The sequence below is a fragment of the Loxodonta africana genome, chromosome 9 (genome assembly GCF_030014295.1).
Source record: "Loxodonta africana isolate mLoxAfr1 chromosome 9, mLoxAfr1.hap2, whole genome shotgun sequence".
In the NCBI taxonomy this organism is placed as follows: Eukaryota; Metazoa; Chordata; class Mammalia; order Proboscidea; family Elephantidae; genus Loxodonta; species Loxodonta africana.
This window is the reverse complement of record NC_087350.1, coordinates 119,703,006-119,773,530: the sequence shown is the minus strand read 5'-3', so window position 1 is coordinate 119,773,530 and position 70,525 is coordinate 119,703,006. Positions and strand designations below refer to the sequence as shown.

The following is a 70,525-nucleotide window of genomic DNA, read 5'->3' as shown; positions in this document are numbered from 1 at the left end:
TTCCAAGACAGATTTGTTAGCAGTCAAGCATAAACCGTTTGTGCCACCCAAGGACCTTGCCCCGATGCAAGGCAATGATGAACGAAGTATAAAAGGAAGTGACCAGAAGCATACAGCTGGGCTGAGACAAGACACGCATCTCACAAATCAGAAACAGAACATGGCCAGTTGTGAGGTACTATGGCCTGCTGGGCCCCAGGTCAAGGAGCAGGCAGCGGGGGCTGGACTCTTGGCACCTACAGGAGGATGGTGACTCTAGTCCAAGCCAGGCCAGGGTTACAGGCTTGTGAAAGGAGCCTGAGAAAAGGAGGCCCTGTCACTGAGGTTGCAGTGTAGAGAAGTCCCAGACTATGGAGGTGGTGGGGGTGGCAGGGAAGGCTGTTACAACCTCAGAATGAGAAGCCAAACAAAGTTGCCTTCTGGCTCCAGTCCTGGATCTGTGTCATCCCCAATGTCACAACACAGCAGAAATACCACCTTAAAACCTAGAGGCCAGACTAACAAAACAGCTGGTCAGGGAGAGCAGGAAAGACATATAAAACAGATGATGCAAAATTTCAAATCCTCCCACTCAAATGAGCCTGCAAACTAATATTTTAAAATACACAAAGAAAAAAAACAGTCGAAAAAAGCATCAAATTTGTAAATCAGTCTGACAAACACTTTAAAGCAGCAATGTTTAGGATCTACAATGACATAAACGAAAGTCTAGCATGTATTCGTAAGCAATGTGCAAGATACCAATAGATTTGAAAATTTAGATAAAACAGGCAAATTCCTAAAAAATAGATTAATTAATTAAAAATTTAGCAAAACAAAGTGGGAGTACAGAGTAAGATGTATATAAACTTATATGTGACAGACTGACTTGATTTGTAAACGTTCACTTGAAGCTCAATAAAAGTTAATAAAAAAAAAAAAGAATGAAGTACTGATACATGTTATTTGTAAACCATAATTTTCAAGGTTTAACATTTGAGATTGATAAACCTTGAAAACATCCTGCTAATGAAAGAAGCCAGACACAGAAGGCCACATATTGTATGATTCCATTAATATGAAATGTCCAGTATAGGCAAATCTATAGAAACAGAAAGTAGGTTAGTGGTTGCTTAGGGCTGGGGGATACAGGTGACTGGTGCTGTGGGGTGACAGCTAAAGGGTACGGAGTTTCTTTTTGAGGTGATGAAAATGTTCTGAAATTGATTGTGGTGATGGTTGTCCAACTTTGTGAATATATGAGAAACCATTGTATTGTACACTTTAAATGATGAATTATCCCAATACGTAAAGTATATCTCAATAAAGCTATTACAAGAAAAAACAAAAACAAACAAAAAAAAATTGAGCAAAACAAACTCAGGAAGAAATAGAAAAACTAAGTAGTCTTATAACTATTACATAAATATAATCAGTTAAAAAAAAATTCCTAAATTGAGAAATCAGGCTCCTAAATAGAAAAACGACTTCTCTAGTAAGTTCTACCAAACGTTTAAGTAAGAAATACAGTAACTCCAATTTTTACAAGCTCTATCATAAGATAAAGAGGGAACACTCCCCAATTCACCTTGTGAGGGTAGGATAAATTTAAAATAAAAAACCCAAAAGAACACTATAAGAAAGGTAGAGCCAAGGTTACAGTGAAGCGAGTAAGGTGCCTAGGATGCACAATTTAAGGATGCACTCGCTCTCAGCATCCTGCAAGCACAAGGTGAGTGTGGCTGTCTCCTTACATTTTGTGCCCTGGACATTTCAATTGCCTCACCAATTACCAGCCTTGGATAAAGGGGAATCTCACTCATATAAATAGACACAAAAATCTAAAACAAAATCATCAGCAACCTGAATTGAGGGTGAAAAAAAAAGAAATGCATCGTTAAAGAGATGTAATTATATCAACTATGACATGTCTGTCAGTGTGTCATCCTGTGGTGGTTTGAGTGTTGCTGTGATACTGGAAGCTTTGCCACCAGTATTTCAACTACCAACAGGGTTACCCTTAGTGGACAAGTTTTAGTGGAGCTTCCAGACTAAGACAGACTAGGAAGAAGGACCTGAAAGTCCACATCTGAAAAAATTTGCCAGTGAAAACCTTATGAATAGCGGAGAACATTGTCTGATATAGTGCCAGAAAATGAGCCCCCCAGGTTGGAAGGCACTCAAAAGACAACCGGGGAAGAGCTGCATCCTCTAAGTAGTGTTGACCTTAATGATGTGGATGGAGTCAAGCTTTCGGGGCCTTCATTTGCTGAGGTGGCTCAACTCAAAATGAGAAAAAATAGCTGCAAACATCCATGTGACTGTTAATACTGTGTGTCAACTTGGCTGGGCCATGCTTTTCAGTGTTTATACGTGATCACTCCCATGATGGAATCTGCTGTGAGTAGCCAGTCAGTTGAAAGGGTGTTTCCTTGGGGGTGTGGCCTGCACCTGAACATAAGCAGACATTCTGGCTTTTTGCTCACTCTGGATCCTGTAGTACCTCCTGTTGGTCTGACCTCTGGCTCCTGGGACTTGAGCTATCAGCTTATCTGCAGATCTTGGGATTCATCGGTCTTTACGGCCTGAGAATGGGATCCCTGCTCTCTGACCTGCTGCTCTTAGGTTCACCAGCCCAGGCTGCTTCGTGAGTCAAGAGAAGCCTTTGTCTTGATCCACGGACTTGGAACATTCCAGCATCTGCAAGTGGGTGAGCCATTTCCTTGATATAAATCTCTCTATATATATATTTATATGCTTTACTGGTTTTGCTTCTCAAGAGAACTCAACCTAAGACAATCCATTAATAATCAAAACATGGAATGTACAAAGTGTGAATCTAGGAAAATTGGAAGTCGTCAAAAATGAAATGGAACACATAAAGGCTGGGGAGGGCTGACTAGGGAACAGACCATCAATTTCTCATATGCAAGTTCAAGTTGAAGCTGAAAGAAATTAAAACAAGTCCATGAGAGCCAAAATATGACCTTCAATATACCCCACCTGAATTTGAAGACCATCTCAAGAACAGATTCGACTCATTGAACACCAATAACTGAAGACCAGATGAGGTGTGGGATGACATCAAGGACATTATACATGAAGAAAGCAAAGAGTCATTAAAAAGACAGAAAAGAAAGAAAAGGCCAAAATGGATGTCAGAAGAGATTCTGAAACCTGCTCTAGAATTTAGAGTAGCTTTTAAGGCAAATGGAAAAATTGCTGAAGTAAAAGAGCTGAACACAGATTTCATAGGGCAGCTCAGGAAGACAAAATAAAATAGTGCAATGACATATGCAAAGACTTTGTGATGGTTAAGATTGTGTGTCAACTTGGCTGGGCCATGATTCTCAGTGTTTTGGCATGATCACTCCCCCGTTTAGATTTGATATGTGATCACCCCCACAATGGAATCTGTGGTGAGTGGTATCGGTGGGGGCAGGTCTGTGGTGACTTACCACTCCCTCAGCCTTCATCTCTCCACCTTTTGCTGCCTAGTCCTTCCTGCTCTCCTCGCTGGGACTTTTGCCTGTTCTGGATCCCACAGCTGGCTCCTGCTCATCTGACCTCCAGCTCTTGGTACTTGAGCTAGCAGTTCACCTGCGTCTTGCCTGGTGATCTTGAGATTCATCAATCTTCAGAGCCTGTAAGCAAAAGACCTGCTCTCAGGCCTGCAAATCTTGGGTTCACCAGCCTCTGCGGCTACCTGAGTCAGGAGAAGCTTCTTTCCTGCCCCACGGACTTGGGATGTTATGGCCTCTAAAAATCATGTGAGCCGTTTTCTTGATATAAATCTCTCTCTATATATATGTATGTGTGTATAAATATATATATATATATATATATATATATATATATATATACTTTACTGATTTTTCTTCTCTAGAGAACCAAGCCTAAGACAGACCTGGAGTTAGAAAACCAAATGGAAGAACACGCTTAGCATTTCTCGAGCTGAAAGAACTGAAGAAAAAATTCAAGCCTTATGGTGCAATTTTGAAGGATTCTACTGGAAAATATTGAATGTCCCAGGAAGCATCAAAAGAAGATGGAAGGAATACAAAGAGTCACTATACCAAAAAGAGTTGGTTGACATTCAACCATTTCAAGAGGTAACATGTGATCAAGAGCTGATGGTATCGAAGGAAGAATTCCAAGCTGCACTGAAGACATTGGTGAAAAACAAAGCTCCAGGAATTGATGTAATATCAGTTGAGATGTTTCAACAAACAGATGCAGCACTGAAGGTGCTCACTCATCTATGCCAAGAAATTTGGAAGGCAGCTACCTGGCCAAATGACTGGAAGAGATACATATTTGTGCCCATTCCAAAGAAAGGTGATCCAACTGAATGCAGAAATTATTGAACAATATCATTAATATCACACACAAGTAAAATTTTGCTGAAGATCATTCAAAAGTGGTTGCAGCAGTACCTTGACAGAAAACTGCCAGAAATTCAAGCTGGATTCAGAAGAGGATATGGAATGAAGGGTATCATTGCTGATGTCAGATGAATCTTGACTGAAAGCAGAGAATACCAGAAACATGTTTACCTGTGTTTTATTGACTATGTAAAGGCATTGGACTGTTTGGATCACAACAAATTATGAATAACATTGCAAAGAGTGGGAATTCTGGAACACTTAATTGTGCTCATGTGCAACCTGTATATAGACCAAGAGCAGGTGTTTGAACAGAACAAGGGGACACCAAGTGGTTTAAAATCAGAAAAGGTGTGTCAGGGTTGTATCTTTTAACCATACTTATTCAATCTGTATGCTGATCAAATAATCTGAGAAGCTGAACTATATGAAGCAGAACACGGCATCAGTGTCGGAGGAAGGCTCATTAACAAGCTGCGTTATGCAGATGACACAACCTTGCTTGCTGAAAGTGAAGAAGACTAGAAGCACTTACTGATGAAGATCAAAGACCACAGCCTTCAATATGGATTATATCTGAACACAAAGAATATAAAAATCCCCACAATTGGACCAATAAGGGACATCACGATAAATGGAAAAAATGTTGAAGTTGCAAAGGATTTCATTTTACCTGGATTTACAATCAATGCCCATGGAAGTAGCAGCCAAGAAATCAGATGATGTATTGCATTGGGCAAATCTGCTGCAAAAGACCTCTCTAAAAGTGATAAAAAAAAAAAAAAAATGCCACTTTGAGGACTAAGGTGTGCCTGGTCCAAGCCATGGTGTTTTCAATCACCTCATATGCATGCAAAAGCTGGACAGTGAATAAGGAAGACCAAAGAAGAATTGATGCCTTTGAATTGTGTTGGCGAAGAATACTGAGTGTGTACCATGGACTGCCAAAAGAACAAACAAATCTGTCTTGGAACAAGTACAGCTAGAGTGCTCCTGGAACCGAGGACGGTGAGACTTCGTCTCATGTACTTTGGACATGTTATCAGGAGGAATCAGTCCCTGAAGAAGGACATTATGCTTGGTAAAGTACAGGGCCAGCAAAACAGAGAAGACCCTCAATGAGATGGATTGACACAATGGCTGCAACAGTGGGGTCAAGCATAAATACGATTGTGAGGATGATGCAGGACCGAGCAGTATTTCATTCTGTTGTGCACAGGGTTGCTATGGGTTGGAACCTATCAGTGGCACCTAACAACAGCACAGTTGTATCAAAAATGCAAATTTGGCTAAAGCCTGTTAACCCATTGTGGTCGAGTTGAATCCAACTCATAGCTACCCTATAGGACAAAGTAGAACCATAAAGTTTCCAAAGCTGTCATCTTTGTGGAAGCAGCCTGCCACATCTTTCTCCCATGGAGTGGCTGGTGGGTTTGAGCTGCCAACATTTCAGTTAGAAGCCGAGCACTTTCCTTTAGGAAATCAATAAATCAAATGAAAAACTTACTACATATAGGAGAGACATTTAAGAAAATTCAACATTTGTTTATGATTAAAAATAAAACAACTCTTAGTGAAAAAAAAAAATTTTTTTTCTTAGTGAGCAAATATAAAATAAATCATTACAATATCTTATAGATGGCTCAGAGACAGCAGTCGATATCAAACCACATAAAGAAGCAGACCATGATTGCTTCTACAAATCCCCAAATTAAAGGATCAAAATCTTTCCCAAATGAAGATACAATCCTGGAATTGCCAGATGCAGAATATAAAAGACAAATTTACAGAATGCTTCACAACGTCAGGGGTGACCTCAGATGTGAAATAAAGCAATCTACAGAAAAAGCCAAGGAACACACTGATAAAGCAATTGACGAAATCAAAAAGATTATTCAAGAACATAGTGGAAAAATTAATAAGCTGCAAGAATCCATAGAGAGACAGCATTCAGAAATCCAAAAGATTAACAGTAAAATTACAGAATTAGACAACTCAATAGGAAGCCAGAGGGGCATAATCGAGGAACTGGAATGCAGAGTGGGGGAGTTGGAGGATAAGGCAATTGACACCAATGTAGTTGAAGAAAAAACAGATAGAAGAATTTTAAAAAATGAAGAAACCCTAAGAATCATGTGGGACTCTATCAAGAAGCATAACTTGCGTGTGATTGGAGTTCCAGAACAGGGAGGGATAACAGAGAATAGTTGAAGATCTGTTGGCAGAAAACTTTCCTGGCATCATGAAAGACGAAAGGATATCTATCCAAGATGCTCATCGAATCCCATATAAGATTGATCCAAAAAGAAAATCACCAAGACATATTATCATCAAACTTGCCAAAACCAGAGATAAAGAGAAAATTTTAAAAGCAGCCAGGGATTAAAGAAAAGTCACCTACAAAGGAGAAGCAATAAGAGTAAGTTCAGACTACTCAGCAGAAACCATGCAAGCAAGAAGGCAACGGGATGACATATATAGAGCACTGAAGGAGAAAAACTGCCAGCCAAGGATCATACATCCAGCAAAACTCTCTCTCAAATATGAAGGTGAAATTAAAACATGTACAGATAAACACAAGCTTAGAGAATTTGCAAAATAAAACAACCCTTGGCAAATTAGTAATAACAGGAACTCCCTCAGTCTGTTTAAAGGTATCATAAAAAGTCTACAGTAATCATCCTACTTAATGTAAAATTTGAAAGCCTTGAAATTAGAAACATAGCAGAATTTCTTCTCTCACCACTCTATTCAACATTGTACTAGCAGTCCCAGACAATGCAATAAGGTAAGAATAAAAAATAAAGGGCAAAAAAATTTGGAAAGGAAGAAATAAAACTGTCATCATTGATAGATAACATGATTGTGTACATAGAAGTTCCAAAATAACTTATAGGTCAATAATTAGAATTACTAAATGTTTAGCAAGGTTGCTGGATATTAAACCAGCACATAAAATCAAATTTATTTCCATATAATAGGAGTAAAGGAATAGAAAATACATTGTTTAAATGACACGATTTGTAACAGCATTCTTGAGTGAACTTTGGTAGTTTATGTCTTCCAAAAAGCTTCTCAATTTCATCCAAGCTATAGAATTTATAGACATAAATTGTTTGTAATATTCCTTATTATCTTTTTAATATTTATAGTGTCTGTACTGGTGTCTCATCTTTTATTCCTGATATTGGCAATTTGCATCTTCTCTCTTTTTTATTTTGTTAAGCCTGGTTAAGCTTTGTGAATTATATTAATCTTTTCACAGGAGGACCTTTGGTTTTATTGATATTTTTTCCTCTTGCTTTTCTTTTTTCTATTTCATTGGTTTTTGCTCTTAACTTTATTATTTCCTTTCTCCTCCTTGATTTGAGTTTAATTTACTTTTTCTGGCTTCTTATGTTAGATCACTGATAATCGTAATATGAGCATATAATGCTATAAATTTCCCCTCTAAACATTGTTTTAGCAGCATCCCACAAATTTGATATGTTTTCATTTTCATTCAATTTGAAATATTTTCTAATTTCCTTTGTGATTTTATCTTTGACCCAAAGCTTATCTAGAAACATGTGTAAATACTAAATATTTATGGATTTTTCAGATATCTTTCTGTTATTGATTTCTAGTTTAATTCTGTTACAGTCAGAAAATATACTTTGTAGAATTCGAATTCTTTTAAATTTGTTGAGGTTTGGTTCATAAGATCATCTGCCTTAGTGAATGTCTGATGTTCACTCAAAAAGAATGTGCCTTCTGCTGTTGTTGGGTGGAGTGTTCTATAAATGTCAATTAAGTCAGGTTATTTGATAGTCTTGTAGTTCAAGTCTTTTATATCTTTACTGATTTTTTTGTCAACTTGTTCTACCAATTACTGAGAGTGAAGTGTGGAAGTCTTTAAGTGTGGATGTTTCTATTTCTCCCTTCCATTTAATCAGTTTCTGTTTCATGTATTTTGGAGCTTTGTTTTTAGGTGCTTACACAGGATTGTTAAGTCTTTTTGGTGAATTGATCTCTTTATCATTGTTTAAAGGTAAAAATCTAGGTTGTGAGCACCAAAACCAAACTAAATCCATTGCTGTCAAATTGCCTCCAACTCATAGTGACCTTATAGGATGGAGTAGAACTGCCCCTTAAGGTTTCCAAGGAGCAGCTGGTGGATTTGAACTGCTGACCTTTTGGTTAGTAGCCAACCTCTTAACCACTGTGCCACGGGGGCAGTGGGTATATGTGCATATTTAATGTAAAACTCCTTCAGTTTCAATATATGTTTGAAACTTTTCATAATAATTTTTATGGTAAAATATGGAAAAAACTAAGTCTATTAGGGTCTTTCAATCCATGCCTAATGTCCCATTTTATCTTTTAGTCAATTGAGTTTTTATTTTCGTGGTTTTTCTGTTTGTGTATTATGTCACACATTTTTGTGTCATTATGAAACAAAAAAGGACAGAAATGAAACAAGAACAGCAATATATTAAAAAGTACCAAGTATAAATCTTAGTAATTAAAAATATATCCATTAATATAAAAACTCTGTCTTGGAAGAAGTACAGCTAGAATCCTCCTTAGAAGTAAAGGATGGTGAGACTTCGTCTCACATACTTTGGATGTTATCAGAAGGGACCAGTACCTGGAGAAGGACATCATGCTTGGTAAAGCAGAGGGTCACCAAAAAAGAGGAAGATCCTCAATGAGATGGATTGACACAGTGGCTGCAACAATGGACTCAAGCATGACAATGATTGTGAGGATGGCACAGGACTGGGCAGTGTTTTGTTCTGTTGTACATAGGGTCACTATGAGTTGGAAGCAACTTGATGGCACCTAATAACAACAACAACAAAAAAACGCAATAGATAATCTAATTTACTAGGTAAACGTTCACCTCATTCACAATAAAAAAAAAAATAGAGAGAAAAAATGCAATAGACAGAATGGTGTTTAATAAAGAGAGTACATTCCCCTATGTTGCATACAGAAACAAAAGAATACGCACATTCTCTACATTAAGGCAGTTGCAGAAAACTTCAATTCCTCACACTGTGACCCTCTAGGCAGCTTGAGTGTCCTCATGACATGGCAGCTGGCTTCCTTAAAGATGAGTGATCTAAGAGAGAGAAGGAATGAGTAACAAGAAGTAGAGGGCATACCCAAGATGGAAGCCACAGTCTTTTTATAAGCTAAGCACAGAAATATTATCATTTTTGCCACATTTTATTTGTTAGAAGTGAGTCACTAAGTCCGTCTCACACTCAAGGGCAGGTAAATTAAGCTCCTCCTTTTTAATGGAAGCATATAAAAAATTTGTGGACATACCTATAAAACCACTTTAGATATGTATGCTAAAAAATTTAAGGTAACTATTAAAATAGTAGAAATCAAATTTGCATCTTCCAAACAATCAGGGTCGGGGGTGGGTATGGAGAATATAGAAGACTTTATAAACTCAATGTAAAGCAGAACATGAAAGGAAAAGAAAGCAAATTTAAAGAAATGATAAAAAGAAAATTCAGAAGATTATAGAAATAAGTCCATATATACTATCAATCCCAATAAATGTAAATGGAATAAACTTACCTATTATGAAACAAAACCACTCAGGGAGGCATAGAAATAAAAAAAAAAAAATGGCAGAAAGAAATGTATCATCCAAATACTAACCAAAATTTTTTGATATCCTAATATTAATATTAGATAAAGTAGAATTGAAATCAAAAGCACTAATACTAAAAAGAGACATCAATAATAAAAGGACATATTATACCCAGAAGACATAAAAATCATTAACTTGTGAGCAATCAACAACATATCCTCAAGATGTATAAAGCAAAAAAAAGACCAAATTGAAAGAATAATTGATAAGTTCTTAATTATAATCGGAAATTTTAATGTACCTTTATCAGAAACTAATCATTCAAGTTGATAAAAATTCATAATACCTGTTGCCATTGAGTCGATTCTGACTCCTAAGAACCCTATGGGACAGAATAGAACTGCTGACCTTTTGGTTAGCAGCCAAGCTCTTAACCACTGTGCCACCAGAGCTCCAAATTCACAATATTATAGAAAATTTGAACAACAAAACGAAACACCAAATAGGTGACTATATAGAGCTATTCACCCAATTAAAAAGGGCCATACATTCTTTGGAAACCCTGGTGGTGTGGTGGTTAAGTGCTATGGCTGCTAACCAAAAGGTCGGCAGTTCGAATCTGCCAGGCACCCATTGGAAGCCCTGCAAGGCAGTTCTACTCTGTCCTATAGGGTCGCTATGAGTCAGAATTGACTCGATGGCAGTGGGTTTGGTTTTAGTTTGGTATACATTCTTTAAGGAAACCTGGTGGCACAGTGGCTAAAGCCCTCGGCTGCTAACCAAAAGGTCAGTGGTTCCAACCCACAAGCCTTTCCTCAGGAGAAAGATGTGGCAGTCTGATTCCGTAAAGATTTAGCCTTGGAAATGCTATGGAACAGTTCTACCCTGTACTATAGGGTTGCTATGAGTCAGAATCAACTCGATGGCAGTGTTTTTTCCACATATTCTTTATAGTTATGCATTTTTAATCAACCTTTCTTAAATCATAAGGGAAGTCTCAATACTTTCCAAAGTATTACTATCATTCAAACCACACATTGTGAGACCGCAACATAATTACACCAGAAATCAACTCTAAAAGATTTTATACAATATGCATTCCTGGATAACTCATATGTTAAAGAAGAAATCACAAGGAAAATTTTAAGATATATAACCACAACTACCATGGCCTCCACCTGAGTCCAGTACAACTAAATGGCGCCTAGCTACCACCACTGACTGCTCTGACAGGGATCACAAGAGAAGGTCCCAGACAGAGCTGGAGAAAAATGTAGAACAAAATTCTAACTCATAAAAAAAGACCAGACTTATTGGCTTGACACAGACTGGAGAATCCCCAAAAATATAGCCCCAGGACACCCTTTTAGCTCAGTAATGAAGCCACTCCTGAGGCTCAACCTTCAGCCAAAGATTAGACAGGCCCATAAAACAAAACAAGACTAAAGGGGCACACGGGCCCAGGGGCAAGGACTAGAAGGACAGGAAAGCTGGTAACAGGGAACCCAAGGTTGAGAAGGAAGAGTGCTGACACGTCGTGGGGTTGGCTACCAATGTCATAAAACAATATGTACTGTTTAATGAGAAGCTAGTTTGTTCTGTAAACCTTCATCTAAAGTACAGTGAAAATAAATAAATAATTTTAAGATATATATAGAGAGAGAGCTGAATGACAATGCAAGAAATACATGCCAAAATGGACGGTGTTGTTTTTAGTGGTCTTTGAGTTGGTTCCCACCCATGACGACTTTATGTGTAACAGAAGCGAACATTGCTAGGTCCTACACCATCTTCACGGTGGTTGGTACATTGTAATTCATGGTTGCAGCTATGGTGTCAATCCATCTCATCGAGGATTTTCCTCACTTTTCTGGGCCCTCTGCTTTACCAAATGTGATGTTCTTTCCTAGCGATTAGTCTTTCCTGATGAAGTGTCCAAAGTAAGCTAGTCAAAGTATCTCCTTCTAAAGAATATTCTGGTTGCATTCTTCTAAGACTAATTTCTTCAGTTTTTGGGCAGTTGATGGTATATTCAATATTCTTTGCCAACACCACAGTTCAAATACATTAATTCTTTTTCTGTCTTCCTTTATCATTATCCATCTTCGCATGCATATGAGGTGATTGAAAATACCATGGCTTGGGTCAGATGCACCTTAGTCATCAAAGTGACGTCTTTGCTTTTTAAAACTGTGAAGAGGTCTTTTGCACCGGATTTGCCCAATGCAATACACCATTTGATTTCTTGACTTTTGTCCATGGATGTTAATTGTTGATCCAATAGAATGAAGTCATCAACAACTTCAATTTCTTCTCCATTTATCATGGTGTTGTTTATTGGTCCAGCTGTGAAGACTTAATGAGACATAGCTAAACTAGTACCTAGGAGAATATTTATCGTATTACATGCATTTACTATAAAACAACAATGACTAAACATGGATTGGTTAAGTGTTCAACCAAGAAGCCAGAAAAAGAGCAGCAAAGTAAGCCACAAAAAGGAGAGAAATAATAGACATGAGTAAAAACCGGTGAAATACGATATAAACAATAAAGAAAAAGCAACAAATCTAAAAGATAGTTCAAGGAAAAAAAGAAGAAATACAAATAAAGAATATTAACACCAAAAAAAGAGGTTATAGTGAAAGTTTTTTAGAGATTTTTAAATCATAAGCAAATATGATAGAGAACTTATGCCAATGAATGTGAATATTTTGAAGAAATGAATATTTTTAGAAGAATGTGACCTACTAAAATTGACACAAGAAGAAATAGCAAACATAACTAAACCAATAACCATTAAATAGATTGAATCAGTACTCAATAGTTCCCCCTCCCAACCATCCCCGACTCCCGAAAGACACCAGGCCCAAACAGTTTTACAAGTATGTTGGTGGGTGAGTGTCCCTCAGTTCTACAGCCCACAGGGATCTGCCAACCACTTGGGAGTGAGCTTAGAAGCAGACCGTCTCGCAGTTGAGCCTTGAGATGACTGTGGCCCTGGCAAACACTCTGGCAAGCACTCTGATTGCAACCTATGAAAGCACCTGAGCTAGTGGCATCAGGCTAAGCCACACCTGGATTCCTTACCCACAGAATCTGAGATAATAAATATTTGTGTTTTAAGCCACTATGTGTTGGGATATTTTCGATACACGGCAATATGTAACTAATACAGAAAAGGATGATTAGACAATACAGGCAGCCCCTGGGTTACAAACGAGATCCGTTCCTAACTGCGCCTTTAACTCTTTAAGTCGAGTTTCTAGGTAAGTCAGAACAGGTACATATGATTCTTAGTTAGCCTTACTTTAGAGCAAGAAAAGGCTCAGAGCCTTTTCCATGATTTAAAAGATGCACCTGCAGCAAGTGAAGGTGATTGTGATGAAAAATTGGTTGCGAGCAGGGGTTGGTGGCGCAGTGGTTAAGAGCTCAGCTGCTAACCAAAACGTCGGCAGTTTGGATCCACCAGCCACTCCTTTGAAACCCTATGCGCAGTTCTGTTCTGTCCTGTGGGGTCGCTATGAGTCTGAATAGACTCAAAAGCAATGGGCTTCTTTTTTTAGGGGTTGGTTCAATTATTTCAAAGTGAGGGCAAATTTACATAACATTAAAGGCCAAGTATGAGTTGTCCCTAAGCTAGGCACTGGTAACCCGGGGACTGCCTCTACAGCCAAAAGAAGAGCCAACAAACAAAACAATAACTGATGAACGTGGCTGTCTCGGGGCCCCATCTTACAGACGAAAAACGAAAAACTTAGGAAGTCTCAGCAGTTTGCCCAAGATCACTCAGCTCATAGTGGTTGAGTCAGGATTTGAGCCCAGGTCTGGCTGGTGCCAAAGCCCTTGTTCTTAACCATTCTGTTATCACGACCGTGTGGCCCTGGGCAGGTGGGATAACCAGGGAATTGGGGGGAACACATAAGAAGGGGGTATCATCTGGGACTTGGGGTCCACATCCAGTATTCTGGTGAGACTCCACACTGAAGGGGTGAGACCCCCAAGCCAGTCCCCAAACAGAGACATTGAGTCAGAATTCATCAAGCCATCCGGGGTAGTCCTTGCGTAGTCCTGCCCCTCTCAGACCGTCCTGCCTGGTGAGCCATCGGGGCCTCCGCCTACCTAGTACTCAGGCAGCTCGGAGCCCCCGAAAGCCACTAAATCCATGCCCCAACACGAGGGACTTCGCACCTCTGAGGCTCCGTGTCCACTGGCCCAAGCGAATAATGACAGGAAAATCAGTCGCCGTAGAGTCACCTCCAGCTCATGGCAACCCCGTGTGTGTCAGAGTTGAGCTGCACTCCTTTCATAGGATGTTCAAGGAATCGACAGGACTTTCTTCCAAGGCACCTCTGGGTGGGTTCAAACCACCAACCTTTTGGCTAATGACCTAGTGCTTAGCCGTTTGTGCCACCCAGGGACTCCCACAGTTAGGAAGCCCTCACTACATGCCAGACACAGAGGGCTAGCTCTTCTTCAGCCCCTCTCCCCTGAGCCCACAATATTCCTCACTAAGTAGGGGGCATGACAATTCCTATCCCACAGTCCCCCAGCCAGTACATCCCATTGGAGCGGAAGCGGTGGGGCAGGGGGCTTTACTCTTTTATTCGTGGAGGTATCGCCAGGGCTCGGCAAACTTTGCCACGTAGAGGCATGAAGCGAGCCCGGGTCAGAGCCGAGCCACCTGACTCTCTGGGAGAGCTCGGGATCACCCCACCCGCTGCCTCCCTGTTTCCTTCCTTCCGCTCTAGAACCTGAGTGGGCGTCTGTGTCTCTGAACCAAGAGGCAAGGATGCTCTTGAGGAGGAATGTGAGGGCAGCCTCACTCCCGCAGGCTGTAACTGGTCAGGGGCAGGCACCTAGCCAGAGGGCCAGCTCAGTCTTGCCAGCCGAGCCTATCCCAGGCTGAGGCAAGGGAACGGTCCATGGCCCACAGTGTCCCTGCCTGGTCTGTCATGCCACGCTCACTCCCAGGAGCCCCCTGTTACTCCTGGCCAAGGAAGGGAGCAAGTAAACTCAGGGCAACCGGCCTCAAGTGCCAAGGTGGCCTGGGCATACAGTTCACAGAGTCGGAGGCCACCAGGGCCCCAGTGGACAGTCCTTGTACTCTGCCTCCACCGTCACCTGTGATCCGCTGGAGCCGAGTGAGCCTTTGCCATCTTCCCCCACCCTCCCCAAGCCCCGTCCCCCTCCACCAGCCCTCTCCTGGCCCCCCTTCTCACTGCCTCCAGAACAGACTTTGCGCTGTTCCCTGTTTTCTCCAAGATGCAGAATTGCCGGTGACGTCCATGTTCTTGTACCAAATTAGCCACACTTAACTCAAGTGCCCACCCAGCTGCGGTCCTGAGCTGCAGCGGTGGGCTGACTCACAACCTGATGCCACTTGAAATTAACGAGCAGTGGCAGCTTCAGCCTTCCCCGCCCCGTGCACCGGCCCGAGCCTTCTTTTAAGAGGTCTGGGGAGAGGGGAAGCCACTTGCCGGTGCGTGGCCATTTGAGGAGGCAGCTGCACTAGTAGTTGCTCTTCAGCAGCTCTGGGCTGTGCCGGTGAGAAGCCAGAGGAGAAGGTGCAAGTCGGGGTTCAGCCCAGAGCTGCCCGAGTCAGGGCTCTCGAGCACCTTGGTCTCCCCAAGAGATGAAGCCTCGGGGTCTCCCTATTGAATAGTCCGACCCTGCCTGTCTCCTTCTGCGCCTGCTCTCCTCCCTGGGTGCCTTAAGCTGGGTGGCTGTCAGAGGGCTAAAGTCCCAAGGGGAAGGCAGAGTGTCTCCGGGAGCATCAGGCCCCAGGGCACAGGCTGCTAAGCGCTGCGTGACTTGGGAGGCTCGTCCTCTCACTGGGCCTTGCTCCCTCCCCCTGAACCAGGGGTTTGGGGCTGAACAAGGCCCTCTCTGGGCTCCCATGGGGCCCACGGAGAGGGGGAGACAGAGGGAAGACATGACCGCAACCTCAGATGCAGCTGCCCAGAGAGCCCCACCCCTCCACCTCTCCTGCAGCCAGCCCACCCCACGGCGGCACCTCATCTGCCGGCCTGCACTCCTGCCAGGGGCCTTTACCTCAGAGGTGACATTCCAAGCAGGAGGAACACCAGGGTGTCCCTGTGGGGATGGAAGTCTGGGGAGTGGATTAGAGCAGCTTAGAAGAGAGACAGGCCTGAGTATCAGCCTCCTCCTCATCCCCCTCAGCTGTGTGTCCTGAAACGAGTTTATTGCCCTCTCTGAGCCTCAGTTTCCTCATGTATAACCTGGAGGTGAGAATCTCACATCCCTGGGATGTAAAAGAGCTTCTGCAGCTAAGAATGTGGCCCTGCGCTAGCCCATACCACAGCCAGTGGGAGCTTGTTGAAAGACTGAACGGAAGAGCGAGTGAACAAATGAGTGAGTGAATGAACACTCGCTGGCAGGGCTCTCTCCCTGCTCCATGTGATGGGTAATGGCCTCGGCTTCTTGGTAAGCACCTCAGGGAAGGAGCCCCGAGACACAAGCAGAGTCCAGACACCCGAGCTGAGCCCACCTGTGGGTCCCGCCCTTCTCTCAGCCCCATGTCCTCACCTGTGGACCCAGGCAGGACTCCTGGCTCACAGTGTTGCTGAGCAGATGGGAGAGAAATCAGTGCCCCCAGGGAAGGTAGTACAGGCATCAACATCTCTCTACCCAGCACAGTTTCCAAAGTTGTAATCTTGTTGATGTGGCTAGTGGGTTCGAACTATTGACCTTTCAGTTAGCAGCCAAGCACTTTAACCACTGTGCCACCAGAGACTTATTAACAACCTGAGTTATACTGATGACACAACCTTGCTTGCTGAAAGTGAAGAGGACTTGAAGCACTTACTAATGAAGATCAAAGACCACAGCCCTCAGTATGGATTGCAGCTCAACATAAAGAAAAGAAAAATCCTCACAACTGGACCAATGAGCAACATCATGATAAACGGAGGAAAGATTGAAGTTGTGAAGGATTTCATTATACTTGGATCCACAATCAACAGCCATGGAAGCAGCAGTCAAGAAATCAAGAGACACATTGCATTGGGTAAATCTGCTGCAAAGGACCTCTTTAAAGTGTTGACAAGCAAAGATGTCACCTTGAAGACTAAGGTGTGCCTGACCCAAGCCATGGAATTTTGAATTGTCTTATATGCATGCAAAAGCTGGACAATGAATAAGGAAGACCAAAGAATTGATGCCTTTGAATTGTGGTTTTGGCAAAGAATATTGAATATACCACGGACTGCCAAAAGAACAAACAAATCTGTCTTGGAAGAAGTACAACCAGAATGCTCCTTAGAAGCAAGGATGGCGAGACTGCATCTGACATACTTTGAACCTGTTGTCAGGAGGGATCAGTCCCTGGAGAAGGACGTCATGCATGGTAAAGAAAAGAGAGGGTCAGTGAAAAAGAAGAAGACCCTCAACGAGATGGATCGACACAGTGGCTACAACAATGGGCTCAAGTTTACCAACGACTGTGAGGATGGCGCAGGACCGGGCAGCGTTTCGCTCTGTTATACACAGGCTCACTATGAATTGGAACCAACTCAGCACCTAGCAACAACAACAACAAAAAAACACAGTTTTTAAAGGAAAAAAAATGCGACTCACTGGAAAGAAAGCCATCACACAGAAATACAAATAAATATCTCGTTCCCATTCACATTCCCCACAGATAACCAATGTCAGAGAAAAAAAACAGGGGGCAGCCCTAGAACTGGGGGCTCTTCTAGGGGAATGAGCAGCTCTGGTGGCACAGTGGTTAAGCGCTTGGCTGCTAACGGAAAGGTCTGTGGTTCGAACCCACCGGCTGCTCAGTAGGAGAAAGATATGGCAGTCTGCTTCCATAAAGACTAGTCTTGGAAACCCTATGGGGCAGCTCTACTCAGTCCTACTGGGATACTATGAGTCGGATCGACTCCACAGCAAGGGGTCTGGGGGATGAAGAAGGCAGACACGCACAACTTGGCACCTTGGTCTTTTTCCCACTTAGCACTTCGGCCCATTCCCAGTGGAACATGTGGAGCTCTCAGGCGCTGCTCAGCCAGGAGGCACACTCAGAGGCCTCCAGGCATGGGCACGGATCGGGCAGTGGGGCACCGGCCTGGTGGCAGGGGCTTAGAAAGCAGAGGCCCAGCCTCAGCTCCCACCAGCGGCATCGGGTATGAGCGCTCCGCAGTTACTACGAACATGGTCTTTGCACACGCAACCGAGATCGAGAGAAAGAGCTTGGCCCAGGCAGCCCCACAGGACCAGCAAGAAAATGCAGCTGCTGCAGAAGGACGCCAGGATGCAGCCGCCCTGCAGCCGGGTCCTGGACTCCAGGAAGCCTGGAGACGCCGCCTGCTGCTGTGAATAGAGTGCATCAGCACCTTGAGAGCCACTTGACCTTGGGCTGCAATGGGCCAGGACACCAGACTTCAGGCTGGCTTCTCCGGGAAGGGAAAGCCAAGTGGCTGAAGCCTCTCTTGACCCCTGGCCCCTCTCCTCAATCAAGAGCGGGGTAGGAGGAGGTCCAGGGAACATAGGGGAGGGAGAACATGCCTGTCCTGGCCTCCTCACACTCACCCAACAGCTCTTTCCCTGACCTCCTGGCTCCCCCACCCCAAGCCCACTCTTCGGCCAAGATCTTTGCAAAGCCAGAATCTGACCATGACGCCCCCCACCCACCCTCTGCCACCGCCTGCCCCTCCCTGCACCCTCCAGCCTCACACTCTCCCCCTCCAGCCCTTCCCCCTCTGTCCTTTTCCAGCATTTGTTCCTTTGCTGCCTTCTGCTCCCTGGCCACTCCCACTCAGCCTTCTAGAGCCACCTTCTCCTGGAAGCCCTCTGGGATGCCCAGGTTGCATTGTGCTGCCACTGCTTACGTTACCTCAGTGGTAGCCCCCCAATGTACCCCCTTTACCTAGTTCAGAGCAAGCTCAACGTCGATGCTCAGAAATAGCCGGTGAGCAAGCAAGGGCAGTGATGGGGCAAAAGCCTGGAAAGGTGGACCAGAAATGATAACACACACACTCACAGACATTCCCATACACACACACACTCACACTCGCACATACACACCGTCCTAGTCACCTAATGCTGCAAGTGGATGGCTTTAATAAAGACAAATTTATTTTCTCACAGTCTAGTTGTTAAGTGCAATGGCTGCTAAACAAAGGGTCTGCAGTTCGAATCTGCCGGGCGCTCCTTGGAAACTCTGTGGGGCAATTCTACTGCGTCCTATAGGGTCGCTATGAGTCGGAATCAACTCGACGGCACTGGGTTGGGTAGTTGGCTAGAAGTCCAAATTCAGGGCGTCAGCTCCAGGAGAAGTCTTTCTCTCTCTGTCGGCTCTGGAGGGAGGTCCTTGTCATCCATCTTCCCTCGGTCTGGGAGCATCTCAGCGTGGGAAACTCAGGTCCAAAGGACACACTCTATTCCTGGCGCTGCTTTCTTGGTGGTATGAGGTCGCCACTCTCTGCTTGCTCCCCTTTCCTTTTATCTGTTGAGATAAAAAGCTGGTACAGGCCACACCCCAGGGAAACTCCCTTTACATTGGATCAGGAATGTAACCAGAGTGAGGCTGTTACAATCCCACCCTAATCCTCTTTAACATAAAATTATAATCACAAAATGGAAGACAACCACAGAATACTGGAAATCACGACCTAACCAAGTTGATGGACACATTTTTGGGAAGACACAATTCAATCCATTTGACACACACTCACACATTCCCACACTCACACACACGCTCACTCGAACTCACACTTTTGAAAAAAAAATTTTATTGTGCTTTAAATGAAAGTTTATGAATCAAGCAGTCTCCTCATATAAAAATATACATACACTTTGCTATGTACACCTAGTCGCTCTCCCTCTAATGAGACAAGACGCTCTTTCTCTCCACCCTCTATTTTTGTGTCCATTCAACTAGCTTCTGTCCCCCTCTGTCTTCTTATCTCCCCTACAGACAGAAGCTTCCCACATAGTCTCCTGTATCTACTTGATCCAAGAAGCTCACTCTTCACCAGTATCATTTTCTATCCCATAGTCCAGTCCAATCCCTGTCTGAAGAGTTGGCTTTGGGAATGGCTCCTGTCTTGGACTAACAGAAGGCCTGGGGACCATGACCTCTGGGGTCCTTCTAGTCTCGGTCAGACCATTAAGTCTGGTCTTTTTGTGAGAATTTGGGGTCTGTATCCTACTGCTCCCTGCTCCCTCAGGGGCTCTCTGTTGTGTTGCCTGTCAGGGTAGTCCTTGGTTGTAGCCAGGCACCATCTAGCTCTTCTGGTCTCAGGATGATGTCGTCTCTGGTTTATGTGGCCTTTTCTGTCTCTTGGGCTCATAATTACCTGGTGTCTTTGGTGTTCTTCATTCTCCTTTGCTCCAGGTGGGTTGAGATCAATTGATGTATCTTAGATGGCCACTTGCTAGCGTTTAAGAACCCAGACGCCACTCTCCAAAGTGGGATGCAGAGTGTTTTCTTAATAGATTTTATTATGCCAATTGACTTAGATGTCTCCTGAAATCATGGTCCCCTAACCCCTGCCCCTGCTACGTTGGCCTTCGAAGTGTTCAGTTTATTCAGGAAACTTCTTTGCTTTTGGTTTAGTTCAGTTGTTCTGACCTTTCCTGTATTGAAACTCATATTTTTTGACTCAGAGCCTGAGCTCGACTCTGAGGGCATTGGGAAGCAATGTAGGGCTTGAGGCAGGGAAGGGCCGTGATCAGGACCCCTGGCCCAGGTGATGACAGCTCCTGTAAACCCACCATATCCCCCAACCCTCCATCCCTCCCCTCCCCCAGTGGGCTTTGCCTTAGGTTGGGAGGCTCTCGCTGTTTAGACATCCAGGTGGCTTTGGGCCAACTGTGAGCCCCACCCCAAACTACTCCAAGGACTGGGCAAGACAGTCAAAACCCTCCTGTGCTCTCTGAGAGCTGCAGTTCTGCCGAGACCTGAGCTGTTTCTGCTAGATTCCAGCAGCGAGGAGGAACAACAGTGATGAAGATAACAACAACCCCAAACACCAGCCGCCTGCCAGGACTGTGGGCCTGCACCCGGACCCCCACAGCTGGGCAGTGGGGCAGGTAGAGGGTGGCCAACCCCACCGGAGCTGGGGTCTGCCCCACCCTTCCAGCACTTGGTCTTGAACCCGATTCTGCCTCCCCAGCGCCCTCCTTCACTCAACAATGGTGACCAGGACACCCCGTGCGGGCACTGTGCTGGGCCCCTCACCTGTGAAAGGGTGACCCCACACCCACCCCACCAGGTTTGTCACAAGAACTAAATGGGGTGCCTGACTTGGTGAGCCCACTGCCTTGACCATTAGCGCCTGGGGCTGTGGGGTTACTCTGGCCACCTAGCACAGCTATGGCAGTGGTCCATGGGGGACGTGCTGCAGGCAAACAAGCGTCGTGTGGACACTCAGCCTTGGAGACAATGGTCAGGGACCATCCCTTATCCTTACTGACATTGAAATGGTGTGCCCTGGGGTGGGCGAGTCCCTAAGATAGAAGTCACCTGCCTCTTCTATTCTTTGTGGCTGATTCAGAATGTGGAACTCATGTCCGCTTCCCTGGACAGCTAGCCGGCCCCCATGGAGGGGACAGAGGAGCTGGAGGCGCAGGATGGGGGGGGCGTGAAGAATGGGAGTTTGGGGACCTGCCTGGGAGGGCCCCCACGCAGGGACACTCAGGGCCAGGTCACAGCAAAGGGGAGCAGGCAGGAGGGCTGAGACGGGGCGAAGCTGCTTAAACTTGCTCTCAGAGGCCATGGTCTGGCACACGGGCTTCAGCTTGGGACCACCCCGTGCTGGCCTCTGAAACTCCAGCCCTGAGCTGGCTCCCTCCAGCCTTGCTTTGCTGGTGTGAAGGGAGTTCTGCAGGGAGGAGAGGGCATTCAACTCACAGGGCGGAGTTCCAGGAGCAGCAGGGCAGGGGGCACCCCCCAGCCTGTCAGCTGCCACCCTTCCCAGGCTGCCAGAGAAGATAAAGTACCTGCTAGTCCTCCTCTGGGTTGGGGGGGGCTCCTCCTCTCCCCTCCTCTCAGCCCTCTCCCTCCACTTGTCTGTCTCTCCCTCCCTCTCTCTGTCTCTTTCTTTCTGTGACTCTCTCTGTGACTCTGTTTCTCTCTCTCTCTGTTTCTCTCCCTCCCTTTCTCCCCTTGTCTCTCTCTCTCTCTTTCTCTCTCCCTCTCCCTATCTCCCTCCCCTTGTCTCTCTCTGTTTCTCTCTCCCTCTCTTTCTCTCTCTCCCTCTCTCTCTCACTCCCTCTCCCTCCCTCTCCCCTTGTCTCTCTCCCTCTCCCTATCTCTCTCCCCTTGTCTCTCTCTCTCTGTTTCTCTCTCCCTCTCCCTATCTCTCTCCCCTTGTCTCTCTCTCTGTTTCTCTCTCCCTCTCTCTCTCTCCCTCTCCCTATCTCTCTCCCCTTGTCTCTCTCTCTCTGTTTCTCTCTCCCTCTCCCTATCTCTCTCCCCTTGTCTCTCTCTCTGTTTCTCTCTCCCTCTCCCTATCTCTCTCCCCTTGTCTCTCTCTCTCTGTTTCTCTCTCCCTCTCCCTATCTCTCTCCCCTTGTCTCTCTCTCTCTGTTTCTCTCTCCCTCTCCCTATCTCTCTCCCCTTGTCTCTCTCTCTCTGTTTCTCTCTCCCTCTCCCTATCTCTCTCCCCTTGTCTCTCTCCCTCTGTTTCTCTCTCCCTCTCCCTATCTCTCTCCCCTTGTCTCTCTCCCTCTGTTTCTCTCTCCCTCTCTCTCTCTCTCTCCCCCTCTCCCTATCTCTCTCCCCTTGTCTCTCTCTCTCTGTTTCTCTCTCCCTCTCCCTATCTCTCTCCTCTTGTCTCTCTCCCTCTGTTTCTCTCTCCCTCTCCCTATCTCTCTCCCCTTGTCTCTCTCTCTCTCTGTCTCCCTCTCCCCCACTCTCCCTGTCTCCCCCTCTCGCCCTCTCTCCCCCCTCCCCTAATAGCACTAGCAGAGAGGGGAGCAGAGAGGGCTGCACACAGTAACAAATCTTCCGTATTATTTCCTCTCCTTTATTTACACCGGGTGCACAGTAGCAATTCAATCTGAAAAAGTGCCGTGTTTTCAGAGGCGTGCAGCCCGAGAAATTGATGTTTGTGTTAATCAATCTTGTAGGCGCCTGCGGGACTTGGAGAGGTGTGACTCCAGAGACTTCTTGTATTGATTAATTGAGCTCGGAGCAAGGAGGGATGGGGGGATCAAACATTCCAGGTGGCTGAATGCTCGGTTCGTCCTGTTTCTGCCCAGCCTGGGGAAAGTGTGGAGGGCCCTGAATTCTGGGCCCCCATACCATTCTTCTCTCTCAGGATGGAGCACTGGCTGGGGGTCAGGACACCTGGCTCCAGGGCCAGCTCTGCCCTGACTCCTGGTAGGACTTTGGGGATACCCTGTTCTGTCTGGGGTAGCTGGACCAGGCATGGTCCCTGCCTCATGCCCTACCGACTGCCTGACTGGGGGCACCTAATGCCCCTTCATCGTGGGAGGACCCTGTGAGGCCCTTGACTTGAGCAGCGCCATGCGTGGGGACGAAGGCCCCTCACCAGGCTGCCCCTGGCCTCCCTGGACCTCCTCCCTGCGCCCACCACCGTGGAAAGTTTCTGGTGCCACCCAGGCTGCCTGCCCGCTGGCCAAGCAGGGCAAAAGGTGGCAGCTCACCAGTGTCAGAGCCTGCGAGTTATTTTAGGGTCTGCATGGCTCTGGGGGGCAGCATGGCTCTGGGGGGAAGATGTGACTTGGGGGAGGCAGGATGGCTCTGGGGGGGATGACAGGACTCTGGGGGGTCAGCATGACTCCGGAAGGACAGCCTGACTCTGGGGGATGAGCCAGGAGCAACTCTTTGCTCCACAGAAGAATGGAAAAGTACCAGGTGTAGAAATACTCTGCTTCTATATGATACTTAAAGGGCTAAGGCAGGAACTGCCTAGTGGTTCCAGGGCTTTGAACCAGTTCTTCCCAGTTCAGTCAAGGCCAAGGAAGCAAAACCAGAACAGACCCAAATTTTTTAAATTCAGGTGAATGGGAGCCACAACTGAACAGGGCAAAGTACAGGTTGAAGCCTTGCTAGAAATTTAATCTCTCTCTTAGGAAACAAGGGCGGCAGAGGTGTTTCACAGCAATCGAATCTCTTGCCCTTCCGATACTGAGCAGAGTTGGGAACAGCGGTGCCCTGCTCAAAGATGGCGGCAGACTACACTGCTTTGGATGTGTGTCCCTGTCCACAGTCAGGCTCCTGAAAGGGCTCACTGTGCCTCTTCCGAGTCTCCCATTCCAAGGCTTTCACTCATAATTTTTCCCATTGCAGTTATCCTTCTGGGCCACCCAAATTGTAAAACTTCAGGTCTGCTCCAGCTTTGCGTTGTCAGCTTCGACTAAACCAGCTCCATCCAGTTTGAAGCCCTGAGTGGTTCTCACTAACCCGGCGGGAGGGCAGGCAGCATTGTCATCAGGCCCATTTCACAGATGGGAAAAATGAGGCTCCAACAGATTTGTCTTGCCCAGCTGGAGTGCACAATCCAAGCTGCCTGGTTCCCTAGATCCTGCACTTGGCACCCAGGAAAGTGTGGGGACACTCAAGGTGACTGGTTCCTGGTGGCATCACCTCATTCCACAGGGGCAAACCTGGACCAGTGAGGTTGGCACAGCTGAGCAAGGAGAAACAGGCCAACCAGTCCAGCTGTGTGGCCTGCGGGGGAGCCTGCCCACAGCAGCAAGCCTGGACGTCCAGGCCCCTGTACTTAGAAGGCTTGACAAACATCAGAATGACAGACTTCTGTATTTCTCCACATTCTACGATGCGGAAGCAGGAGAAAGTGACCCCAGTACCACATGGGCTTCTCATCTGCTTGGAGACATCAGGCAAAGTGTCCCCACCACTGGGCCTTCGCTTCCCCGTCTGTAAAATGGGTCGGAGCAGAGACACCACCTGGGGCATGTTGCTGGGAAGTCTGTGGACCAAGCTGATTCCAGGCACTCTCTGTGGGGCTCTGCCTGGAGCAAGCCTGACCACCACCCAACCTGATGCCAGGTGCTGGGAATCTTTGAGAGAACACTGGCGTGGGTGCTCTAGGGCGCCATCGGCTCTGACACTCTGTGGGGGGGGTTCTCATGCCTGCTGCGTCCTCTCAGGATAGTCTCCAGGGTCGTCCAGAGCTGAGTGCTCGGGGAAGGGCCTGGGCTTAAAGGAAGTCGCTTTTTATGGCTCCTCAAAGGCTTGTTTTAAACTGCTAATCGGGTGACTCCTGCCCCATTTCCGTCCGCGCGTGCACACGCTCACATATCTTTGATTTTTTCCAACAAACAGACACAACGTAATCTCTGTTACTGCAGCAGAATGTCCTGTTTAGGTTGACAAAAGCCAGAAGGGACGACCCGAACCATTCCTCCACGAACGCATTTCCAAGAAGAGTTCAGGGGCACCGTCACGTCTACCCGCTGGAAGCCACCAGGAGCGCAAGGTCGAATCTCAGCGGGCAGCCGCCCGGGCGATGACCACACTCTCCCCAGCACCCCCACCCTGGCTGCTCCCTTGAGACCATTCAGCACGCACACCAGGCATGACCACCACAAAGGAAGGAGTGATCTGACTATATTAAATAAAAATCAGTGTTCAAGTGTAAAAATCAAATACAAAGTAAAAGACAAACTTGGAAAAGCATTGGCAACATACACAGTTGAAAACGTCCATATTATTCAGCTAGAAAGGTGGCTATCTCATTAGGAAATAAAGTGGGTGAAGGTGTACAGGCCATTACAATACAAACGGTCCGTAAACGTTTAAAGATAGCTGTTGTTGTCGTTAGGTGCCGTCGAGTGGATTCCGACTCACAGCGACCCTATGTACAACAGACCGAAACACTGCCCAGTCCTGCACCATCCTCACAATCGTTGTTATGCTGGAGCCCATTTTTGCAGGCGCTGTGTCAATCCATCTCATTGAGGGTCTTCCTCTTTTTCACTGACCCTCTACTTTACCAAGCGTGACGTCCATCTCCAGGCACTGGTCCCTCCTGATAACACGTCCAAAGTTCGTGAGACAAAGTCTCCTCATCCCCCTTCCTAAGGCGCCTTCTGGTTGTATTTCTTCCAAGACAAACTTGTTTGTTCTTCTGGCAGTCCACGGTATATTCAATATTCTTCTCCAACACCGTAATTGAAAGGCATCAATTCTTTTTCAGCCTTCCTTATTCATTGTCCAGCTTTCGCATGCATATGAGGCAATGGAAAATATGTGGCTTGGGTCAGGCACACCTTAGTCCTCAAAGTGACATCTTTGCTTTTTAACGCTTTCAAAAGGTCTTTTGCAGCAGATTCGCCCAATGTAATACATTGGTTGATTTCTGACTTCTGCTTCCATGGGTGGTGGGTCCAAGTAAAATGAAATCCTTGACAACTTCAATAATTTCTCCATTTATCATGATGTTGGAAGCCCTGGTGGCATAGTGGTTAAGTGCTATGGCTGCCAACCGAGAGGTCAGCAGTTCAAATCCACCAGGCGCTCCTTGGAAACTCTATGGGGCAGTTCTACTCTGTCCTGTAGGGTCACTATGAGACTTGACGGCAATGGGTCTTTTTTTTTTTTAATCCTGATGTTGTTTATTGGTCCAGTTGTGAGGACTTTTGTTTTCTTTATGTTGAGGTATAATCCATACTGAAGTCTGTGGTCTTTGATCTTCATCAGTAAGTGCTTCAAATTCTCTCCACAAAATTCAAAAATTAGAAGAACAAAGACATCTGTTTGCCTCTACCAAATGGGCAGTGGTTTTTATGTCAATACCTGAAATTAATGAGATAAAAAGTTTTTTTTAGGGAAAGGCTCTCTCTGTTTCCCTGTGTAGTGTTCCTGAAGGAACATGGAAGACCACCTCCAAGCCTCTTCCTCCGTGAGAAGTCCCAAAAGCCCCAGGAGCACCAGTCCTTGCTCAGAGGAAAATGCCTGCACCCAGGTCTGCCCACCCACCTGGAGCTCAACCTTAGCAGGTCTTGTCCTACTCATCTTCATGAGCTCCTACTGTGCACTGGCCTCATTCTGCCTTTTGCACACTTGGACTTCATCTACTGCTCGCATGCCCCATGAAGTATGTAGGATTACCCTATTTTGCAGGGGAGAAGACGCCCCGGGAGGCAGCTGGTCTCCACTCTGGGCTGTACCTGCCTGAGGACAGGTGGTGCAGGCTCGCAGCCTGAGTGTGGTCAGCAGAGGTCCAGGGACGTGGGTCTGGGCCGGGCGTGGCCTCCCCACACCACATCGCTGAGTCCTGCCTCAGACACTGGCCCAAGGGGAGAAGACTGAGCTGACCAGAACCCCAAGCTTGCAGGGCCAGGCATGGAGGATGCTAGCTCCGAGCTAAGCAGAGGTTACTCCAGGCTAAATAAATAAGAGAACTGGGAGACAAGAGCAGAAAGCATGGAGCATCTGTGAACCCATCCCTGAGGCAGCCCTGCCAGCTCAGGGCAGCGCCTTGGGGCCTGTTGCTGGCCAAGGGGGCTGATGGCCTAAGAGAAGGGCCCGGGGCATGCCTTGGGGCCAAGGTGCCCTGGGGACCCGAGGCCTAGCGCCCCAGCCCTCACCTTTGCTGACATCAGACCTGCAGGGCAGGTGTGGGCTCCCCACACTGGTGGAGGGAGAAGCTGGCCCAGGTCCAGCTGTGTGACCCTGGGGGCTTCCCTGTGCCTGTCTGAAGGGGCATGCCCTTGTTATAAGGTGAGGCCAGTGGGCAGACCTGGAGGGTTGCTACTGGGATTCACACCTGGGACCATCTCATCCTACCTTAAGGCATACAGTGGGCCCGCAGGTGCCTGGGTGACGGGAGGGGGCTCTGTCCTGCTCAATGGGGGCCCTCCTCACCACTCCCAGCCCACAGCACAGGGGCATGCAGCACAGGGGGATCAGCACAGGGGGGGCACAGCACAGGGGGGCTCAGCACAGGGTGACACAGCACAGGGGGGCTCAGCACAGGGGGGCTCAGCAAAGAGGCGCTCAGCACAGGGGGAACAGCACAGGGGGAACAGCACAGAGGGGCTCAGCACAGGGGAGCACAGCACGGGGGGGCACAGCACGGGGGGCTCAGCACAGGGGGCCTCAGCACAGGGGACACAGCATAGGGGGGTTCAGCACAGGGGGAGATGGCACAGGGGGGCACAGTATGCCTGGTTGCACCCCATTCTCTTAGTGTTGCCCCGCTGTAGTCCCCACTTGGAACTTTCTCTCTCCTCCTGCCTGTCCCATCCCGTCTGAGAAACACAGCCCCTCAGGTCTCACCTTTGCCTGGAGGCCTCCCCTGCTTGCATCCATCAGGCAGCCTTTGAAGCAGCTGGGTCGCTGAGTCTCAATTGACTCTAGGGCAACAGGTTTGGTGCTGCCTGTGGGTGGGCCTGAGCCAGGTTCAGGGACTCAGCCGCAAACCGGCCTCAGGATGCACAGCCTGGGGAGAAAGGACGGCAAACACGCAAACAGGGAGAGACAGCCCCCAGTGCGGTCACCCTGTGACAGAAACCAGGGTACAGAGCAGGACCATGGGGCTATCTCTGCAGAAACATCGAGAGGAGAGCAGAGAACAGGTTAGATTCTGGGGTGCCTAAGGGATCGGTGCATGCTGCGGAGGTGCCTGGCCTGAACCCACACACTCGGAGGCTGCCTTTCATTCTCGGCCCAATGGCAGAAGGGTCGATGGTGGGTTTAAAGCATGAAATAAGCCCAGGGTCTTGGGGGTCCACGCACCCCTGGAGTCATGTTGCATGCACTGTGACATTCTTCTCCATCAGAGCCTGAAGAGCCCCATAGACCTGCTCACTTCACAGAAGCACAGGGGTTTCACCGAGGTCACAAAGGTGCTGGTGACAGAGCTGGGCAGAACCCTGGCCTGGCCTCGGGGCGGAGCTGCTTCCCTTGGAGGGACAGAGCCCTTCAGGAGCAAACAAGGAGGAAAGCTGGACTGGGCACAGGAAACAGGAATTACCACCAGATTCACAGCACCGACCGGCCTGGCCTGCTCCACCATGCTCCACCCTGGTCCGTGCTTGCTCATCCCCATTTCTCAGACGTGGAAGCTGAGGTCTGGAGAGTACAGCAGACTGGCTGGTGGCCTCCAAAGAGATGTGTCCCCCAGAACCTATGCACATGGCCAAATTCGGAATGAGGGTCTTTGCAGATGCAATTCAATGAAGGCTCCCAAGATAAGGTCATCCTGGATGACCAGGTGGTCCCTAAGTCCAGTCAGTGTGCATCTAAGAGACAGAAGATGGGAGACAGAGACACAGAGGGGAGACCACGTGAAGATGGAGCAGAGACTGGAGTGATGCAGCCACAAGCCAAGGATCACTGGGGCCACCAGGAGCTGGGAGAGACCAGGAAGGATCCTCCCCTAAAGCCCCCAAAGGGAGCGTGCCCAGCCCACTCTGAATCTCGGGCTCTGGCTGCAGAGCCATAAGAGAGACATTTCTATGTAAGCCCCCAGTGTGTGGTTGTTTGTCACAGCAGCTGCAGGCCAGTCACATGGAAAGGCTCGTCTGCCTGGTGGGGACAACACAGGGATGGACCCGGGCCTGAGCTCCTGACAGTGCTGTCTACCGCCACCACTTCAGACAGGGAGTCCGTGCAGGCTGAGCCGGCCTTTACCCCACTGCAGGCAGCGGGCCCAGAGCACAGAGTCTGCAGGGAGCTGGGACGTGACAAGACCCAGGCTCAGCGTGGCCAGAAATTGCACCAGGCCTCTCAGATGAGGTCTCGGGGTCACCCAAAATGCCGGGTCATCGGGTCGGGGTCGGACGCTGTGGACAGCCGAGAATGAGCTGGGGTGAAGGGTAGTGCCAGGCCTCCTCCTTGTCCACCCACCACTGCCCGACGGGGCCCCTTCTCGGTCATGTCCCACCCTGGGGCCGTGCCCTTGCTGTTCCCAGGAAGTCTGGTTGGAGCCCAGCACATGGCCTGAAAGGTGCGTCCCCCCACCTAGCTTCACCTGGCACCTGCTTCCTCATCCCAAACAGGAATAGCTGGCTGGCCTCGAGGTGCCATGGGGAGCCCCGAGGGCTGCCATGAGGGGCACTGCTGCCCTTGATGCCCACTCCCATCCTCTGGTGCCTAGTGGAGGGGATGGTGGGTGTGCCCCGAGAGTGGGACCTTCTGTGAGGGGACCCCTCTACAACCATGCCCAGAGCAGCAGGGGGAAGGGGTGCAGGGGAGCCCCGGGTTCTACCCTAGTGAAACTGCCATCCCCCTCGGCAAGGCCAGCACTGACCAGGCACCTCCTTTCTGTGGCCAGGATGGCTCCTCGGCCACCAGCCTTCTTTCTAGGTCTCCGGTCCATGCCAGAGGCTTCCTCAGACACCCAGCACATGTCTCCAGAGCCTCATCCCAGGTTTCTAGCTCGAGTGGTTTTCTCCCCCACTTCACAGATGAGGAACAGGGTGCAGATGGGGGAGCAACTTGGCCCAGGGTCTGCAGGCTCATAGGGGTGGTGCCACGGCGGCCCAGCCACAGCCCCCACCTCACAGCATTGTGGCCCCAGCTCCTTCAGCCTCAGGCCTCGCCCGCCGGGGACACACAGGCAGAAGACAGCGGGGAGCACTCATGAGCTAGAGCACTGGTCCTTCCTCCTCCTTCCTTGGCTCGTTGCTGCTCCACGGTGACAGGAAGCTGGGAAGTGCTGGGCTAAACCTGCTCCCTACTAGCTGCGGGTGCCCTCGGAACTTCATTTTTTCCTCTCTCACTGTAGAAAGAAATGCCCAGAGCCCAGGGAACAGAAATTCTGTGCACAGGCACCAGGTTGCAGCCGGCACCTAGTAGGCACTCTATGCAGTGGTGGCTGCATGGATCTGTGATACTAAGAGGGCACACAGGTTGACGCTACCCCCCGACTTCCTCCAGGGCCAGGCTTGCTCTGCCTGGCAGCTGCTCCAGCGTCACCTTTAAGAGGGAGTTTTTTGCCCCACGGAAATGGTTTACAAATGCTTCATCGTCACCAAGGCTGCGTGTGGATGACAGCCACACAGGCCACGGGGACAAGGTGGGAAGCACAGTCATCACGGGGAGCAGGGGCACGGTCATTACAGGGAGCAGGAGCACGGTCATTACAGGGAGCAGGAGCACAGTCATCGCAGGAAGCAGGAGCACAGCCATCACAGGGAGCAGTGGCAAGGTCATTGCAGGGAGCAGGGGCACAATCATCACAGGGAGCAGGGGCACGGTCATCACGGAGAGCAGGGGCACGGTCATCACGGAGAGCAGGGGCACGGTCATTGCAGGGAGCGGGAGCATGGTTATCGCAGGGAGCAGGAGCATGGTCATCGCAGGGAGCAGGAGCACGGTCATTGCCACGGTCATCTCAGGAAGCAGGAGCACGGTCATTGTGGGCTGTTTGTTCAGTACAGGCTATTTTGGTCCTTCATGCCGCTGGGAATGCCTGCATCTTCCTCCAGGAGGAGGTTCTCCAGGCTCCCGTGGAGTGCCCAGGCCTGCGCTGCCGGGTTCAATTCACGCAGCTTTTGGAGAAAAGCCAGAATGTCAGTAAGGGAGAGGGGACTGCACGGGGTGCGTATCCGAGGATGGGAACGCGGTGGAGACTCTCATGGGGACAGGGGGGCTGGGGAGGCCTTGATAAAACTGGAGGAGCGGCAGCCTCGCCCACCAGTGGGCACCAAGCTTCTGTATCCGGCGGGGTTCGGGCTGGGCGAGGGCTGCACCGAGCTCTGGGCCTCACAGCGGCCCCCACGCTGGGTATCAGCGGGGACCGATCAGATCCTTCAGCCTGCATCAGGCTCCTCAGGCCCGACCCCATTCTCCTGAGCCCCGCCAGGCCCTCCTCCCCAGCCAGGCCTCCCCTGGGCTGGCGCTCCCGCTCCCTGCCCTTGCTCAGAATGCAGCCCTGCTGGGAGTGCCAGCCCTTCAAGGCAGCGTTCCATGTGCAGGCTGCGCCCTGCACCACAGGGAGCCTCCTGGCCGCTAGCCTCTCTAACAAGGCAGTCCTTCCCATGGGAACCAGCCCACCAGCCCTGAAGCCTGGGCAGCTGCCTCTGCTCCAGGTGGCCCTCCAGCAAGTTCCTCAAGAACAGGGGCCCTGACCCAGAGCACCCTCGCTCACGGTGCAAACTCAGCTAGTAGCTTGGCCCATGGGTGCCGCGGCTTCTCATCTGCCAGACATGGACAGCAGCAGGGCCCACCTCACAGCTGTTGTGTGGATGAAATGGGTCCTCTGGTTGGCTTATTGCTTTTATAGACCCTTGTTTAATCGTCCGCTTCCCTCCTGACCCAGGACCTAGCCCAAGAGACGTGTGGTACAGGTATTACCAGTCGTGTTAACGCTGGTCCCCTTCCCTGGCTCTCGTCCTTCCGCTCTCCAGAACAGACATATTTTCTGGAAGGTGGGGAGCCAACCCCTCTTCTGTCCCCAGGCCATGTCCACAAACACCCAGGGGCCAACCGATGAGAAGTAAAACAAGATCCCTCTGCTGATTGTCTCAGGGCCTATAGGCAGAGCCAGAGAGCGCGGCAGCTGAGAAGGTTCTGGAACATGTGTCTGAGTCCCACCTGGTCCCACACTCCTGAGGTCCCTTCCCTCCCTGCCTCAGGGCGCCCCAGACGCGCTTGCGGGGATATTTATATCATGGAGGAAGGACAGGCTCGGCGCCTGCTCCACGAAGGGCTTCCGGTTCACCAGGGCCATCGGGCCCAGGGCAGAACTGCGCGTTCCGGGGCTGGTGGGGTCAGACAAGGTCTCCAGCCAAACGCCAACCCTGGGAACACTTCAGCCCCACCTCCCTCCCGAACAGCCGGGGTCAGCAGTCACTTTATTAATAGCAGTCCTCAAGGAATGGCCTTCCCCCCCACAACAGTCATCACCGGCCCTGCTGAAGCAAAGAAAGAGCCTACCGGTTGGACTTGGCGAGCGGCCCCCAGGCACCCTGGGGGGAGAGGCACCAGAGACGCTGAGGGGAAAAGGAAAGTAGGTTACAAAGACTGCCAAGCATCGTTGTACACTTTGACTATGCAACGTCCACACCCTCAGAAATGTCAAAATGTGAAGGGACAAGGAAATACCCTGCTTTAAATCATTTGGGCCCATAAGTACACAGAGAAAAGTCTGGAAAGTTATTCACCATAAAGGCCTTATCTGGGCCCTCCGACCTTCCCTGGGCACCAAACCTCCTGAGAGAGTAGTCTACTGCTGGGAACAGTGAAAGGCCTTGAATCCAGCCAAAAAGAGGGCTGGCTGAGCTGCTGTGCAAACCCTTCGGGCCATTGTTGGGCTGTTTTACATTACATTACAGGAAATAGGATGTTATAACAATGTAAACGGTCCTTGTCCACAGAAATGCAAAAAGTGTGCCCACTGGGAGATTGGGGGGTAAGATGAGGGCACTTTTTCTACCTTTCAGTCTTGCGCCTGTGTGACTTAAAATTCTTCTACGAGTGGGGTCCTGTGCATAACACAAAAACAATCAACCTTTGAAAGAAGCGACAGTACCTGGAGCCTTAGCCTGTGGGCACAAACCAGGAGCCCCACGAATCCGACATCCCCCACATGGCCACAGAGGGCAGTGGAACCAGGCCTGCAGCACCGCCCCAGTCCTCGGGGTCGCTGGGAGTGAGGGACCCGGGTTCCAGACCCCACTGCCGGCCCGCACTCTGGGGGTACCCCTTCAGGGGCCCCGTGAGCATTCTGAGCCTCGGTTTCCCTCCCCGTTGCCAAGCCCTGTGCCAAGCACTTTGCAGTTCTGTTGTCAGTCCCTTCAGGGGGAGAGAACTGAGGCGCAGAGATCTAGAAGGTGAGCTGAAGAAGTTGGCCCTGCCCCAGGGTACAGGTGAGGACTAGAGAAGGTTAGACATCTAGCACCTCACCCGGGCCTGGCACCCAGAGGGGCTCCAGAAAAGGGTGGGAGCGGCTTCTGGTTGGGTTCCCCCTCTGGGCCCCACTGGAGCTCTGAGAGGTGCAGCCCTGCCCCCTGGTGGAGGCTCCTGGAATCGCCCAGCATGGCGGCCCAGGGGAGGTGCTGGCCTCTGTTGTCCACCCCAAGCGAGACAAGTGGCTGGGGTGGACATCCACGCCTAGGGCCCAGCAGCCTGACCATGAAATCCTTTCCCCATTGTGCCCTTTCCCACAGAGAGCAAAGCGCCAGACGGCAGGAACCCACCACCCCTGGGGCCACCCACTGGCCGCTCCAAGGACAGCAAGATGGGGGCCCGGACACAGGCCAGGATCCACCCGATTCCAAAGGCCCTGGGTGTGTGCCACCCTTTAGAGTGCCCTTGAAGCTGACCCTCTGGGCCCCAGCAATCTCCAAAAAGCTCATGACAACCCCAGGGGGGTCCCAAGTCTCTGAGGCCTTGCATTCCAAGGGGAAACGAGTCCTTGGGGTCTACTGCTGTTCCCAGGAACGTCACCAATGGTGCTGCTCCTCTCCCCCTCACATCTGAGAATGCCCCAGGCACCTGGGAAGGCCTTTGGGGTGGCTGGCCTGCAGGCAGAGGTCTGGTAACTGGAGTGGGCCAGGCAGGGGCCAGGCTCCCCTACCCTGCCCCATCCCACCCCACAATACTCTGCCACTGAGACGTGTTCCAAGAGATGTTCTCCCTCGTCAAGACTGAGCTCGAAATTCACCCCAAATCCCTAATTCTGCAGGAGTTGGATTGGAGTTGGGAGGGAGCATTTTCCACCGTGCACCCATCTCTGGCTTTGCCCTTTCCGTGGTACCAAGAGCTTGTGAACAAGCAGGGTGGGCCTTGGCCATCCGCACCACTGGTTTCTGGGGAAGGAAACTGGCCTCCAGCTTCCCTCCAGCAGCCTGGTCCTGACTCACTGACATTTCTCTAGATCTAGAGCAGAGATTTCGTCAGAAGTCTGTAATATCCAGTCCCTCCAAAGCCACTCATGCCTGAGTACTGTAACCAGTGCACGAGCAGGTTTTCCGCTCTGAAGAACCCGGATCACTGCCTCAGGGCACTCATTCACTGCTTGTTTGTTGAGTGCTTCCTGGGTCCCAGACAGGGATGTGGTCTGGGTTCACAGGGCCAACGCCTCAAAACTTTGCGCCTGCAAACCAGGCCACTGCCACCAGGGGGTGCTCCAGTGTGAACGCTGCCTGCTTCTCAGCGGCCCTACATGGATCCCCGGGGAGGAGTAGCTGCCTCCTGAGTCCTTGCAGTCTGGCCCTCCCAACCCTTTGGCCACCTTTCTTCCCAAGCAGCCTTCGCCTGACTTGACAAGACTGGATCCATCCTACCTGTTGCATCATTATTGCTAAATCCGACTTCCACCCAAAGCAAAGACAGGCTGCTAAGGCGGTGGGATCCAAAAGGCTTCCTCAGTGCACAACCCTCAGGCTCATTGCAGGCCCACAGATTCAGACTCTAATGGATGAGCCCAGGAGTTTGCATTTTAACGAACCCCAGATGGTTCTGATTCACCTTAAGGCTTGAGAGACCTGGCCTGGGGTTCCAAGGAGGAACCTGGGCTTCATTCCAAGTCCTTCCTCAGGACAAGGAGCTTGCAGACTCCAGGAAAGAGTGAAGCTCCACATGAACTGGTGATGGGCAGGATGAGACATCATGGGGACCAGGGCCCCGTGGACCCCAGTGGTGCATTGGGAAAAGAGATTTGGGTACAAGCAGGCTGGAGAAAGACCACAGAGTTCGAGGTTGGCCTGGTTTAAATTCTGTTTCTGGCCCAATAGAAGCCATAATCTTGCAAAGACTACCCAACCCCTCTGGCCTCTATACCTTCAGCTATAAAATGGGGGTGCTAATGGCATCTTCCTCGGGTTGGGGCTTTAATGAGAGAATGCTGTGCAGGGCTACCCAGTACTTGGCACACAGCAAGTGCTCAGTAACGACAGCAGCTCGGTCCATCCGCACTCATCGCGGCCTGCTGCACCCCAGCCACAGACATGGGGCAAGGGCAGGAACCCAGGAACTGAATTTCAAGAGGCTGCCATAACCCCGAAAATGAGGCTGAGGTTTGCATATTTGGCCCCACTGCCCTGCCCTTCCCACATGAAACCCTGGTGGTGTAGTGGTTGAGACTAAGGCTGCTAACTAAAAGTTTGGCAGTGTGACTCCACCAGGCGCTCCTTGGAAACTCTATGCGGCAGCTCTACTCTGTCCTATAGTGTCGCTATGAATTGGAATCAACTTGATGGCAATGGGTTTGGTTTTTTTGGCCCTTCCCATGAAGGTGGCCGAGTTCTTGGTCTGGGGTGGAAAACACTAGGGCAGGAGAGTTTAGTGACAGAGCTGGGGAAGTCACCAACCACAATTCTCCCAGCAGCTTGTCCTCAGTAAGGAGTCGACAAGGCCCCATGTCGGCTGCAAAGGCGCTGGCAGGGGACAGCGGGTACAGTGGCTGACAGGGAGATGCTCAGTGCCCTTGGAGCTCGCTCACCTCCAAAGCAGACAGTCCTTAGCTGTCCCAGGTCCGGGGAGGAGGGGACACCCAAGCCTCACGACACACGTGGGGAAATCGTGCAAACAACAGGGCAGGAAAGGCACTTGCCCAAGTTCACTCCTAGCCCTCCCAATCAGGGGTCCTGGCTCTGACTCCCAGGCTACTTACCCCTGCCCCCCTTTCTGGCTTCCTTTCCCCTGCCTTCCTCATGCCCTCTGCTTTATTCTCAACCACAGTCACTCTGGAAGGTGGGCATTTTGTTGGTCCTTCCATCAGTAGTTCATTTTCTATCTGTAACTAATGAGTTTACCCCCAAATTCTCAACAGGGAGCTTGGCAGTGTCCACCCAGCTCGGGTCCAGCCTCAGCCTGCCACCCCTCCTGCCCATTTCCCTTCAGCAGTCCTGGTCCCTGCCCCGGGGTCTCAAGGGTGAGGAAATGAAGATATGCACCCACTTACTTAACCAACCCTCAATCAGATGGACTGACACAGCGGTTGCAACTAGGGGCTCAAACACAGCGACAATGGTGAGGATGGTGCAGGACCTCACAGTCAGTGTTTCCTTCTGTTGTACACGGGGTCACTAATAGTCAGAACTGACTCAATGGCACCTAACAACAACAACACTTGACCAACAAATTAAGTTTTGTTTTTCTAATGAACATGCACAATTAAAAAAACACAGTGCAATAAAAGCACAAAGAAGTACAATAAAATCGTTCACAGGCCATAGCCCACACATATTTTGTGTCCTCCTCCTCTCCACACATGTGCTCGGGTGTGTACGCGTCTGTAAACCTGTGTGCACACACATACGCACACTTCATACATGCTTGCACATCACTGTCACTTTATCCCCTTCCTGCCTGCACGTGCACTGTACGCGTGCACACCTTTCCGTGAATCCACGAAGTGTTGAAAAGCAAAGATGTCACCCTGAGGACTCAGGTGCGCCTGACCAAGCTGCGGTGTTTTCAATGCACGTGAAAGCTGGACGACGACTTAGGAAGGCCGAAGGAGAAGCGATGCCTCGGCAAAGAACACGGAATATACCAGGGACCCCTGGGCCAGGAGGACACACGGCAGCCGCGGAGGCAGCACAGCCAGAGGGCTCCGTGGGAGCAAGGACGGCCAGAGGTCAGCTCCGGCCCCGGGCCTGTCCGGAGGGATCGGGCCCTGCAGAGGGACGTCGTGCCTGGTCAAGTCGAGGGTCGGGGAAGACCCTCAGCGAGACGGACCCCCACGGTGCCTGCACCGAGCGGCTCAGCACGGCCACGACCGTGACCCCGGCGCAGCCCGGGCAGCGCTCGTTCTGCCGTGCGTGGTCGCCGAGTCGGAACCGGCCGGACCGCCCCGCACGACACACGCACGCGCGTTACTGTCGTTTTCACACGAGTGTGTCGTACAATCGGGTGGATGGAGACTGTTCTCCCCGAGACACTGGCTCCAGGCCGAGAGCCGAGCTCCACGGGCGCCCGCGTCTGACGCGTCGCCGGACAAAACCACGCCACCCCCGGCTCGCGGGGACGCGGGGCTGCCCGGGCTCCGGCCCACGGATGAAGGAGGAAGCCAGAGGCTCCCGGAGTCGCCTGACCGCGCGGCCGGCCAGACCGGAAACGTCAAAATTCAAATTCAAACGTTAAGCCGGGAAGACAGGGGCAGGGCGGAAACCCCGCGCCGAAACCGGCAGCGTCGGGGCTCGAACTCGGCTACCGAGCCGGCTTGGCGCACACACGGAGTGGACACGGGGCATGCGTAGAGCGGGCCCTAAGCATGCGCGGACGGCGCCCCCTGGCGTCTGCCTTAGTGCTGCGCGCGGCTCTGCGGCCCCAGCACCCAGAGTTCCAAGCGCGGGCCCGCGTCCGGAAGTTCGGGGAGCCGATCCCCGACTCCCCGTTTTCCGATTCGCCACAAGCCACACCCATTTCCGCAGACACTTAGGCCTCTTCCCGACGGCCGTGAGGTGTGTCGCTGTGGGAAGTGCTCACCCGCTCGGTTTTAGTTCCGGGGGAAATCTGCGTTTCCGAATGACGCTGGCGACTTCCGGCGTGCTCCTAGGCCTCTGATTGGCTGGAATTATGACTCTATTAAAATCACGAAGGGAAAAATAGATTTTTTTGTACTTGTTCAAATTAGTGCAGGTGATTTCATGCGAGTGGCCTTAGGTTCCGACTGGACGCTAGTATTTCCATAAGGGTGTCCGTCTGGGCAGCTGACGCCGAGTCACCGTAACTGTAAGGTGACAGGGGCTTCGGACTATAAGTATGGTGCGGGTGGCTGGTAGCCCCGTGTTGTATGAAAGGAGAGAAGGTTAGCACTCCCCTTGACAAGGATGGAAGAGGCCCTCGGGCCTTACAACACGCATACGGTTAAGGCATTGCCACCTACTTTGTGGCATCTAACCACTGTTTTCTCATTTTTTTTTTCTTACACCCACGGGCCGGGGCTGCACGTCTCTCCCATTGCAGAAGCGTACCCAGGCCTGCGCGCGGTGGGGACCGGAGAGGGAGCGCTGCCCAGAGCGGGGCCGAGGTGGGCTCAGTGGGGCCGGCCCCGTACCCGCGATGCCGTGGCTGTGTGACCCCACGATCAATACACTGGGTATCGGGACATGCGCAGAGCGGAGAGGAATGTCCAAGCGCTAGTCTCAGCTCTCCGCTGTCACCAAGGGGTCTGTGGTCATCCGTCCAGAGCCGCCGCGAGTCCACGCTTTCGTGCCTTCCTGGATGACCTTGCTACTCAAATGGCCCCAAGCATCAGCTGAAGGGCTGCCTGGGGACCCCAAGCGCAAGAAGGCTGTTGATGAGCCTGCGGGAGAAGGCCCACCTACTGGACAGGCTACACTCGGAGCTGAGTTCAGCGTCAGTGTGTCCACCATCCGCTACATCCACGAGAAGCAGGAGGACATCACCACTCGGTCAGCAAGGCTGCCCCCAGCAGTGCCAAGGTGACCGCCGTCGCAGGAGGCCATGGAAAAGCTGGAGAAGGGGCCTCAGTCCGTGGATCCACGAGATCGCCACCGGCAAGAGGAGCGTTGTCACGAAGGATGCCAAGGACATTTCTGGCCGTGTCGTTCAGGGTCAGGACAATGTCAGCCCTTCTCGGCCAGTGTGGGCTGGCCGGCCCACTTCAGAAGGCTCTTGGGGTGGAGAATGTGGGACTTGCAGCGGAGATGGGCTCTGCCACTCAGGAGGCTGCAGGGGAACTTTAAAAAATACCTGCCCCGTGTCATCCAGGAAGAGCGTTATGTGGCGGACCAGGTTGTCAACACTGACAAGACCAGCTTATTTTACAAGGACGTTGGCTGACGAACCTGTGTAAGCGGCCACCAGAGCCCCGGCGTTAAATCACTCCAAGACTGTGCAACGTTGCTGTTGTGTGCCAATGCCAAGGGCGACTTCAAGTGCAAACCCTAATGGTGTACATAACCCCAAATCCATGAGCCCTTAAAGGGAAGAACCTGAGTCGGATGCCAGCAAGTAGGAGGTGGACCAGAGAAGCGTGGATGAGAACTGGGATTGGCTGCACAACCGCTTCCTCCCCGAAGTGGGGCGCTATCTCCAGGACGAAAGCCTTCCCTTCAAGGAGTTACTGCTTCTGGACAATGCCCCAGTTCATTGCCGCAAAGAGCTCAAAAATGCTCACCCCAAAGTAGGGGTTCTGTTCATGCCTCCAAACACACCGTCGCTCATCCAGACCTTGCATCAGGGCATAGCCAGTTTTCAAGGCTCACTGCACAAAGCTTGCCAGGTTCTGGCTGCCAACAAGGAGACCACCATGATGGAGCACTGGAAGTCGGTCACATTCGCAACGTTAGTGGTTATGTCGGCACAGCCTGAGACAGCACCACGGAGGGGTCTGTCAGTAACTGCCGGGGAATGTCTGGTCAGACTGAGAAAATGTGAAGACTTGGAAGACAGGATGGAAGCTGGGCCCGTAGTGGTGGGGGCAGTGGTCAGTGGCTGAGTTCTAGAGATGTTCTCAAGGCTAACCGACATTGACGGGGGGAAGACAGGGCCACAGTGACTGCAGGGTCCCCACACAGGGAGGATGCCCACAGGAGGGGCCAGTATGGGAGGTAGTGAGGTCTGGAGCAGGCTCAGGCCTATTCCGTTGATACCTGTCACATGTGGAGGCTGGGGTGGCAGTGGGCCATCGGAGCCTCGACTCCAGGGGACAGGTCTGAGACTGGTGTAATCATGAGGCTGGCAGGGTCGCTTAGGAAGGAGAGGGTACACACAGGCCCAGCAAGGCCAAGAGCCCGGTGCTCTGAGGGACCAGAGGGACGGCGTGTGCCAGCCTGCTCATCCTCACCTAGCATTCCAGGGAAAGCTCTCTTCTGACCTGCCGACCTCACTCTCCCCCGCCCCACCTTGTGGCCATCCCCCAGAGACCTTACCCGGCCCCTCCTGCCTCCTTCTGTGCCCACCCCCCACCCCCAACGAGGTAGTCTGCTGGCCCAGCTGCCTGGGCCCCGTGTTGTCCTTGAGCTAACTTGTAACGCCGCAAATGGTAAGGCCAGTGACTCTTGATACAGAAGTGGAGTGCAGTCGGTTACCAACCCGTGGGTTTGTGCGGCTTCCACCACTTCTGTATCTGCAGACTCATCTCAGCCCTCCCACTTGCCTCTGAGTATGGTACTCAGACCCCTGGAGCCAGTGGGCACAGCTTACAGGTTCCGGCACTGCACTGAGTAAAATCTCCAGCAGGTGTCCATTCTGTATGTACATGAAGGCCATTTTACCTTCTTTAAAAATGCAGTCTTTTAAGGCTGTTTCTGCCTCATTGCTCTGTCCTTGTCCCCACCCCTCTTGGCGGGCTCAGTGCTTCCTCCTAGGGGACCAGGGGCTGAGTGGACACGCAGTCCCCTCCTCTGGGCAGCAGTGCCTGCTTTGCCTCCTCCCTGACTCACTTTTCTCCTTGGCATCTCGGCAAAATGAGCCCTGCCCGTTACTCAGAGCCCACCCTGTCGTTAAGGCTGCCCTCTGAGAGTCTGCGATCCCAGAGGACGCTGCACCACACACCAGCAGCCTTATCCCAGTGGGCCCCGGGAGTGTTTTCTCCATTGGCTAACACGCAGAACGTTCCCAAATGACAGGCAAGCTCACTATTTACATCACACACATTCTTGTAGACAGGAGTCCCTGAAGGGGTTAAACCAGCAGGAGGGGGCAGAGGGGCCCTCCCTCCTCGCGTGCTTTCCCGGGGCATCTGAGTGACCACCAGCGCTTTAAAATGCGACCACCAGCGCTTTAAAATGCGGGACTCGCTTGGGCGCCTGTCAAGAGGCTTATCAAACAAGCCAACCAAACAATGCCACAGCTTAAAGATGCACACAGCAGCGCGAGCCAGTGTGAGGGGAAGATGGACCCTGAGCCACAGGACAGAGGACAGGTGAAGGGACTAAAATAAAAAAAAAAACAAACCCATTGCCGTTCCAATTGATTCCAACTCATACTGACCCTACAGGACAGAGCAGAACTGCCCCACAGGGTTTCCAAGGAATAGCCGGTGGATTCGAACTGTCAACCTTTTGGTTAGCAAGCCAAACACTTAACTACTGCGCCACCAGGGCTCCAAGGGGACAAAACGCCCCACAATTGGCATCATCTGGAGCAGGGCACGTGTACAGGAAAAATGATCTGACCTCAGCTGGTAAAGGGTGAGGAAGACACAGGGAGAGCTTGGAGGGAAAACAGGCTGGAGACAAGTCAGCCGAATGCACGCGTGGACCGTGTCTGGCTCCTGAGCCCGTGTGTGCGTGTGTATCTGCAGCTATACACACGCGTGCATGTCCGTGTGTATCCACACACAGGTACGTATTTTTAAAGATATTAACGAGACAGCTGGACAAATCTGAACATTGACTGAGCTATCTGATGAACGAATTACTGTTTTAGGTGTGAAAACGGCACAGCAGTTACGCTCTTGGAGAACATTCTTTGAGAGGCCCTAGTGTTCTCTGCTTACTTGGTACACACCTGGGATCTGTGCTAAAGCCATCAGGAGCAGACGAGGCCGGGCCATCAGGACACGAGGCAGCTCTCTACTTTTATGGATGTTTGGAATTTTCTGTAATAAAGAGCTGGCTCTTTTCCATAAATACAAGGTGCTTTTTAGAGCCACACTACGAGATACCCAAACGTTAGCTGCGGTAGGGGTTCAGGTGATGTCCTATTTTCACCTGCTTGTTTAACGTCATCAATCAGCACAAATACAAAACCTTCCTAAGAAAAAGTTATTTTAAAAAACTAAGAACTTTCAGCCAGAACACCTGGGGCTGCTGCAGAACGTGAGCAAAAGGAGACCCATGTCAGCACCCCACCGTGCCCTGCCCCGAAGACACTAACCACACCGTAAGAAAGTTATGGGACAAAGTTACAAGACATGAAAATCTTTATTTTCAAAAAGAATGCATTTTTACATAAATCTACAACAGAGAATTCAAATGTAGAAAAAATAAACTATACCCAGGCCCCAGTGGGGTCCCCACTCCCCGAGGGCGCCAACACCAGGACAAGCAGGACTGAACGAACCTCAACGTCTCGGGGGAAAATTCGGGGGAAAAGCAACTGAGACAGACATGTGGAATCTTAGCGTTTTCTATCAGAACAGGCTGCAAACACAGGGATCCAGGCTCTGAGTTTTAAAGACAAAAACCCATCTTGCCGCGGTTGTTTCTTTGTGAGAACAGAGAACCCATTTGTACATCTACTTTGGCGGGGGGGCGGGGGGGTTGGAAGCCTATTTCCAACCGCCTTCTAGAACTGGTTTTCTTGCCTTGCCCAAGAGCCACCATCAGAGGACCAGGAAGTCAGCTGAGACACTGACCACTGCATCACCAGACAGTCCCCAGCTTGCCATCAGTGACTTGCCATCACTGGTCCTGAAAACCTCTGGCCCTACAGGCTTCACCCAACTGCATGGCACTGTCCACACCCCTACTCCACAGGCCCCAGGCCAGGGGTCCCTGGGACCAGCCTTCACAAGGGCAGAGCCGGCTGGGCCTCAACTCCACACCATGGTCTGCAAACCCAGAGCCCTGAGAGGAGTCCACACAGCCTGAAGCTCTGCTGATAGGCAGTGGAGCCAGCCAGGGGTGCGGCCCTCCTGTTACTGTGTGGCAACCCTACCTGCAGTCTCGGTCATGGTGCCCTGGGGGGTGAACCCCAGGTTCACCTTGCTCCACGTAAGACTCCCCAGTGACCCAACTCCACACTGCAGTGCCCCACCCCTCCCCGCAGACCTAACCACCAAGATGAGAGAAGCCAGGCGCTGACATGGTTCCAGGAGCCAGGGTTGTGAAGGCAGGGAGTCAGGCCGCCCACACACACTCACCTGCTGCAAGAGCCAACCCTGGGAACCGCCTGCCTGCCCCGGCTGGGGCCCTGGCACGCACGCCCCCAAACCCGCACACCCAACCAGAAGCTACAGCTGGAATTAGTCAGCCACAGGCCAGAATCCCCCACGAACTCGACTCAGCCAAGACCAGCATCTCTATCAAGTCAACAGGAACAGAGCAGGAGCATTTCCAACCTAGGACTTCCACGCCACCTCCCACGTGGAGCCCCAACACTCCCCACACCACCGGCCTACGGGGTCCGTCCTGCGCTCTCGCACCTGGGCAGTCAGAGCAGAGGAAGGTGCTCCTTCCCTGGCATCTGTCTTTGGGGGGAAAGTTTACTTAGCTTCCTGCCAATTGTGAGACTTTATAACGGCCAGCTGGAGACTGGTCTCCGTGGGCCTCAGCTGGCGCAGGTGCACACAAGGCCCCACCTCCTGTGGCAGCTTGTGGCGCTGCGAGCTGTGCGAGCACTGGGGAGACACAGGGACAGTGGGGTGCCAACACCAAGCGGTAACCAACGTCAACTGCCAACTTCCGGAACACAAAACGTTTTTTACAGGAAAATAACTTTACAGTGTCCTGTGTTTTCCAGAAAGACATCAAAATACACTGGGAACCACTACAGGCAGAAACCGGCGAACACCGAGAGCGTGGGGGTCTGTGCCGTCACGGTCTGCCTACCCAACAGACAGCAGACGCGGCTCTGCCGAGGCTCAGGGCCGGGAGAGGCCAGGGAAACAGGGCAGGGAGCCGCCAAGCCCACGGTGTGCCTGTCACAGCGTCCGCACTGGGTAGGAAGGTATCAGAAAAGGCATAGAACGTTTTACTGGAGAAACAGAACTCGTGATAAATTGAACTTCACCCTCTTTCAACAAAAAACTAAAGACTTCTGTTGACTCTGTTGAAACACAGTGTGACTGGGAACTCTTCCCGACAGCGCTGGAAGAACTGGCGAGAAGTGTCACCAGCCACTTTTAGAACTTCCCGGTGGTGTGCACTTTCCCCTCAGCAAGGAGGCTCGGAGCCAGCCCCTTCCCAGGCCCCCACGCCAAGCCCAGGGAGCCACGTCTCGAAATCCACGTTTCTGGTCAAACCGGGTCAACTTCCTGATAGTCTATCACGTGTATCAAAAGGGCTTAACAGTCACTCTTCCACAGTTTAATCGTTTTGTCGTTTTCTAACGCAGCTGATGCGATGATGTTCTCTGTTGGGTGACACGCCGTTGAGATCACAACATCTGAAAAATAAAGGGGCAGTCAGGAAGGCTCCCTGAGGGGTGGCCCCGGACCACTGACCCTCATGGCTTTTCACTGTGTCTGCCACACGGAGCCACGAGGCAGAGCACACACAGGAGGGCGGACCATGTGCCTCCTCGCAGGATGGGGGCCGCGACACCTGCTCCAGGCCAGCCCCGGAGAAGACCAGGAGCCTCCCCCAACACTGCCTCAGGGATGGTGAGCCCGGGAGGGAGCATGGGGGCATGGCCCTGTCCAGGGGTCACACTGGGCTTCTCTGGGGTTCTGAGCTGTCGGTGAGGCACCTCTTCCATGGATTGCAGGGCAGCTTTGCCCATGGCCCCCAGAGCGCCGGGGGAGCTGCCTCTGCCAAGTGAGGGCAACCCCGCCTTTGTGACGACAGCCACTCTAGTAAGCAGGTACCTGGGGCAAGCCCAGGTGACCGTCTCCAGCTCTAAGTGAATGGAGCCCCAGACCCCACCTGTCCCCTGCATGCCCGCCACACGGCAGGGCGGGGCGGGTGGATGACAGGGAGCAGTGGGGTGTGAGCAGGCTTTCCAGGAGCAGGAAGTGGTGTGGGGAGACTGTCGGGAAATAGGGCCAAATAGAGTGTAGACCCCAGGAGCCACGTGGGGAGCTGCTTTGTTTAGGAGAGTCTAGCACTTTCCAGGACTTTCATCAAGTTCTCAAAGGGCCCTACAACCTGTTTGCCAGTCTCGGTGGGCAAGGGGCACAGGGGTACCCCGGGTGTTCAGGAACCTCCCAAGTAGCACTGTGGCAGCAGCATGAAACACCAGCCCCTCGGGGGACAGGAAGCCCCCAGGGGAGCCAGGCCCAGGACAAGGAGGCAGGGGGCAGAGCAAGGGGCTGCAGCCTGTAAGGAGCCATAGGGCACGGGAAGGGAAGGGCCGGATGCTGGGTGGATGGGAAGCAAGGGCCTTAAAGCTGGGCACCGTGGGGTTGCATTCAGCACCCAGACCCTGAACAGCACCGCTTCCCTGTAGCTTCCAAAGCAGGATCCGTTCCCTCCAGCACCGGAGGAAGAGGTGGAGGCAGGGGCACGCAACAGAGGTGCCCGCTTCTTCACCGCTCTTTCCAGAAACACCCCGTGTGAGTGGCACGCACCCGCACAACAGGCCCCAGCTCACCTGTGTGGCCTTGTAACTTCTGTACAATCTCTTTCGTCTGGAGATTCCAGATGTAAACCAGGTTATCTTCAGAACCGGACACGATCCACTGGTTAATGACAAGGAGAGAGGAGGTGAGGCAGCAGCCGGGCCAAGGCAGGGATGGTGTCATTTCATACACGCCCCCCCTCCCGCACACCTCCTTCCCGTAGCTCCTCCGCAGAAATCAGTAACACAAAGCTTCCCCTCCTCGCCGGCCAGCGTCTGAGGTCTCATCATCCCCAACCTAGCCGTGTACCCTCCACGCCCACTGCGCCGACTAGCGGCGAGGCAGAGGCGGCTCCCTACAGCACATCCTCGTGACAGATGCCCTGTTCTGTGAATGGGGGCCAGGGGGACCCAGAGGCAGACCCCGAGGTACTGAAAGCAAGTGTCTCCGACACTTAGCGTAGTTTTGTGCGACCCTTTGCTTCAAAGCCAGAAAACACACCTCTGCTCTATGGGTCACCAAGAATGTAAAGCCAACCTGTAAGAGAGGGGTTTCCTCGGGAGGCCGAGAAACCTCCCAGGGAGGAGACTTACCTTGCCACCAGTAACTGAAAAGTTCGCAAATATGCAGTATTTCTCATTCTTGTGACCGGTGTATGTCTTCAGGCACTGAAAGGCAAAGGTGGCAGGCTCTGTACGGAGCACGGGGCCCTGGCACGCTGCGTAGCCCCCAGTGCTTGGCACAGGTATTTCAATGCTGATGGAACTTGGCTCTTACAGGTGTTCTAAAAGCCAAGTCTTGAAGAAATCTGCAGCAGACCAGTTCCAGGAAGACGGCTCTGGGCTCTGAGACCCTCTTGCTGTTTATCCCCCCGCCCAGCCCTGCCGCCAGCAAGAGCCTGAGAGCCAGGAACTTAAGCACAAACACGCAGCGAGCACGTGGCTGGTGCTGCAGCGTCCCCAGATGCTCACCTTCCCCTTGCTGTAGTCCCAGAGTTTCAGCGTGCTGCAGGGCAGAGAGAAGGCATGAATTACCCACCATGTCCACGGCTCTCCCGGAGCTGCCTCACCTGTCCCTGCGCCCAAACTCTGCTGCTGCCCAGCACGGCCCATCCACAAGCTTTGGGAGCAGAGCCATGAGGTATCGGCCCCCAAAACGGTACACACAACACAGACATCACGAGCACCAAGTTCACAAAGGCCAGTAACCTTGGGAAAACACCAAATATCTGTGATCCAAAGTTTAACGACAGACCTTCTAAAGGGGCTGCTGGTGTTCCTTCCCTAAAGCCAAGTGGCTGGCCTCATTCCCACTACCAAGGGGTGTGACAGCTCCAGGACCACCCGGACGGGTTCCAGCCAATGCTCATCCTCACGTTAGGTGCTCATGGTGTCTGTGTTGTGTGCTCTGTTTAGGGGCAGGAATTCACTCCTACGCAGGGCTGACCAGGCGCAGCTCTTGGCGGCGCCACCTGCGGGCCAGCCACACGCAGAGGCAGCCAGAGTATGTATGCAGGGAAACAGGGTTTAACTGACTGCCCTAAGGACATGTGCTGGGTAAAACCAAGGTGCTCCAAGGTCAGAACCAGAAGGTGACCCAGGGTTGCCCCGTCCAGCCCAGTCCTCCCGCAGCAAGGCTCAGCCTAGGGCGTGGGGAGGCTGGCTGGGTCACCCAGGCCCTCAGCGAGGCGCTGGTCTTGACACAAGGCTCCATCAGAGGCAGCAGCCCTCCTTCAGCCTGCCATCTACCTTTTAGAAGCCAGAACAGAGGTGTCTGGGCCACGCCCTCTGTCTAAAGCAGCCTTCAGTCACGTGAAGGAGTTTGCCTCTGGCAGGGGATGGATACCCCTGAATGAGGTGACCCACCTGCCCTGCAGGGGCAAAGCACTCACTTGTCCAGCGTAGCAGCCAGGATGTACTTGCCATTCGGAGAGAATTTCACAAAGGACACCGGGGGGTTGTCATCATCTGAGTGAAGACGAGGGCAGAGCTGACACGCGCGGCAGCCAGGTGGGACAGACCGTGTGAGCACAAAACTGCCCAGTGTCCCACCAGACCCTCGCACACATGCCCTCCTTCACCCGACACCCGGCACCATGTGACAGCTGGGCTGGCCTGGCAGGATCCCAGTGGGGGCATCCCATAACCTCCCCTCTGAGCTGAGGCTTTAGGAACAATGGGCCTGAGGTGAGTTAAAGCCCCACCAAGACCATCCTGGCACCTCGGCTGCACCCTCAGCTCACTTTTACAAATATGAAACCAAACTAAGAACACTGTCACCACTAAGGAAAAAAAAGACATGGGCGAGTAAATTTCAGGTATTTTCCTGTGACGTAGTTACTACAGCAAAAGTTGTTAAAACTCCCTCTGGAGCCAACCGTTACGATACCATCCCACATCTCTGCTTCAGATGCTCTGGGTCCAAAAGCTTAACCCCAGGCGATCCTGGGAATGCCGTGAGCACCACCATGACAGTGAAGTGACCCGTCAGCCATGCTCATCCAAGGCGAGAAGAGCCGGCACTTGAGAACCGCCAGCAGAGGCCAGAACCCCCAGCTCTTGCTCATGCTGGGACCCCTGCCATGGGGGGAGCAACCCCTCGCCTAGGTGAGGAGGGCAGCCGGCAGAGCACACACCCTGGGTGGGGGAGCAGGGGGTGCGTGGGGAGCAGGCGGCAGACCAGGCTGTCCTGCAGCCCAGGGAGCCCCTGGGGGTCTGCACACCATGTTCCAAGCTTGGAGGGAGAGTGGCACACGCATTACCACAGCCGGGAGGCCTGGCCTCGCTGCCTGGCTCCAGGGGCCTCTGCTCCCTCAGGCCGGCCACCAGCGCTGCGAAAGCACGAGAAGTAAGCTCACACTGATCCTCCTGCCGGGGCCGATGCCAGGAGGGCAGACGAGGTGAAGTGCTACCTGGTACATATACCCCAAACGACCAGCACAGCACTGCTGGCACTGCCTCAGCTCTCTCGTCTCGATGGAGCTTAGAGAGTACTAACACTAACACACTAGAGCGGATAGGAAAGCCGCTAACCACGTGACCCTGGCCTCCCCATCCCTCAAGCTGACACCTCACGGGGCTCACAAGATCCTCAGCATACCCAGCCTGAGCCCGTCCACCCCAGACTGGGAGGCCATGCATTTCCATCTCAAACCCACACAACACCCAGCGGGCAAGCAAGGTGGCCAGAACACGAGTCCAACCAGACCTCAGCCCAGCGCCTGCTGCTGTATGTTCCTGGGCAGCTACTTAACCTCTCTGTGCCTTGGTTTCCTCCCTCTAAGATAAGGATAGCCCTGCCTGCCCATGGAGTAGTGAGGATCACAGGGGCTAAGATGAGCAGTGCTGAGCAACACCTGGAGAAGTGCTGGCCGCCGCCACGGTACCCCTGTGCAGGTACCTCAGCACTAAGGAGACACTGCCCCACCGGGCAGAGGTCACCGTACAGGGCCTTTTGGGCAAAGACACCAAGATCACTACAGTAGGGTTCTGCTGTGGGAAGTAAGGATGTAGGTCAGAAGGATGGCCCATCAGCAGCCACATCTGCTAGGGAAGAAAGCCAAGTGGACAAGGCTGCACCGCCAGCCCCTCCCCAAGGTGGGTAAGTGGTGTACCGCCTAGGTGGTCACAGTGCAGGCTGCACCGCCAGCCCCTCCCCAAGGCAGGTAAGTGGTGTACCGCCTAGGTGGTCACAGTGAAGGCTGCACTGCCAGCCCCTCCCCAAGGTGGGTAAGTGGTGTACAGCCTAGGAGGCTGCAGCCCCCTCCCCTACTTTACATTCTGCCCCTAACACGCCTGTCCACTCTCCAGGCTGGCACTCTGCGGTCAGCTTTCACCACACACAGCCTTCCACAGCTCCCTCCCCACTGCCTACCAAGAGCTTCCAGGCCTGCAGGGCAAGAGCTGGGGTCGGCCATCACCCACCCCACCACAGGCAGGCCGGGGTGGTCTCTCCCCCTCCAACATGCCCTTGCTAGCCAGCCTCTCCCCGCTCCCCACCCAAGCACGTCTCCTCTCGTGTCCCAGGTACCTTTTAAGGCTGCAGGGCACCACGTCCACCTCCAGGGCACCCTGCAGATAGCACACCCTTAAGGGGCATGAACCTGTACTATTTACCAGACACTCCCAGGGGCCGGCAGAGCAGGGACTCAGTCGTGTCTGCGAGCATGGTGGCAGAGCCCCCAAAGCCAGGGAGGGACAGCGAGGGTCTGCCCAGTGCAGGCAGAGGATCACGGAAGACTCGCCTCACAGAAAGGGGCAGGCTACTGAAGCCTAACAGGAGAGGAGGGGAGACACGGACAACAGGCCACTCACCCCCAAACAGGCCAGAGGGGAAGAGAAGTCAGGGCAGACGGAATTCCCAGAGAGGAACTGAGGTAATGAATGGTAGGGAGGGGCAGCTGGCAGGGTGGAAGTGGCCAGGTTAAAATAGAAGGTTCCTACAAAGAGGCAGTCTAGGAGAGAGAATTAGCTCATGCAAGATTACCCCATGAAGACAGGGCGGCTTCTGGAAAAATCACCGAAGAACGCGGATGGGAAACAAGCAGGAGGGGCCCTCAGAAGAGAAACCTGAGCGGACCCCCACCTACAGGAAACGAGGATTCTGGAGCAAACCCAGGCCACTCACCTATCAGCGTCTTCAAGCACTGGCCTGAGGCTGTGTCCCAGATCCGACTGAAAGGGAAAATCAAACAATCTGTTAAAAAAATCAAGTTACTTCAGCAGCTAGATGAGTTCTATAGTTATTAATCAAACGTAAGTCTGAGGACTAACATGTGCAATTTTTCATTTGATACTTCACTTATCTATTCCCAGCACAGATGTGGCACTGAGTACAGGCGTGAACACGCCACTCGCAGCACACCCAGACACAGGCACGGAGGCTTCTGCACAGCCCTTCTGAGACTAGACATTTACCATGGCTGGTGAAACAGATGACAAGGCCCTGCCCACCCTCCTTTGCCAAGGTGAAGGGTGCCCGAGCCCCCCCACGCTCACACACCAGGCACGCGGACCCAGGAGTGGATTTCAGTTTCAAAACACAGAGCACCATATGCAGTTTCTGGACACCCGACCAGTCCCACAGCCAGCCAACCCATCCAGAGCACAGCTCGCTCTGGTGTGGGGCCCCAGATGCACCCACTGGCCAGTCTCTTTCTCTGTGGGTTTGGCCAGTACAAACCCCGTGTTTTGGGAAACAGACCACCGCATAGCAGTAGATACGTCTACAGGAGGGATTCACAGTCGTGCAGATGCGAGTTGAAGGGCATGGAGATTCTGACATAGCGCAGTTCCCACCCCCCACCTCCGTGCATCCCAACCCACGACGGGCACTACCTGTCATCTGCCAATCGGAAAGAGCCAACATCTCTCATGCAGCTTTACCTCCAAGGCTTGCCCACCCAGCCCCCGTATCACAGGGCCACTAGAGGATTAACCATAACGCACCACGTCAAACCAAACACCAAACCCATTGTCGTCGAGTCGATTTCAACTCACAGAGACCGTATAGGACAGAGAACTGCCTCAGAGTTTCCAAGGAGCACCTGGTGGATTCGAACTGCTGACCTTTTGGTTAGCAGCCACTTACCCGCTAAGCCACCAGGGTTTCCACACATCAGTGGCTCGTTAAACTTAAGAACATACAAATACACCATCCACGATGGGCTCCAATTCTCATACAATTCACCAGGTCCAGTGCCTTTCCCACTTCTACTGACGACAAACCACCAGGGGAGGTTGTGATTAATTAAACTGGTAGGTTTCCTGACGCTTATTATGATGTTACTATAATCCCTTCAGAAACCCTGGCGGCGTAGTTGTTAAGTGCTACGGCTGCTAACCAAAGGGTCGGCAGTTCGAATTCGCCAGGTGCTCCTTGGAAACTTTATGGGGCAGTTCTACTCTGTCCTGTAGGGTCGCTATGAGTCGGAATCAACACGACAGCACAGGGTATGATCCTTTCGTTGTTCAATAAGCCTACTTGGTCTGATGCACCGTTGGATTCCATCTGCTGGTATTTTATTTGGAACTTTGACACCAACATTCCCAAGTCAAACTGTCCTCTTCGGCTTTCCTTCTGGGACTCGCAACCAGGTTTGGCTAAGGAAGCCATGCTACAGACTCATAAAGTGAGCTGGGGAGCTCCCTCCGGTTCTGTGGTCTGGAATCGTTTAAAAGGCCTAAAAGTTTGTTCATCAGTCAGACTTCAGGTATAAAATCATAGGACAACACTCTTTAGACCTTTAACCATTTTTCGGAAAGTGCCCTGGTGGCGCAGTAGTTAAGCACTCGGCTGCCAACCAAAAAGTTGGCGGCTGGAACCCACCAGCCTAGAAACTGCAGTGGGGCAGTTCCACCCCATCACACGTGGTCACTGAGTTGGAACGGACTTGACCACACACCACCACCACCTTCCCAGCCTCTGAGGGTGGCTGGCCATTCATGTTCCCACTTCTTGGGTGGGTCTCGGAAATGGGAACTACCTTCTCCTCTAGGGGCCGAGTGTGTGGCCCAGGGGGACGCTTCTGTCCTTCCCTAAACCTGGGTTTCACTGCCCCCTTTCTCATTTCTAATCTTATTTTTGCTTTTTTTTAAATTATAAAGGTTTTAATAACTTTACTGGACTTAGTAAAAAAGTACCTTGTTTTAATTATCCCCATTTTCATTTCATTCAACTTTTAATTTTATAAATTCCTTCCTCCTACTTTTTACGACGTGCTTGGCTTTACTTTTTCTAATGTCTTTAGCAAGGTTTTAGGGCCGAGTCCAAAAGCTCCCCCAAGGCGGTTCTCTGCTCTTAGGAAAGCAGACCTCCTGTCTGGTCTGCAGTGAGCTCCGCACACAGTGAACAGCCAGCCTCTGCTGGCACCCATCCTCTGCCAAAGGCTAAAAGCAATACATTAAAATCACTCGGGTTTTTTCACGTTCTCCTTATGTTTCCAGTTCTTATGTTCTTTATGGCTGCTACGTTGTGTGATGCCTAAACTTTTAACTCTCAGATCTTCTTCATAAATTCTGCCTTGCTCATTAAATGATGTCACTCTCTGTCCTGTTTAGGGTTCCTGGGTGGCGCAAACAGTTAAGCACTCGACTACTGGCCAAAACGTTGGCGGTTCTAGAGAGACAGACCTAGCGATCTGCTTCTGAGAGGTCACAGCCTTGAAAACCCTGTGGAGCCATTCTACTCTGCACACATGGGGTCGCCATGAGTCAGAGCCAACGCGACCGCCACTGGTGCTGGTCTGGGCTGCCAACTGGAAGGCCCAGGAAGGGGATTTCGGAACTACGCTCATCTGCCATGAAGAGCTTTAGTGGGCTTTGATTCCCAGGAGTCCCTGGGTGCTGCAAACGGTTAACTGCTCAACTACTATTAAGGCTGACAGTTCAAACCCACCCAGAGGTGCCTCCGAAGACAAACCTGGCTATCTTCTTCTGAAAGGTCAGTCTTGAAAACCCAGTGGTGTGCAGTTGTACTCCGCACCCACACGTCACCATGAGCCAGGAACTGACTCAATGGCAACCAACCTAACCGTCCTGTTGGCTGCTTTGCCTATGAACGCCACTAACCATTAAAGTTTCTTTTCACTTTGTGTCTGCTTAACATCATTTGCCCATCTTTCTTTTTAAAGCTTTATTGTTTCCTTTCAGGCGTTTTTCTTGGAAACAATCAGAAGACTTTTTTTTAATCCGCTGACAGCCTTTAAGTTGGTAATTCATCCAACCCGTCATTTATTGTAGTACCTAATATGTTACATTTTACTTCGTCCCTGTTACTTCTACATACGTCCTTTGTCATTCCATTTCCTCCTTTTGATTTTTGCTAAATGTGGACAAGTTTCTCTTTCTGTTACTTGAGAAGTTCTACCAGGTTATCAACTCAGCTCGTGGCCTTGGGTGCACCATCTCCTTCTGGGTACCACACACAGATTTATTTCTTGAGACCACGTCCTCCGTCCCCTCACCTTCCCTGTCTCGGGGTCTCTGCTGATCCCTGTTCAGGACTTGGAGTCCTCAATAGGACCACGTCCCTCCGGGGATCACCTTCCCAGTCTCGGGGTCTCTGCTGACCCACTGTTCAGGACTCAGCGTCCTCAGTGGTCCATGAGGACAGCCCACTCCCTGAGGCCTCAATCCCAGCACGCTTCTCTTCGCCTCAGGGGCTCGACCACTCACTGTCCATGAGACTGTGAAGCACTTCAGTGTCTACATGGAACTTGGCCTGCGGAGCCCATCCTCCCAGACCAGGTCACCCCAACCCTGCTGTCACTCTGCAGTGCATTACCATTACCTGAAACTGCACTGTGTTTGTGTGTACCATCCGCACTCCCTGGACCTGAGGGTGAGGCCGCCGTACACAAGGCGACCTTTCGTACACACCCGCTGACAAAGTGAAGTGAAAACCGCACTTACCAGAGGCCATCATAGCTACTTGAAACTATCAAGGATCCATCTCGGTTGAAGTGAACCTAAAAATCAGAAGTGGGAAGAAAGAAAGTGACTTACTTTTAAAGCATCAGTACTGCTTCTCCCCAAGTGGCTCTTGGTGAATACCCACCAAAACCTCCGTGAGCAGCCACAGAGCCACCCTCTGCCCCGAGTTCAAATGACTTCCTAATATTCTAACAGACACATGAGCAGAGCAGCTAAAGTGATCGCGTTACCTGCTATTTTCTGATGGATGACCAAGCCACAAGGACCACCCTTAAATCACTCCATAACTATGAAATCTACCATGGAAACAAAAATGGCTGAGCCAGTCGAGGTCTACCTAGCTCCAGGAGAGGTGGGGCTTCCCAGTTTGTCTGTCAGTCACGGGTAGGATGACTGAGTGACAAGGTCAACGTGGCTTGTCACAACTTAGCATTAAAAAGAAAAGACAGAAAGCACCACTCTTCAGGCCCAGCACCCTCTCGCCCGTTTATCCTCAGCGGGCGAGCCAGATCAAGGTGGTTCGAGCCTCTCAGACCGAACAGGATGAGATTTGGGACACTCCACAACCCGTCTCTCAGAAAAAGGGGAGATTCTCGATTTACCACTGGTCCCTAGGAGCTGGCCTGTGGTACTTCCAAATCCTTTATTTTACCGGAATGCCTAGCTCTGCCCACTACGAGTACAAGGCCATGTACGCGTCCTGATAGAAATTGCCACCTGACAATGGTCCAGGTCTCAACAACCTGTTTTACTTTTTCTTTTCCTTTTTTATTCTTTTTACCAACTGAATCATAGCAGGAATAATAAGAACCCCAATGTCAGGGGTTCAAGTTCATCATAAATTTCTATCAATTCGAATCCTGAGCATCTTACTCAAGATAGGCCTTTTTTTGTTTGTTTTGTTGGGCTTTTGTTTTGTTTTGTTTTTTGTTTTCTTTTTAAATAATTTTTATTGTGCTTTAGGCACTCCTTGGAAACTCTATGGGGCAGTTCCACCCTGTCCCATAGGGTTGCTATGAGTCGGAATCGACTCGACGGCACTGGGTTGTCTGGGTTAAGTTTACAAATCAAGTCAGTCCCTCACACAAAAACCCATATACACCTTGCTACACACTCCCAATTACTCTCCCCCTAATGAGACAGTCTGCTCTCTCCCCCCACTCTCTCTTTTTGTCAGCTTCTAATCCCCTCCACCCTCTCATCTCCCCTCCAGGCAGGAGATGCCAATATAGTCTCAAGTGTCCACCTGATCCAAGAAGCTCACTCCTCACCAGCACCCCTCTCCAACCCACTGTCCAGGAAATGTCCACTTCAGGAATGGTTCCTGTGCTGGGGCAACAGAAGGTCTAGGGGCCATGACCACTGAAGATAGATAGGCCTTTTTACAAAAAAGGAACATCTTTCTGAACTCTCTGCCTTGTTTCACACCGTGTGTGACGTTTCCTCTGTGACATTACCCCCACCACGAGGCCCTATTTGAATCACTCGGGAGGGCCTGAAGCCGTGCCTGCTTCTACAGCCCAGAGCAGGGACACGACCCCCTCAGGCCTCCTGACACTCTGGGCTGGATGTTTGCTGGGGAAGCGGTCCTATTTAGCAGCACCCTTGGCTGCTACTCACTAGATGCCAAAAGCAGCACACCCCCACCCCCCACCCCATTAGGACAACCAAAAATGTCTCCAGACACTGCCAAGTCCACATACGTCAGGGGCATCTGAATGGCTTCGTAAACAGACCGTCGGGCCCGACCTGCGTTTCTGGCGCAGCGGATGTGGGCAGGCCTGAGAACACCTTCCCAGCCGCTTCCCAAGTGATGCCGGCCAGGCTGCCCGTCAGGACCGCACCTGGAGAACGCCTGTCCACACTCGCCACAGGCCACACGTGGCATTTTAACTTTCCGGAAGCCGCGTCAGAGAAGGCGAAATCAGTTAAACATATCTTACTTAAACCGATACATTTAAAATCGATTCTTTCAACATGTGATCGATATAAAAATCACCGACAAGCTGCTCGCATCTTTCCGCTGCACCCTGTCTTGGAGACCGCCAGGAGCTTCGTACTCACAGCGCATCTCTTTGGAGCTGCCACATCTCTGCTCCGTTGCTGTGAGTGACCAGTGGCCACCAGGCTGGACAGCAGGCCCCGATGACCCTCTTGGCAGATACTGTCACCGCTGTCGTCCTGTCTACTAGCTGTATCGACAGGACGCACGTACAGCACCAGCCTCTCAGTTGCAACCATCTGTCCACGAGCCTCTCGGAGCACTTTTCTTTCTGACTCACAGCAAGGGATCCAGCGGCATTCCTTCCTTTTTTTGAATTTGCAAAATAGACTCTCTTGTCAAGGACACTATGCTAGACTGTGATGAGTTGTCACAGGTCCCAGAAACTCACACGCCCAACTCCATAACCTAACCTCCTAACCACGTCTGAATACAACCACCAGCAACCGTGGCATGGCTTCTCCACCCAACCAGGGCTGACCGTGCAACGCGCACCTACCATGTGGAGGTACGGCCACCCGCACACCCGCGAGCAGAGACAGCGGAGGAAGGCCTGCCAAGAACTAAGGAACAGGGGATGCCAGGTCCCAAACAAGCGCAACAGTCAAGGAGAGCCGTCTGAGGTGGCAGCAGCGGGGCTGGAGCAGAGCCCTGGGGAGGAAAGGAGGGAAGGGGCCGGCCTGGCAGACAGAAAAGCAAAGGCCGGAGGAGGGAATGGCCAGGGGAATACACGGAGAACACAATGACCCATCGGCTGCGGCAGGGAGCCCGGGTGCAGGAGGAAGTGGCCCGAGCAGGGCTTCGCTATACGTGAGCACAGGAGGAGCCTTGGCAGGAGCTGACAGAGGCCTAGACCAGGGGGGTGGGGTGGGGACCGGAGAAGCAAGAAGTATTTTGACGCACCTCAGTGCATCCAGCTCTAAAATCTGTTAAAAAGCTGTTATGTAAGCGCCGTCCAGCACTCCCACTCCTGAAAACCTGTCCTGTGGAAACTGTCCCGCAGGTGTCCACAGAGGCTCCATCAAGGCTGTTCCCTGCACAGCCCTGAGCAGAACTGAACAGTGCACACACGCATCCAGCAGTGGGTCACTCCCTGTGACAGGCCAGACCACGGACCAGACACCGCAGGCAGAGGGCGGCCAGGGTACAGGTACTGGCATGGAAAGCAGGCACCCTGAAGTGGAAAAAGCTGCAGGATGGTAGCTACGCAGCTGTCATTGTCAGCTGCCCTCCATTCAATTCTGACTCATGGCGACCCCTTGTGTTAGAGCAGAAGTGCTCCACAGAGTTTTCTTGACTGTAATCTTAATGGGAGATTGCCAGGCCTTTCTTCTGCAGTACCCCTGGGTGGGTTTAAGCCGCCAACTTTTACATTAGCAAATGAATGCAAACCGTTTGTGCTACCCAGAAACCTTATGGTGCAGGGCTGCTGTCATTTAAAGAGAAGAACAGGAGCAACAGAGGTTGGCAAGTACATGTCTAAAAACAACAGAACCCGCAGAGGGAAGACCCACACTGATAGCAGATGACCTGGGGTGGGGCTCAGGAGAGCCTTATCTTCTACTTTCTACACTGACTTGCCCCCCACGGGTTTTAATGAGCTCCCGTTACTTCTGTAAGGACTCTGCTAGCCCCACCTGCTCCGCAGAGTGCCCGCAGCTGCACTGGCCTGTCACATATGGCACTCCCCTTTCTGGCAGCTCACAGGGCCCCAGTCAAGCTCATTTTTCTGATTACTTCCCATGTGCTCGCTGGGCAGAAGTCAGGTCTACTCTGGCTGACCCCACGGGCACTCAACGGCAGGCCTGGGAGCAAAGCTCTGGGGGCAGCCTCCTCCTCAAGCCCAGGAACAGAGGTGCCTAGACAGGTGACGGGGTGTGCATGACCCAGGGCTCCCCGGACTACGCTCCCACCAGGACCCCAAGTCTCAGGTGCATCAGGGCTTTGCACAAGGTCTCACCGGGGAGGAAAAAAGCCTTCCAGGGTAAGAATGCTTCAACTCGTCACCTGCTCGACTTTAGGAAGTGAGAAGGACGCCCGCTGGGGGACAAGGAGCAAGCCCGCTTCTACAGCTTCCCTCTTCTGTACAACAGAAGGCAAACCGCGAACGACAGACCCCCCCAGCCACCTCCTTCCATAGAGCAGTTTGCAATTCATCCTGTGGCTTGACCCTCCACTGTGCTTTTACACACGCGGACGGCGTCTGTGACAAGGCAGGGCTGGGAACCTTGGGTTCAGCACACTCCCTGGCCCCACCTTCTGGCTGCTCTCCCACAACTCTGGACCACCCTCGACCCTGCATCCATCATCCACAATTCACACTGCCTAACACATGGCTCCAGGTCCAGCTACCCTTGGTCGCCAGGGGATGCCCCCTCACCCTGAAAGCCCACCCACCGCCTGCCCCCCAGTGCACTGAAGACCCCTGTGCTCACCGCGGGCACCTCACAAGCGCTCCCCACCCCTCCTCCCCTGGGCAGGATGGGAGCTCTCCGCACCCTCACCCTATCACATCACCCTGTATGCACTCAGGAGGACAGAAGCAGCGTTCACAGTGGGAGGAGGGACTTACGGCTGAAACTGGGTCCGAGTGAGCAGGCAACGTCTTGAGGCACTTCCCTGTCTTCACATCCCATATCCTCACACTTTCATCAAACTGAGGACAAAAGAAAGACACAGATTAAAATGATTCTAATGGGAGGAGAGGACAGAATCTCCAGCTCCTGAGGCCTGCCCCAGCCCCATCACCCGTGAACTGGAGCACAGAAACGGCCCGGAGCCCGCGGACCAGCCCCGTGTTGTAGGGCAGCTGGGGTGGAGAGCCACACCCCCCACGTCACCTCCCACACACGGGAAAGGCAGCACGCTTACAGATCCGGAGACGATGAGGTTGGACTGGGGGTTGAAGTTGCAGCAAAAGACGTAATTACTGTGTCCCTTCAGGGTTTTCAGACACTTCCCCTAAAAAGGCGGTGTTAGATTAAGTCACTCCCCCGGGGTTTCTCCCCCAATGCCAGCAGCAGGCTAACCTCACCCATGGGCAGCCTTCCACCAACCTGCAGCAACACCCTGCAAACATCTGACAGGCCAGGCCTCCCAGGGACTGCTGTCCCCAAATTCAACTAACTCTTGCCCACCGTGCCCCTTCACCAACCACCATCCCCACGGGGGGACACAAAGGTGCTGGTTACCGAGCTCACGTCCCAGATCTTTAAGGTCTTGTCGTCTGAGGCAGAGACGAGCAGGTTGGAGTCTGACGACCAGGCCACATCTGATATACCCTTGGGGAAAAAGGCAGGGCAAGCATCTTGACATGACAAAATCTGCTCAACCAGCAAAGGTCAGAATTCCAAACACCCATCTAGAGACAAGCGGGTAGCTGACCTGCAGTCAGGAAAGCCTGACAAACATCCACCACCCAGAGGGCCACCAACGGACCCCAAACTGGCAGAAACACACTTGCGGGGTAAAAAGTATTTGCCAGAAAAAAGACTAGAGGCAAATAACTACAAAAAAGTCCAACTTAACCTCACAACCCTCAGGGAGTCCCGGTCCCCGCCGGCCCCTAGCGCTCCCCTATTCCACAGCCACCTTTGTGCTGCCCTGAATCCAAACGGGCGGACACCTACCAGTTTGTGACCAGATATGGTTTTCTCAAATTTTCCATCATAAGCACCCCAGATTTTAATGAGTTTATCAGCAGCTGAAAGGAGGAAACGAAAAGGAGCTAAGTCATACACTCTGCAGCACTCAGCTGGTACGTGGGAGCCCAGACTCACGGCCTTCCCCCTACCATGCCCCATGAGGAACACCAATGGCCTGGAGCCTAGCACGCAGGGCACCACCACGTCAGGAAGGCTGAGAAGTCCAGGACACACAGTACCGAGCCTGCTGCCCTTGGGGCATCAGCTGCAGTGCCCTCTCCCCCGCACCCCCTTTAGGAGCAGCAGCAGGCTCTACTTTAGCAGGTGGTAACGCTTTCAGTCACAGTGAGGGACACACAGCTGGCTCAAGTGACCCAGCAACAGGGTCAGGAAAAAAACCCGTCCAGGCGCTCCCCAATGCTTGTCGGCAGCTCAACCTGCTCCTCCCAGCAGCTGGCAGGAGCGCAGGGGTACTCACAGGAACTGGCCAGCCATTCTCCATTGGGACTGAACTTCACGGAGGACACGGCTTTTGTGTGGCCAGCCAAGGTGAACTTCAGAGCGTAGTTTGGTTTGACAGGTGTAGGCTATCAGAAATGGGCAACATCAATGTTTGCATAACGCGACACGATCGTCCACTCAGTGACTCTCTGGCTTACCGGCTTGGATCTGATTTCCAAAGTTTTAATTCAAACTCAGACTCATTTCCAAATCCGTATTCCCAGAGCCCCTGGAAAGCTCTACCTGGATATCACCACTCAACTTAGAATGTGTCCAAACTCATTGTTGCTGGGTGCTGGCAGAGTCAATTCCGACTCACACTGATGCTATGGACAGAGTAGAGCTGTCCCGTAGGGTTTCTAAGGCTGCAGTCGTTACAGAAGCTGACTGCCACATCTTTGTCTTGTGCAGTGGCTGGTGGGTTCGAACTGCCAACATTTCGGTCAGCAGCCAAGTGCTTTAACCACTACGCCGCTACCCCCCCACAAACAAACCTACTTCTCCTGCCTTCCCCACCTGTCCTCTGGTTCCACCATCCACGCTAGAAAGGTCTGAGGCCACCTGAAGGCCCCACACTACCCCATTTTCTACTGGTCACGTCACCGGGACGCTGCTGTATCGAAGGAGTCCCCACACCTCTGGTCTTGCTTCAGCACCCTCTCCCGTCCGAAGTCCAGCCTCCCCAAAGCAAATCTGAGCCTCACTACCTGGGTGAAAGGTCTGCTTGCTTCCTGTCGTCTACAGGAGGGGCACGCAGGCCTGGCTGGGCACTGGGATTCTGGGGCCAGGTGGGGGGCTCACAGAAAGATGTCTCCTGGGTCTCACTCTCAGAGTCTTACACTCAGGACCAAGCATCTACATTGCTGATAAAGCTCCTGCCCGGGTGATGGGTTTGGGAACCCACTGTGGCGCATAAGCACCCCTCGGGCACGTGCTCAGGCAGTAGAACCTGACAGCGTTATCTAGCTGGGCACGGAGAATAAACTTACGGGCGTGAATAATATTCCAAGGCTCTTTAAACAGATACTCCCCCAGAAGCCCCCCAAGGAGTGCTCTGCACACACCTTGCTCTGAGTGGCCGACGACGAAGGGGTCGGCTGTGCCCTGGCAGCTTCGGTCTCCGGCTTCTTCTCCTCCGTTGCCATGGCTCCGCAGCCCACCAGGCAGGGGGACGGGGTGCACAGCTCTGAGCAGAAGAGTCAGGCTGGAAAGAGGCGTCTGCTTACCAAAGCCTATCGGGGGGAACCTAGGCCAATGAACAAACCATTTTAAAAGCTAATATCCAGGACAAAGGACCAAGACGAAAAATGCCTGGCCACCACACTGACCCTGGCAGCAAATAGCCTGTTCCAAGCTGGGGAGCCTGACTAGTAGACTCGGGCCACACTAACGCTCTGCAGATGCTGGGCGAGACAGCGCTGCCCTCACCCCTTCCCGTAATCAAAGTCGCCATGCTGCACGGGGCTGCCTATTTTGTTACCCAGACGTTGGCAGGAAGGCAGCTTGATCCACACAAAATGCAATTTTCTTCAAAGATCCCTTGATACGTTAAGAAAAAGACCCAAAGGTTTCCTGACAGAAAACTAACGTGCCAAAGGACAGGGGACTCAGCGCCAGGGTGCGGAAGGTGACAACTCATCCAGATCCTAAAACGCACCCTGAGTGGGGACGCAGGCGTGAGCACACCCAGGGCTCCCGCACCTCAGGGTGGGCTCGCGGGCTCACCGCACAGGCTGCGGGCGCGAGGCTGCTTCCAGATCGCCAACAGGTGAGGAAACTCAGCACACAGCTGAAGCGTGACCCAGGGCCTGCCCTGCGAGCTGCAAGGAGCCTAAGCTGGGCACTGACCCCGCAGCCAGACTCACTGCAGAGGAGGGAAGAGACTGCAGCTCAGCCAGGGTCCGCTCGACAGTGGGAAACACCCCAAACCTGTGCAGTAAGCCATCAGTCTCCTGTCACAGCAGCACATTCCATTACTGGATAAAACCAAAATCAAACCTGTTGCAGACGAGTCGATTCCAACTCACAGCAACCCCAGAGGACAGAGCCGAGCTGCCCCGTAGCGTTTCCAAGGCTGTAACCTTTAAGGAAGCAAGCTGCCACGTCTTTACCCTAGGGGGTGGCTGGTGGGTTTGAACCACTTAACTTTCGGTTAGCAGCCAAGCCCCTAACCACTGCACCACCAGAGCTCCTCCGTTACTGGATACCTCTCATGAAACCACACCAGGTTATCCAGAAATGAGGGAAACCGCTGTTAAAAAGGAGAGCCACTAAGCCTTTCCTGCAAATGTCACTGGCCATTCAACCCCCTAAGCCGGCACTACCATTCACCTGGTGTGTTCACACACTGTACCTTCTAGCTTGAAGCTTCAGGCGAAATGGAACCCATCAAAAAGGACAAAGTCCCAAAGGCTTCATCCAAGGGGAGAAAGTTTACCCAGGAACACCCACTGGGCAAAGCCAACGGGCACGAAGCTCTCTTCTGCTGGGAAGCCTGCTGCAGATGCATCCAAGGACGCCCAGGTCACAGCACAGGGCTGAGAAGTGGCTGGTGCCCCTGCCCCAGGTGGGACACCAGTGCCAAAGGCTCCACAAAAGGGCAGCTCAAGGGCCAGAAGTGTTCTTTTAGCATCAACAGCCTGGCCTAGAGGCAGGGCGTGACTACGGCCAATTGGCTGCCCAAGAGGAACAAAAGGCTGAAGTAGGTGGTCTTACCCCCCACCCAGCACAAGCCCAGCCTTCCAACATTAACATGCAAAAAAAACCCTATGCACAGAAGGACCTTTAAGAATATGGATTTCTTGACTCAGCACCCCAAGACTCTGCTTTGCTGGGTGGGGTCTACGCCCGCAGCTGCATTCTTCACAGACACTTAGACAGGTCTGTGGTCACATTTTGAGAAAGGATTATTTTGAGGGAACAGGGAGCTGGTTAGGGGCCAAACCAATAAAAAGGCAGGGTACAAGAAGGTGAATACACACACGGAGGGCAACCTGGACGTTGCCTCCAGAGCTCCCGCCCCTCTAGGCACCCACAGGCCTTTGATCCCAGTGAGCCTGACACCTAAGGCAGAGCCTCCCAAACTTGAGCGCTTTCCTAGACTCTGGTAAAACACAGGTTCCTGGGCTCCATCCAGACGTGGGAACGCAGAGGCCACCTATTTCTCTGTGCACACGCCCAGGTGAGCTCAGGCAGCCCGTCCTGCAGCAGTCGTGGCAGGAACAGCTCTCTGCTACCTCAGCTCTTGGACATACTTCTGCTCCCCACTTACCTGTCTGCCTTCCTTAGGGGCCAAGCTCAGAGGCAAGGTCTAGTGCAGTACCGGCCGATTCAAAGCTTTAAAACGTTTGTTGACGAGAATTGGAGCCCTGGTGGTGCAGTGGTTAAGAGCTCAGACTGCTAACCACAAGGCGAGCAGCTCGAATCCACCAGCCACTCCTTGGAAACCCTATGGGGCAGTTCTACCATGTCCTATAGGGTCGTTATCAACTGGACAGCAACATTTCTTTAAGAGAATTGGTGAAAAGACCTGGGTGGGTAAAGGCTTGCACAGCAAAGGTGGTTAAGGGGTATCTTTTAAAATATCCCCAAATGGCTTTCAAAGACCAGACCAGGTTCCAGGTCTGAGGTTCCACCACAGGAGGGCCGGTGGCTTCTCCCTTCCTGAGGGTGGACTCACACCACAGTGACCCCAACCCGGGGCTCTAGGCTCTTAGGGGAGACGGGGTCTGGCAGCTCAGGAGTAATCAGCAGGGGCAGGGTGGGTGGAAAACAGGGGTCATGTCTACAGAAGAGGGGAGCTCAACCCTGTCTGCATTCAGCCAGTGTCTGCGTGGACCACATCTGGGACAGACCGGCCTGGGGTCTCTCTGAAGAAATGCAGGGGAAGGGGGCGATGTGCACGCTGGCTGGGGGTTGGGAGGGGCGTCCCAACCCCTGGGGCTTTGGTCTTGTCATGTGACCGCTGCGGAGAGAGAAGTTCCGGGGAGACTGGGACATGGGCCGGGGAGGGGCACCTGCAATCAATGGGGGTGTGGGGGGTACCCCTGGGATGGGGGGCAGGACACCCAGGGCGGGGCCGCCAGATGGGGCAACGGGGACGGGCGGGGAGCCTGAGCCGGGAGGAGGGCGAAGGGGGCACCGGCTGGGGGCTGGGGGCTGGGGAGGCGCGGAAGGTGGCCCTCACGGAGGGCGTCTGCACGAGGAGGGCCCGGGCCCGCCGGCGGCGGTTTGGGGTCCGCGGGAAGGAGCTGCCACGGGGGCCGAGGCCCGGGGCGCCGGCCTGGCGGGGAACACGTGCGGCGGCCGGAGACGGTTTGGGGGCGAAGCCGGGTCGCGCCCACCCACCCCGCTGCGGCCCGCGGGCCGGCGCTTACCTCTGGGCCGCAGCGGCGGGGCCGGGAGCCGGGCGTCGCGTCGGCCGCCACCTGGGCGGCAGCGCGGGCCAAGCTCGACGAGGCGGCAGGTCCGGCGGGCGCCAAGCGGCGTGGGGGGGGGGGCGCCTGCCAGTGCGCGTGCGCGAGGAGAGGGGGCGGTGCCCCGGAGGCGGGGCCAACGCACAAAGCCGGCCTCTCTGAGGAGCGCTACGGAGAGCGGCAAGGGGCAGAAGGCCTCGGCCAACCGAACGCCTTAAAGGGGCCGGGCGCTGCGCTCGCTTCCTGATCCAAAGCGTTCAACTCCAGAAGTTGGCTGGTGCGGGCCCGCCTCTCCCGCACTTTTTAAAGATTTTTTTTAGTGTAATATACATACAGGGATGTACTATTGTATCCCTTGAATTTTGTGAGCAGCCCTGCAGCCGACACCCACATCCTGGGACAGGGCGTTCCCCGGGGATTCTGAGGAGGGGAAGTTGCCCAACGTTTCTCCTCGGAATCGGTGGCCCGGTTGGGGCATCAATTCTTCATTAACGCTCACACCACTGGTCGCAGCAGTTGGCTGTGACAGCATCTGCAGCTAGCCCGCGCAACGCCTCAGTGAACCCTCACACATCAGGCGGACAGGTGCGCACGCCTTCCGCTTACAAGACCTGGGGCTCAGTCCCCGGACTCCGCCCGAGGGGCTGAGAGTCCTTCCAGCGCCAGCTCTTCCCCAAGCTCACCACACCTTCTTCCCTCCCAGCGTTGTGTGATGAATACAATGCTCGTAATTACTGCATGCAAACTGGTTTCACAGCCCCTCCCTGGTGGGGCCCCCAGGCAGGTGTTCACCTCCATCACAGACGGGCAGGTGAGGCTCAGAGAGGAGTGAGGGGCAGGAGGAGAACCTGGGGTCCAGTGTTCTGCTCCATCCACGAGCAGCCGCAGCCCACGGCCCCACTTCTGCAAACCACATGGGCCTTAGACTCTTGGAGGTGGCCCTGGCTCCTGCAGCTCCACCGCCCCTGCCCAGGTCTGTGGGTAGAGTGGCAGACAAACTCTTATTTTCCAATTAATAGGACAAGGTACCTGAGCAAACAAAGGGACCATGCATTAGAAGTGGAACCAACCGCCCACGGAAGGTGAGATGTGTAGATGTGTGGCTGTCATGGATAACGACAGCTGAAGAGTGGCAGCCAATCTGGAGCTCTCTCCCAGAGAGGACACAGGGTGGCAAGGCCATAGTTCACGTGGATCTGTGTGTCCAGCAGGCCCGGTCACCCTTGGTCCAGGTGCCTTGGAGCCAAATGCCGGGATGCTCCAATGTTAACAAAACCAGCTAAGAGGTGAAGATGGGCATCTCCAGCCACCTGGTGGCCTGGACGGACACCTGAGCCCACCCTGGATTCCCCCCCCATACCTCTCAGTCCTCAGGTCCACCCACTCCTCTCCATGCCAGCCTCATCATCTCAGAGTGACCACTATGCTACCCTTCCCAAACCTCTACACAACACGCCATAGGAAAACTCCAGCTCTGGTCTGTCTCTCCCCAGTCTAAGGTTTAGAAATAGCTTCCCAGGGCCCTCAGATCAAAAGCCAAACTCTGTTGACGGTTTACCAGACCCTCCCTCTCCCTCCAGCCTAGTGCCACCCCCAAACTGTGCACCCCAGGTTCCAGCCCCAGATAGAAATTACTTCCAGTCCCCAGCCCTCCTGGCAGAGTGGGATGAGGGTCCTGACCCCAGAAGTCACAGAACTCAAATCTGTTAACTCAGTTTCCCAAGTTCCACTCCCAGGTAAATGGGCCTGGCCCCGCCCTCCCCCAGGAGGTAGAACCCTCTGGTGAAAAAGAAAATCCTCCCTGCAGAGCTGAAATCCGGAAACCGGATAGCCAGCAGGAAAAGCCGCTTAACAAAAACAAGTAATTTGCTTTATTATCTGTTTTAAACCCCTTTATATCCTTCCCAAAAATTTGTCACGCTCAGAAAAATCAGTAGTGGAAGCCGAAGAGAGTGTGAACTAAAGAAAAGGGGAAACCATGCTCGAGTGGTTTTTTCCAGAATACTAACTGCTTGGGCCACCGGGGTGAATTGGTGAAGGAAACTGTTTCCGAGAACAAATTTTTACAGCCAACATTTCTAGAAAGCTGCTCCTTACCCCCATGCAAGGGGTGGTGTGAGCCAGCCTGGGCACCTCCCTCTCCAGGTCCCTCCACCAGTCTCCCCTTCTCCTCATGACACCCCCTCCAGCCAACGTCCCCTGGGGCCTCCTCCCCTGATCCCCAAACCTGGTGAGTGACCCTGGCTGTGTTTGCATTGCTCCCAGTTCCTCCCCAGTAGAAACCCTCATCTCTTCATAGAAATCCTGGTCTAAAGTCTCCTGGTGCCATCTGAGCTGGTGGGAGTGGGAGGAAGACAGGAAGGAGGAGGGGGAGGAGCAGTGGGAGAAAGGGGGAGGGAGGGGGAGGAGCAGTGGGAGAACAGGAGGGGGGAGGAGCAGTGGAAGAAAGGGGGAGGAGAGGAGCAGTGGGAGAAAGGGGGGAGGGGAGGAGCAGTGGGAGAAGGGGGAGGGAAGGGGAGGAGCAGTGGGAGAAAGGGGAGGGAAAGTGGGGACAGTGGGATAACGGAGAGAGGGGGAGGAGCAGTGGGAAAGAGGGAGGGAGTGGAGGAGCAGTGGGAGAAGAGGAGGGAGGGGAGGAGCAGTGGGAGAAAGGGGGAGGGAGGGGAGGAGCAGTGGGAGAAGGGGGAGGGAGGGGGAGGAGCAGTGGGAGAAAGGGGAGGGAAGGGGGGCAGTGGGATAACAGGGAGAGAGGGGGAGGAGCAGTGGGAAAGGGGGAGGGAGGAGAGGAGCAGTGGGAGAAGAGGAGGGAGGGGAGGAGGAGGGAGAAGGAGGGGGAAAGGGAGGGGAGGAGGGATGACTTGACATGCACTGAGAACTTGGGTGCTCCTTCCTCTATTAAGTTTGTTACACTTGTTACCTCCTTGTACCCTCTCAACAGCCCTGTGAAGTGGGTGCCTACATTATCCCCTTTTCACAATGAGGAAACTGAGGCTCAGAGAGGCTGGGAAACCACCCAGGGACCCCCAGTCAGTAGCAGATACTCAAGCTCAGGACTGGCTGTAGGCACAGCCTGCGCCCTGACCCCTAGACTTGTAAACAGTGCACGATCAATGACGCTTATTTGGTGAATGAGTGAAACGCCCATGTTGTAGGCCTTCAAAGAAGACAGCAACCCCATGAACTCCAGCGCTTAGAGGAGGTCTATGGAGGCCGCAGATCTAAAATATAATAACATTACGTTCTCATACGGCTTCAAGCTTCCGAAAAACCATGTTTTATCATCTAGTGAGAAACATTTTATCAGGAAAAGTGGCCTTCAGGACGCTGGCTGAGGAAGGGGCTGGTTGCATTGGGGTAGAACACTGCAATGCTCACACCAGGGCTGCAGGCAGCAGTGAAGCTCCAGCCCCTTAACGGCTGAGCCCAGAGCTTTGGGGGCAGCAGATTCCCACAGCAGTTGATGAGAGGATCCTAGAACCTGAGGGACACGAGGATGCTCAGGAGCCAGGGTTTCCAGGAGCTGCTCCCAGGATCCCACAGCCTGACTTTATCCCGAACCCCGCAGGCTCCTGCCAGCCCAGGTCAGAGGGTTCCTGTTAAGCCCTTTTCCCTCATAAAGATGCTAGGCAAATGGTTTAGGGGACTTATGCCACTATCCTCCTTGCTAGGGCTTCTTTCTTCCCACCCCAGTACCCTCCACCCCAGCCCTGGATCCATCAGGACAGACAGCCTTCAGCCACAGCCTTGTCCTGAGCCAAGTGGGTACCTATCACCCCTGGTGTCCAGCATCCTCTCTTCCTCACCTGGCACCCGTTTCCCAGTTACAGAATAGGCTGGACCCATCTTGTTCTTGACATTGTGGGTTTCCCCCTTGTGCCAAGTTCTCTCCTTCCTTGGTTCACCCAGGCACGTGCCCCCCCTCCCCCGTCTCCTTCCCTCAAGCTTCCTTTCCCTACATCACATCCCCTCCCGTTGTAACCCCTGGGTGACTGACCGTCTAGTTTGCCCAGCACCATCCCAGTTCTAGCGCTGAAAGTCCCTGTCCCTGGCACCCCTCGGTCCCAGGTAAACCAGGGTGGGGGCCAACAGGCCGCTCTTACTCGTCCTTCTCCTGGGCTGTCCTGTCCTCAAGGAGCCCCAGGCCCTCCCCTGTGCCTCTGCACCTTCCCCATCCTGCCAGCGGGCTGGCCCTCGAAGGGTCCACTTACCCATGTATCCCCCCACCCGTGGACCGTGTCCACCACTAAACCAGGAGGGGCAAGAGGAGGCCCAGAGGGGAACAAGTCCCTGCTAAGAGCACCCAGCAATCAATGAATTCCACTGACCCCGACACCCAACAACAACAATAATCTTTAAGTAGGCAGGTCACCAGGCCTTTCTTCCATGGTGTTGCTGGGTTGGGTGGGTTCAAACCACCAACCTTTAAGTTAGTAATGAGCGCAAGCCACTTGTACCACCCAGTGACAAGGACTTCAAATACAGTCTCCCTAAATCCCCAGAGATGGCTGTGCTCACTAAAGCCCCATAGAGTACGTGTGTCATCAAATCTTTGATTTCTCTTCTGTGGGCCTTTTACAAAGATAATTGATCGAGGTGAAATTCACATAACAAAAAGTTAGTCATTTTATTACTGGTCTGACAGAGACTAGAGAAACCCCAGAAGAATGGCCCCCAGACACCCTTTTAATTCAGTACTGAAGTCATTCCTGTGGTTCACCCTTCAGTCAAAGATTAGACAGGCCCCTAAAACAAATAATAATACAACGAGCTCAAGTATGCGTACGAAACTCAATGGGCACAGCAGGCCAGGGACAAGGACGTGAAGGCAGGAAGGGACAGGAAAGCTGGAAACGGGGAAGCCAAGACTGAGAAGGGGAGAGTGTTGGCATGTCTTGGGGCTGGCAACCAACGTCACAAAACAATGTGTTGTTTAATGAGAAGCTAACGTGCTCTGTAAGCCTTCACGGAAAGCACAATTGAGAAGTAAAAGTTAGCCACTTAAAGAGAAAATTCAGTGGCATTTAGGGTGTTCGCAATGCCGTGCAGCCACCAAGCGTCTCCAATTCTAGAATATTCCCACACTCCGAAGTAAACCCCTTACCAGGGAGCAGTTTTGCCCACACCCCTCCCCTTCCCGTTGGTTTTAACCCTATCTTAAACTTCCTTCGATGTTGCCGCCATGGCATCCGCCTGCCCTCACCCTCCACCCCACCCCAGGCTCGGCATCTCCCCGCCCAGCTGACCGCCCTCTCCAGGTGGTGCCCGCAGCCTGGCCACCCCGCACCCACACCCGGAAGCGCTAGGTGCAGGGACCAGGCTGGGCGGGTCTCCCCCCAGGAATTCCAGGAATGTGGGCTCCCGCTTCCGGAAGCCAGGCTGCACCTGGCGCTGGCGGGAGAGCGTCTCCCCACCTGGGACCGGGGTGTAATCCCCCCTCCCCCACTGGACAAATGAGGAGGAGACACCTCCTTTGTAGGACAGACTGCCAGGAGAAAACTGGAGCCCCAGAAAGGCAAGG

General features: G+C 52.4%; 1 protein-coding gene and 1 non-coding gene across 4 annotated transcripts; one reads left to right on the top strand and one right to left on the bottom strand.

Moving 5' to 3' along the window:
• The first annotated feature begins 38,605 nt into the window (after positions 1-38,605).
• Positions 38,606-38,731, top strand: LOC111748987 (U6atac minor spliceosomal RNA). The gene has a single exon (XR_002784411.1). It is a non-coding gene; the product is annotated as a U6atac minor spliceosomal RNA (small nuclear RNA).
• A 6,056-nt stretch (positions 38,732-44,787) lies between these two features.
• WDR5 (WD repeat domain 5) lies at positions 44,788-65,073 on the bottom strand. 3 transcript variants are annotated; one of them, XM_064290627.1, is made up of 14 exons: positions 64,969-65,073; positions 61,657-61,838; positions 60,570-60,678; positions 60,077-60,150; positions 59,639-59,728; positions 59,319-59,408; positions 59,020-59,103; positions 54,425-54,480; positions 50,640-50,686; positions 47,905-47,980; positions 46,985-47,018; positions 46,607-46,681; positions 46,046-46,133; positions 44,788-44,899 (listed from the first exon to the last, which is right to left on the bottom strand). In XM_064290627.1, the coding sequence occupies exons 2-14, from the start codon at positions 61,735-61,737 to the stop codon at positions 44,799-44,801; spliced, it is 1,005 nt and encodes a 334-aa protein (XP_064146697.1). In that variant the 5' UTR covers positions 61,738-61,838; positions 64,969-65,073; the 3' UTR covers positions 44,788-44,798. The 3 variants fall into 3 exon arrangements, with proteins under 3 accessions (XP_064146697.1, XP_003423046.1, XP_064146698.1); XM_003422998.4 differs by lacking the exon at positions 64,969-65,073 and adding an exon at positions 62,250-64,625; XM_064290628.1 differs by lacking the exon at positions 64,969-65,073 and having other exon boundaries at positions 61,657-62,227.
• Between the last annotated feature and the right edge of the window lie 5,452 nt (positions 65,074-70,525).

What these genes read in the sequence shown, in the direction of transcription:
- WDR5 (XM_064290627.1), bottom strand. Translation starts at nt 61,737, where the DNA reads ATGGCAACGGAGGAGAAGAAGCCGGAGACCGAAGCTGCCAGGGCACAG. An exon ending in AGATCTGGGACGTGAGCTCG is followed by an intron (nt 59,409 to 59,638) that starts GTAACCAGCACC and finishes CCGCCTTTTTAG; the next exon opens with GGGAAGTGTCTGAAAACCCT. An exon ending in CTGGCTGCTACGCTGGACAA is followed by an intron (nt 47,019 to 47,904) that starts GTGAGTGCTTTG and finishes TCTGCCCTGCAG; the next exon opens with CACGCTGAAACTCTGGGACT.